At 43.5% G+C, this 71,703-nt stretch overlaps 2 protein-coding genes across 3 annotated transcripts; one reads left to right on the forward strand and one right to left on the reverse strand.

The window, feature by feature from the left end:
* Positions 1–18,472: 18,472 nt before the first annotated feature.
* Pfdn4 (prefoldin subunit 4) lies at positions 18,473–27,563 on the reverse strand. The gene is made up of 4 exons (XM_076849157.1): positions 27,369–27,563; positions 21,918–22,025; positions 21,001–21,141; positions 18,473–18,869 (listed from the first exon to the last, which is right to left on the reverse strand). Exons 1-4 carry the CDS (start codon positions 27,390–27,392, stop codon positions 18,738–18,740), a joined length of 405 nt encoding a protein of 134 aa, XP_076705272.1. The 5' UTR covers positions 27,393–27,563; the 3' UTR covers positions 18,473–18,737.
* Positions 27,564–46,449: 18,886 nt separating this feature from the next.
* On the forward strand, positions 46,450–59,816 carry Cyp24a1 (cytochrome P450 family 24 subfamily A member 1). Of its 2 annotated transcripts, XM_076849158.2 has the most exons (11): positions 46,450–46,707; positions 46,927–47,117; positions 48,299–48,392; positions 50,230–50,326; positions 52,658–52,749; positions 53,424–53,535; positions 54,750–54,895; positions 57,925–58,091; positions 58,845–58,923; positions 59,417–59,614; positions 59,706–59,816. In XM_076849158.2, exons 1-11 carry the CDS (start codon positions 46,450–46,452, stop codon positions 59,814–59,816), a joined length of 1,545 nt encoding a protein of 514 aa, XP_076705273.2. The 2 variants fall into 2 exon arrangements, with proteins under 2 accessions (XP_076705273.2, XP_076705274.2); XM_076849159.2 differs by lacking the exon at positions 59,417–59,614.
* Positions 59,817–71,703: the final 11,887 nt, after the last annotated feature.

Genomic DNA, 71,703 nt, shown 5'->3' on the forward strand with positions numbered 1-71,703 from the left:
GATCTGAGGTGGGGGTGGAGGCAGGAGCAAGGGAAGATGAGGTGGGAGGATCCACTGGAGAGCAAAAGCAGGGAAGCTGGGTCTTTGTATGTTGTGATTTCCCCAGACAGAGCCACAAGTTCTGTTGGAGATCTTCATTGGTGTGGTTAGTAGCACTGGTACTGATGGGCAGGTTACCTGAGTTCCAGTCTTAGGTTAGCTCCAGATCTTATCAACTGTGTGATGTCGATGAATAAGTCCTCTGGAAGTCTCCCTTTCCTTTTCTGCAAACTGAAGTAACACTGTCCCTCCCCATCCGGCCAATGTCAAGTAAGATTATGTGCTAAGTTATTTTAGTGCAAATCCCAGGCCCTTCCACCCCTACACATTACAACCTGTACCTTCTCTAAGCAAAAGGGACCTCTTCACATATAATCATAAAGCTTTTATTACACTAGAAATCATCAATTCTATGATGTCATCTAATATTGAGTCCATATTTAAATTTTTCTCAACCATTTTGAAGCTCTTTTTTTGCAGCTAGCAAATTTATTACTGCAAACATACTATTTGACAAAATAATTGAGTTGGCAGTTTCATGTTGTTCTCTAGAAGTAAAAAGAAAATGGCAAAAAAAAAGTGTCCTATTTTTTGAAATCCAAAAATACAAATGTCATCCTTAGAATCCCTGATCTCGCCTCACAGATGCGCTGGTTCCTGTGGCCTTTGCTAACAGATTCTTTTCAGCTCAACTTTCTTGCTCTCCTCAGTACTGTGTTCAGGTCCCATGTAGGACTTGCAGGACCGTAAGCATGAGTTCACCATTGTACACCTAGTATCTACTATAGCACCTGCCACACATACAAGCTAGTTATTAACATATTCCACAAACACTTTGAGGGCATCTACGATGGTCTAGAGTGCTAGAGTTTCAAGTGAGGACTCAACAATTCAAATCCTTAATTCCGTGGAAGAAGAGAGAGAATACATCAATAATCAACAAGATGCATGACAGTTCTTGGCAAATGCCATAAAGCAGGGTGGGGAGTGAAAAGTGATGAAATCTGGGTGCAGTGGTTGAAGGCAGAACTGTCAAAGAAGACCACGTAGAGGTGCCAGTGAACAGAACTAGAATGAGGTTAGGAAGTGAGCTCTTTCTAGAAAGAGGAACAGTAAGATTGTGTGCTAAAACCCTGCTGCAGAAGCAAGCTCACCTGTGCAAGGAACAACAAGGAAACTCTGGACCAAGATCACATGGTGGGGAGCTGGGAGCTGCAGTCAGAGTGGACAGGGCCAAGCCACCTAGAGTAGGTGGACAGACTCCTTCTGAACAGGGTCAGAGAGTTACTATTTTAGGCTTTGTGGGCCCTTTGGTCTTAGTCACAATTACTCGACTACCATAGAGAGGGGAGTCTGGTCACAGATAATATGTAAATGATTTGATGTGGCTGGGTTCCAATAAAACTGTATCTGTGAAATCTGTGGCAGGTGAGATTTGACCTGTAGCTTTCTTACCTGTGATCTGGGGCTTTCTAAGCCTTGGTAACTAATATGGGTTTTATTGAAAGTGAGGTTGGAAGCCATTGGAGGATCTTGAGCAGAGGGAGAAATATTACTTAATTTACTCCTTAAATATCACGATGGATTTTCTTAATGCACTACGCTGTGGGGTGATCAGGGAGACAAAGGCCAGAAGACAATTAGGAGGCTGTTCTATATCCCAGCCAAGAGACAATGGTGGCTTTAATCTAGTGGCCATGGACACCATAATGAACAGTGGCCACATTCCAGGTGTGTTTTGCTGGTAGAACCGAGCACTTGTTAGTGCACAAATGTGGGGTTTTAGAAAGACTGATTGAATTATTATTAAAGACACGATTATCAGCTTCTGAGATGTCATGGAGGAATTGCTAGTTCTGCAAAAGGACTGAAGAAAATAAAATTTAACTGATATGTTGAAAGATTAGGGGGATCCCAGGGATCTTCTTCATAGTTAAGAATATACTGTATGAGTCTGACCATCAGTTTTTCACTCCTGAAAGTTACCATCACTATGTAACTTTGGGCAGGTCACTTAATCATTCTTAGCCATACTTTCTTCTTTATTATATGGATATAATAAAGGGTTGTTGAGGATTAAATAATTACAAGAGCACTTGGTGCTATATATGAACAAGCACAATTGCACATTGGCATTAAAAAATGTTTGCTATTATAATAAAAGGACAAGAGGCATTCAAGAATGACTGCAGATGACATACTTAACATGACACATATGAGAAAGAACAAGATAGGATAAATGAAATCAGTGCTTCTCAAACTTCTTCCCTGGAGATCTTGTTAAAGTGCAGATTCTAATTCTAATAGGTCTGGATTTGAGCCTGAGAACTTGAGTCTCTGACAAGCTCCCTGGTAAAACCAAAGGCGGTTTACAGACCACAAGACAATGGCTAATTTTGTGCGTTAACTTATCTGGGCCACAGGATATCCAGATAGCTGGCTAAACATGAGTAAACATAAGTAAAGCAACATCCGAATCCCTGAGAGTCTGATTAGAATAAAAAGGTAGAGTTTGCTCCCTGCCTGTTTGCTTAAGCAGGAAGATGATTCTCTCCTGCCCATGGCGTGCCTAGCTCTCAAGTCTGAAGAGACTCACACTGGACTCTACAATATCCGCCCTTCAGCTCTCAGGCCTTCAAACTTCATCGCTGCCACTCCTGGGTCTCCCGATCACAGATGGCAGATTGTTGGACTTCTTGGCCTCCGTAGGAAAGTAACAGTGCTGTAGTCCTATTTCTAAATATCCCAGTTCTGAACACTGGAAAGACTTAGAACATGACCAAAACCACAGACAATGAGCTCTCTCCCCACCCAGATTATGGTCCCTAAACATAACTACCTATTATAAGAACTTAGAATTCCTTTAACAAATGGAAGGATCCAGGACTGAAGCAGAAATGTACAAGAATATCCTGAATAATCTCGTAATGCTTAAACCTCAAAAAAAAAAAAAAAAAAAAAGAAAGAAAGAAAAGAAAAGAAAAGAAAAGAAAAGAAAACCCTCTGTGGCTAAACCAGATCCTGAAGAAACTGAGGGCAGGAAGCTGGAAGCTATCTGCTGACCATGTCCCCAGCAACTCTGCAGCAAGTCCTGCCTGGATGAGATCTGTGTCCGCATCTGCACACAGGTGAAATGCAGAAATGCAGATTATGGGAAATTCTATCACATCAATGACCTGGATCTTCAACCAATAAAAGATGAAAGAAAAAAGACATGATTAAAAGAAACTTAAAAAATGTATCAACCAATTTCAATGTCTGTAACTATTTGAATCCTGATTTTGAAAAAAAAAAAAAAAAACTAATAATTTGGAAGGAAATTGAAATGTGTATGTTTTTGATTATTTAACTTGACTCAAAGGTTATTTTGCAAAAGCTACTTGAAGTCCAAACACTTTTTATAAGGCTTCATTCAACTATGTTCTTAGAAACAAAATATAATTGCCAGCCTCAAAAAAACTCACATTGCTAATTTTCAAAGGCCAACCCAATACTGAAGGAACCTTTGTTTCCAAACCACATATATTGCTTTTCTCTTAAAGAAAACTGGGTTTGGTTTTTTTCTGATTAAATGATGAATATCTTTTCTGAAACATGTCTTCAAATTCCCCTTCACCAAGCATCAGACACAGGCAACTTCTGGCCACCATCAACACCTGCATGCAAAGGGGGATTCATAGAAGCCAAGGGAAGAGGGACTTCCACACTCTAAGCTGGAGCCAGCGCTGGTACTTGTGGGCTCTCCCTCCCCAGCAGGCTCATTTCCAGTCCCATGTGGCTAGTCAAGCGGTGATTAATACAGCAGTGATTACCTCTAGTAAATAGCAGATAATGAAGGCGATAATGAAGGAGGTTTAAAGGAGAGATAAAGATGCATAGGCACAGGAACTGAGCCAGTGAGCTCATCTATTCCAAAAGGAGACAGAAAACCCCATTTATTGTAATCACGAACAATTTCCAGTTTTCTCAGAATTAATTCATTCTTCAAGAAGTCATTGCATTCCTAGAATGTCCAATTAGATAAATGATTCTAAAAGCATCTTAAAACCCTTCCAAGATTTGGGGTGTTTAAGAAGACTCTATCTAAACATCCAGAAAGAGGAAGACAAGGTGCATGTTTATCTCACTCATCTTATTTCTTGATAGTCTGTGTCTCTTGTTTATTTTGCAGACAGGCTCAGCCAAACCACACACAAACGAATTCTCTGTATGTGTTTGTCTGAATCAGAACAGCTCTGTTGAAGATAACTATTTGGGGAACATAAAATATTAAATCTCAGAAATAGGTGTTCATGTGCAAATGTGTTTTATGTGTTTTTCTCCTTTCTCTTCTTTACACTTTATTCTCTTCATTTTATCTTTGACCTCCAAAGACACAATTACTGCTTTTTGTCTTCAGTTACTGCTTTTTGTCTTCAATCAATGTCTCTAAAAAAAAGAAGAAAGAAAGAAAGAAAGAAAGAGAGAGAGAAAGAAAGAAAGAAATTGTGTTTTCTCCTGGACTCTAAATGAATTACATTAAGTTGTATAATGCAAAGTGTTCATGTCCTATTTAAAAGTGTTACTTAAAGGTTGTTATGATTAAATCTTGAGTAACTAGAATATGTGATGATTGCATTTTGTGAGCTTGAACCAATGATTTCTTGACATACAACTAGAAATAGCAGATTTTTAAAAATGTTTTTATTAGTGCATTATAGTTATCCATAGTAGTGGCGTTGTTCATTCTGACTCATTTTTACATGCATATAATATAGCTTGCTCCATTTCAGTCCCCAGTGCTTCTCCTTTACCTCCTCTCCCCTGGAATCCCTTCCCCTACTCTATTTTTTCCTAAACTTTTGAGCATTGTTCCTTCTTGGGGAATATTCTTCCTGACCTCAGAGACATTGATGATAAAGTAGAGGTCGGGCAATTTGCTCTAAGAGCCGTGTGTGGGCTCTCGTCTTCCTGCCCTGCCCATTACCTCCAGGATGACTTTTTTGTGCATCTTGTGAATGGTGGTGATGAGGAAGCCCTGAGAGCCCACCTCGGGCTCTTACTTGCCCCTCTACCTACCTCTCTAGCTGCCTCACCACAATGTCACCATTTCTAAGCATGGTCTGCCTTCAGCTGCTGGGCTTTTTTTTTTTTTTTTTTTTTTTGGATTCACATTTTAGCTGGAAATGACTTTTCATTTCCTAAGCTCTTTTTGGCATTTTAAGCTCTGTTAACGGTTTTCCTTAAACTTTAATGCATTTCATTAGGAGGATAAAATAAAGCAATCTCGCCAGCCTTTATGAATAATTAGTGACTTAGAAATGAGCCTTGAAGTTAGTGAAAAAAATCCATGGTAAGGTGGTGCAAAGATAAAAGACACGGGAGCATATACTTTGATGCACTTTAAAGAAATCATCATAGACTAATAATATGGTATCTCCAAGGAACAGATCAGACTGACAGGAAAATTGCTTTTCATGAAACAAAGTAGTTATGACATTTATAGCAACCTTTATAAAGGTTTGTAGCACAAGAAAAGGAGGAAATTTAATTCCATTATTTCCATGTGCCTAATAAGTAACCTCAGTGGAAAGGGAAGTTTGAAGGCACATACACACACACACACACACACACACACACACACACACTCACACACACATATCTTCAGAAAGAGGTACACATTTTCTTCTACTCCAAAATATAAAAAGGAACGAATAACTTTCTAATCACTATTTCTCTCCTTTTCTAGGAAAGTCAGACTAAATAGAAATGAATCATGGTAGCATGTCAGAGTGACCAATGACAGACCTGCCAAATATCTGTCCATTTTGAAGTAGCTTCAGCTCTACAATTTTCTGTAACAGTAAACACAACAGTCTTTTTGGAAACACACTCCCTTTGTTAATGCTTTTGAGTGTGTCCAAGTTGCTTCCTTTCCATTTGTCTTCTAGATGTTTCCTATGTGCAGAACTGTAAAGCAGACTTCACAAAACTGAAATCATTTCTTCATTTGGTGAATTCATGGCTGTGTGTCTTTTTTTTCTACTCCCAACCATAACCAGGAGTCACCAAATGTTAAAAGGCTTTTTCAATTAAGTCAATAATTAAGCTGGCATTGTTTCCACAGAGTCTAAGATATTAGCTAGGCAGGAATGATACCAATCCAGTTTTGAAAAATAAATGCCTATACTCTCCAATAGTAGAGACCTCTTATAGAGATGTGACTGGGCAGGCTTCTGAGATGGGTCTCCATGTCCTGCTCCTGATTCCCTGGAATTTCTCCCTATGGGTTATCCCATCCCCTGGCTTGAGGGCTGGTCTTATTGGCTTGCTTCTCACAAACAGAACATCTCAAGATGAGATCTAGTGACAGATATTCTGTGGTTTTCACTTTGGTCTCTCTCTGTCTCTAGGGACATGACATCCCTAGAGACAGACCAGTTGAGAACCTAATGCAATTGAGTTTGGATGTGGTTCTTCTGAGATCTGACAGTGACCTCCAAGTGAGCTCTGAATCAGACTGTCCCCCTATTAAGCCTTGTGATGACCTTGGCCTGGCAGACACCTTGGTTACAGCTTCCTGAGAGACTGAGCTACAGGTATCCAGCTGAGCTGTTCCCACATTCTCCACCTAGAGAATCTGTGCGTCAGTAAATCTTAGCTGTTTCCAGCTACTAGATTTCAGGGCGATTTGCTATACAGCCATAGATAACTAATACAAATTGCAACTGAACCCCTCGTGTGACATCCACATTGTCAACCGTGCAAAGCCTTCAACTGTGAATTCGGTTGTGGGAAGCTGAAGTGTGGTGTGGTCATTCATATTCATTCATTGAGTTTCTCGAATGATGTAATTTTTCTAGGTATTCATCTCCACTGGGTGCCAAGAATTGATCTCATTTTCCACTTGTTTCAAATGAGATAAAATATAAATTTAGGAAGAGGGGAAGCTGGAAGTCACTGTAAGAGGTTAAACAAGAAAATTAAAGAGATCATTATTAAGTCCTCATTTTTGAAATAGACACTTTCTCAGAAAACTATCGATTCTTCTCGTGCAGATACGTGAAAAAGGACCTGCTAGAATAAAATTGTAACTGTAGAGTCAGATGAGAAAGCAGAATCCTAAACACACACAGGACGCAAGAAGGGCCAAGATGCTGCAAGACTCGTGAATGTTCTCTCCATCTGAAATGAACTGGTCATTGAATATGTAGACATTTCCAGGCTTTTTCATTCTTGGTGAGGGTTCACTGTTTCCCAGGACCTTGGATAGTGTCCCCATTCCTGGAGTCATCCAGTGTGACTCCACTCACGGCTCCAGGAATAGAGCTCATGACCCAGGCCTGGGAGACCATCCACTGACAGGCAGAGATGGGATCTAAGCTGGCCCAATGGAAAAACCTCTAGTTTTTGTTTTTTGATTTTTTTTTAAGCTCCAGGAGGAAGGTTTTCATTCTTTTCTGTGGCATGCACCTAAAAGGATATGAAGATGGAGCCACTGAGGTCATTTCTCCATGATACAGGATGACAGGAGAGCCAGATAGAGCTGCTGTGGTTTGTGGCCTTGTCCTGTAGACAGCAAGAGGGGTAAAGTCCGATGTCACCTTGTGAGCCCAGAGTCCAGCCTGCTGGACACCAGTCCTGTCTCTGAAGCCTCAGTTATGAGCACCAGTGAATTTCCTCCTGGGCTTCATTCAGTCTGAGGAGACATTTTGGGCTGGTTGGTTTTTTGCCTTAGGTCCCATTCAACAAGGAGTGTCTTAATGCCTTCAGGAGTGATCATTTTTAGAATGCTTGTCTATTCACTTGAACTATCACAAACAGTCTCATTGCTTTGGATCAGCTTTCCTCCAAACCTCATAAAACCTTTTTCAAATGTTGTCAGCCAATGCAAAATGGAAGCATATCTCTTTTAATAATAGCAACCATTGAGCAATTAATAGGTATTGGGTATTGTCTGAAGCATTGTATATGTTATGCCATTAGTCTTCATTTTCTAGAATCAGGAGAGTAAAGCCATTAAAACACAGACTCTGGAACTCAAGTGCCCCAGATTTGGTTCTTCCCTCATCCCTTTCCACCAGTGTCACCTTATTTTAAATCTCTATGACTCAATTTCCCTTCCCATAAAACAGAGGTGATGCTGTCCTCATAAAACTGTGAACTGAATGAGTCAAGATCCATAAAGTGCTTGGCGCACAGGAAGTGCTGCCTGTTGAAGTGTCCCTTTCCCTTTTTGTTCAGCTGAATAATTTTTTATGGGTGCATAATAAATATACAGAAGAGTGGGTTTCATTGTGGCATATTCGGTCTGCACATCAAATAATCTGATCAATTTCTATCCCCAGTACTCATCCTTGCCCTCCCTCTTCCTCCCCGATCCCCTTCTTCTACCTCACTGGTCTCCCTCCTATTTTTTTTTAATTAATTATACACAACTGCAGCACAACTTTACATTTCTATGGTTGTACATGAGGTAGCATCACACTATATGTGCAGTCCTATGTACATAGGGTAATGATGACCATCTCATTCCACCATCCCTTCTATTTTAATGAGATCCCTTTTTCCATGCATCTGGATAATTTGATTAGCAAATCCTGATTTTTAAAAATGTTTTTATTAGTGCCTCATAGCTATACATATTAGTAAGGTTCATTTTGACATATTGACATATTGGTTTTTATTTCTCTCTCTGTATCTATCTATGTATATAGATATATATAGATAGATATAGATATAGATATAGATATATCACTTTCTTTATCCATTCATCTGTTAACAGGTACCTAGCCTAGTTCCATAACTTAGCTATTGTGAATTACACTGCTATAAACATTAATGTGCCTGTATCATTATCATACGCTTATTTTCATTCTTTTAGATAAATGCCAAGGAGTGGGATAGCTGGGTCATGTTGTGGTTCTATTCCTAATCTCTTGAGAAATCCCTATATGCTTTCCAAAGTGGTTGTACTAATTTACAGTCCCATCAAAAATGGATGAAGTATACCTTTTCCCTATATCCCCATCAGCTTTTATTGTTAATTGTATTCTTGAAGTGAAATGAAATTTAAATGTAGTTTTGAGTTGCATCTCCCTGATTGCTAGGGATGTTGGATATTTTTTTTTCCTATGTTTGTTGGCCATTTGTATTTCTTTCTTTGAAAAATTCATTCTTTTGCCCATTTTTGGACTGGGTTATTTGTTTTTGTTTTTTGCTTTGTTTTGTTTTGCTTTGGCGTTAAGTTTTTTGAGTTCTTGAGTTCTTTATATATTCTGTCAGAGGAGTACCTGGCAGAGATCTTCTCCCATTCTGTAGACTCTCTTCATACTCTGAATGGTTTTCTTTGCTTTGTAAAAGCTCTTTAATTTGATGCCATCCCACTTATTGATTTTTGGTTCTATTTCTCTAGCTTTAAGGTCTTTTTAGGGAAGTCAGTGCCTGTGCCTATATGTTGAAGCATTATCTATGTTTTCTTCTAGAATTTGCGGTGGAGTTTCTGGTCTAATTCCTAGATCTTTGATCTACTTTCAGTTGACTTTTGTGCAGGGGGAAAGAATCTAGTTTTATTCTTCTAATAAGAACATGAAGCTCACGGAAGTGTTTCTTATTTATGGTCCAACCCTGTAGACACTCTTCTGCTCATTGTCCCAGAGAGGAATCCAGTCTTATGTGGAAGCCCTTTTACATCCCACCAAGACAGCCACTTTAAAATGTAGTTCTAGTACTGAAGCCAAGGGCTGTGAGACTAAGGACAGCTATCATCTTTGTATCCTGGATGTCACCCAGCACAGCATCCTGCCAGTGGTTATTAATATGATGTGGACAAAGTAATCCAAAAATTGCCTACAAAGACTACAATGACAGACATGTGAATTACCTCACAGATTTGTGTGCTGGGAATCTATGAACCATGTATCTGGACACCTCTGGAGAGGGATATTCCACAAAGATGCACTCCAGATGTCCAGGGCGGCGGGCACATCTGGAGGATCCAAGTGGAAGCTCATTTGTGTGATGATCAGCAGGATTCACTCCATCCAGGGTGATGGGACTGAGGGCCACCATTCCACAATGGCAGCAAGTGGATGGGCTCCTTCAGATCCTTCACACGGGCCTCCCCAGCTGACTTTAGCAAAGCAAGCACACAAGAAGAGAGAGAAAGGCGTGGAATGGGATTTCACTATTTTGCCCTTTGACCCTGATGGAATCAGCCATTCCAGGCCTCCATTCTTCAATCTATGAAAGCTATATTGTAATTTTCCAAGATCCCTGTTGGCTCCAACAGGATTCCAAGAGCCCCTGAGAAGCTCAGGGGTGCACGGCTGCAGAGCTGCCTTTGACACCTATACAAGCTCACCTGCAGCAGCCAGATGGCTGGAGCCTTTCCCCTGTCCCCAGCATCACATCTCACAGCCTCCCCTGACAAGAAAAGCCAGAGTGAGGAAAACACTAGAACATGCCATTGGCTCTGCTTCCTGGGCCAGGGGGAACTTGGAGGGAAAAGGGGGCCACTGTGGTTAAATGCCAGTTTGCAGCATTTGAGAAAGAAAGAGCACAAAATTTAATTGAAATGGAGAATTTTATTAGTTTACCCTGAAGTGTCAATAAAAACTGGTGCCTGGCAGATGGTTTTGCTGTGGTCCCAACAGCAGCTCTGTCTTGAGGTTAATAACCCTTCACTTTATGGACTTATTGGCAAACTCTCTCTGTGGTATTTAAGTTTTTTTAGATGTTTTCTTGACTGTTATTAAAAAAAAAAAAAAAATCTGTCCACTACTGTTTTTTCATCTACTGAAGAAAGTTCACACTCCTTCCCTTTTGAGGAATGTTCTGGAATCTCTTTTAGCCCATTATAGCAATGAAGCAGGACGTCAACTAAAAACCACATTTAACAGTTTATTGATGTTGTAAGAAATAAGTTGTTTGTTTGTTTGTTTTTAATCCCTGACACGGGTGTATTTGCTTTCCTTTCCGTTAAGGAAGGGCATGCTTCCTTAGGTTGAAGAGAGGGAGCACATTGCGGAAGAGCCATATTTGGTTAAAATTCCAAATGAAAGATTTTCTTCTTTACTGTTAATTACAGGCTTTCGTCAGCCCTCATTGATCCTACAGATGTTCCTGCTCCCTTCTGAATTAGCTATGAGTTGGTGGCCTGTGAACTGGAGTTAGCAGATGTTTGTCATTTGTCCCTTCTTGTTCTGTTCTCCTTAATATCTTTTAAATCTTTAAATGATTTGCAACCTTTAAAAACCGGGAGATGTCACACTGAAAGAAATTTAGATTTCCGACTTCCCTGAGCTACAAGAAGGCTTGGTGACTACGGTACACATTCCAACATGGTGACAGCTGGCTAAAGCAAAGACACCATTTCCTTCTTTTGGTGGGGCACATCCTTGTCTGTCACCACCATCTCCCCAACTCCCAAGTGCTCTAACAACTATGCTATTAATAAGCAAAAAATGAAAGTCCATAAAAGCCAGTGACTTCATCGTTGAGAAGATAGTGGGGTGGGTATAAACTGATGCCCTAGAGAGTTCTGTCACTGTGACATTGGGCAGCTGTACTCCTCCAGCCTGCTTCGTTCATTCTTGATGAGTGGGTGAGGCACTGGGTGGGGTACAGCGTTCTGGTCTGAACCCCTTCTGCCATGGGATATTGCAGGGAGATCCTCAAGGGCCAGTTGGCATTTGTGCAGTCTTGTCCATGAGTCCTATTATAGGCGTTGAATTTAAGTGGCCTTCAGTTACCCTGAATGCATCACCTTGTTATGATCTCCAGGGACGCTCAGTGTTTGGGCTTCCACAGCCTCTTCCTCCAAAGGTAAATATTAAAAAGTGCATTTTATGACTGCTGAGCTATAAAGACATGCACAAACCAGGCTGAATTATATTCATTATTCTTTTCTGATTTTAAAGGAATCATCTTGCAAGGGCAGTAGGCATCAGATAATTATGTAGTGGCTTGACCCCTTTTCTTTGCATTGACATTGGCTTTCCTGTTGGTTTCTTATTCGCTGTCCTCATATTACTTAGTCTTCAGAGCAATCACACCCTCATTCTTGACAGAACAGGGAGGTGTGTTATTGTCTGTGTGTTATCTTGGTTTTGTGTTAATAGCAGCTGCGATGCCAAAATTAACCCATATTTTACACTTCCTCATTGTCCTGCCTGGCACACAACTGTCGTTAAGCACACAGAAGGAAGATGTCTAAGCACCCTGGTGTGTCCCATTTAACATCTAGAACTTGCTCGGTGAGCTCCTCTAGTCCCTGGTTCATGCGTGTTTGCCTGCCTTTAAAGACTTCCATAAAAGTTACAAGCACCAGTCAGTAGCTAAGTGCTATTTAAACCCTGTGGCCAAATACCATCTATGTTCTTGGAGGGATATTTTTTTCTTCAGTGCTTTTTCAAAGGGCTTCCAGAATGATTCCAATAGTCGGCAAACAGGTTATTTAACACTTTCAAAGAAACTCAGATTCTCGGCCACAGTGGATGTCACCGTCCCCAGTAGTCAGCTGGCTACCATAGACGACAGTTCACTCCAGAAGCAGAGCTGTGCTTTCTGCTCAAAGCTAGAAAGCAGGACACATAATTTACATCAGGGCCTGTTTAAATGCTAGCATTTTGTAGCATTTCATTGATTCCTCTCCTCAACCCCCCTTCAAAAACAGATAGAAATTACACAAAACATCATTTCAATGAATTACACTCTCTCTCCACCCTGACCACCCCCAGTTGTTTTATAATTTTTCATTAAGTCAAAAACTCTTCACTATCGTTTGAACCCAAATGCCATTTTATGTCAATGGCTGAATCTTTTATCTATGGCTGTTTTTAAAAGGAACAAGAGAAGTAGGATCTCTTCTCATCAAGGAAGAAGGCTGTCCTGAGTTCTATTTTTCAATCACAGAACCCCCCACAACCCATAGACACCCACGGCCTCCTGTCACCTGACATTCCAACTGCATTAACACAAGACCATGGCCAAGTGCTAAGAGCATGGCACCTATGGGCCATGAAAACTTTAATTTCTTTTAAAATCAGGGGGAAACAAAAAAAGAGAGAATGTAATCCAGCCTGGGAAATGTTTGTCATGATAGGTCTGCAGTTATAAAATGTACTTTTTAATATTTGCCTTTGAGGAAGAAGCTCTGGAAGCAAAGACACTGGGCATCCATGGAGACCATAACGTGATGACACATTCAGGGAAACGGAAAGTCACTTGATTCAACTCCCACAACAGGACGCATGGTCCAAACTGCACAAATGCCATCTGGCCCTCGACGGCTTCACTGAGACATCCCATAGCAGAAGGTGGAAGGCCAAGAGCTGGCAAGGGTTAGCTTGAAGAGCTGAATTTATGACAAACAGTTCTCAGAATGAACCCACCTGCAGTCATAACGGCCCACCCCTGAGGACAGAGCCCTCTGACCCAATCCTGCCTCACCTCTCAGCACTGTCACATTGGGGATTAACAGAACAAAGTTCCGTTCCAATGCATGATCTTCCGGGGAGACGCTGAAATCAGGCAGCTGTGAAAACACTCCACCTGCTCCCAGAGTTCCCATGCTGTGTAGTTTTAAAAGACCAGGTCCATCAGCCATCAGCCATCATTTGATGGAGAAGTTTTTCCAAGGTTTAGTCCTGTGAGACTCTCACCCTTCCTAGGATCCCAGGTGCTGCCCATGGTGCTGGCTCTAAGTCCACCTGAGATCCACCAAACTAGACCAGTTGCTTTAATGGATTTCAAGCCTTTGCACTTGACGATAGTCACATCACATGGAAGGCTTTTTCAATATTTCTGGGGTGGGTGAGGTTGAGGTGTGTTGGCAGGGATCAGCAAGTAGAGCATTTTCTCAGCTCTTCTAGGCCACTGGAGCACTGGGCATCGTCCCCACTACCTCCTGCTTCAACCCTCTGGCTTTGGCCCCTAGGACCCTACACTCTTGCATCTCTCTCCTTTGCCAGCTCTTTTTCCTCCCACCAGCACTTTTTCTAAGTTCCAGTCTCTCCTGGGAAAAGCCACCTCAGCTGCTCAGGGCACAGCCCCTGGATCAGCCACCATCATTAGTGAGTTCCTTACAAATGCAGCCTGAGGTCCTGGCCCAACACACTAAACCAGAACGGTCTCCGGGTGATTTTTGTGATTTTTGTGTGCTTTAAATGTTAAGAGAAATTATTCTCAAATATACCTCCCCAGTCCACATACCCTAAATCTCAAGGCACCATCTGAATGGCCAGTTAAGTCTCTACATGGCCGATGCCCTAGCAATTCCAGGCATCCAAGGCCATGCTCCTCCTCCCCTCCCCTTCCCCAGCCCCTCTGTGCCCACTGCAAACCAGCCACCCTGACCTTTGTTTGTTGACAGCACCAGCAGGGTACCAGGGCTCATAAAGCCAAATGAGGACAGTTGTTAGGCAGGCCACAAAAATGAGCGCCATGGGCTCAGTGTGGACCAGGATGACCTGAGACACCTGTTTTGTCTAATGGACAAGCAGCTGAAGACTGCCATTTGGAAATATGGTTTCAATGTTCCAAAAATATGAATTTTTATGTGAGTGCTCTGAATTTTATTGTGGCCAAAAATTCAATTTTAAAAAAATTAAGAAAAAGAAAAGTGTAGGCTATAATTCCACCTATGCTCAAAATCAAGTTCTCTTTGACTTTCTGTTCCTTTCAGCATCTGTCACTATCAATACTTCTATTTAGCCACTTCTGAGTCCCAGCCCTCCCTTTCTTTTTTTTTTTTTTTTTTTTTTTTTTTTGGTTATTCAAAACATTACAAAGATTGCAGAATCACATCAGTTACACATCCACATTTTTACATAATACCATAATAGTAACTGTTGTATTCTGCTACCTTTCCTATCCTCTACTATCCCCCCTCCCCTCCCCTCCCATCTTCTCTCTCTATTCCATCTACTGTAATTCATTTCTCTCCTTATTTTTTTCCCATTCCCCTCACAAACTCTTATATGTAATTTTGTATAACAATGAGGGTCTCCTTCCATTTCCATGCAATTTCCCTTTTCTCTCCCTTTCCCTCCCACTTCATGACTCTGCTTAATGTTAATCTTTTCCTCCTACTCTTCCTCCCTGTTCTGTTCTTGGTTGCTCTCATTATATCAAAGAAAACATTTGGCATTTGTTTTTTAGGGATTGGCTAGCTTCACTTAGCATAATCTGCTCTAATGCCATCCATTTCCCTGCAAATTCCATGATTTTGTCATTTCTTAGTGCTGCGTAGTATTCCATTGTGTATAAATGCCACATTTTTTTTATCCATTCATCTATTGAGGGGCATCGGGGTTGGTTCCACAGTCTAGCTATTGTGAATTGTGCTGCTATGAACATCAATGTGGCAGTATCCCTGTAGTACGCTCTTTTGAGGTCTTCAGGGAATAGTCCGAGAAGGGCAATAGCTGGGTCAAATGGTGGTTCCATTCCCAGCTTTCCCAGGAATCTCCATACTGCTTTCCATATTGGCCTCACCATTTTGCAGTCCCACCAGCAATGTACAAGAGTACCCTTTTCCCCACATCCTCGCCAGCACTTGTTATTGTTCGACTTCATAATGGCTGCCAATCTTACTGGAGTGAGATGGTATCTTAGGGTGGTTTTGATTTGCATTTCTCTGACTGCTAGAGATGGTGAGCATTTTTTCATGTACTTGTTGATTGATTGTATGTCCTCCTCTGAGAAGTGTCTGTTCAGGTCTTTGGCCCATTTGTTGATTGGGTTATTTGTTTTCTTATTGTTTAATTTTTTGAGTTCTTTGTATACTCTGGATATTAGGACTCTATCTGAAGTGTGAGGAGTAAAAATTTGTTCCCATGATGTAGGCTCCCTATTTACCTCTCTTATTGTTTCTCTTGCTGAGAAAAAAACTTTTTAGTTTAAGTAAGTCCCATTTGTTGATTCTAGTTATTAACTCTTGTGCTATGGGTGTCCTATTAAGGAATTTGGAGCCCGACCCCACAATATGTAGATCGGAGCCAACCTTTTCATCTATCAGACGCATAGTCTCTGATTTGATATCAAGGTCCTTGATCCATTTTGAGTTAACTTTTGTCCAGCCCTCCCTTTCTTCTGCCAGCTGACTCAATGCACCAAGGAAGGTGCAGGGACATTAGGTCATCTCCATCTCCACCTCTGTGAGGTGAAATCTACCTAGCAACTGCCAAATTATTTTAAAATACTGTTCCAGTCATGCATATTACCTTCTATTCCAAACCCTGTAGATACTACCCTGATCTCCAGCTGTCAACCCCCCCCCCCCCCCATCTCCTCCCTCCCTTAACTGGTCCTGTTTTTGACTATAGCTTTCAAGCCTTGGAAAAGGTAGCAGCCGTTGTGGAGATGGAAAGAGATGAACAGCTTTGAGCAGTAAAGTCTGCAGCACAGCCTAACAGGAAATTTCAGTACAGAGCTAATTATTTCTCATCTTGTTCCTATCAAAAGCCTGAACTTTACACATCATATTGCACACCTGAGTTTCCAACTGGCAGCCAGGGGGTCAAATCTGTCATACAAATCTTTTGTTTAGCCTGTGCTGCTTTTGAAAAGGTAGTAATTGCACTGTCTAAAAATTGCACATAAAAATCAGAATTCTTGCCTTAAAACAAATACCAATGACAAATCTAGATCAAAACGTCTACATGGTGACTACTGGCTGGAGCCCAATGTTTACAGTCTTCATCTAGTCCAGTGGTATAACTACAAACGTAGGAGAGGGCTATGGGCAACTTTAGAAATGAATTGAACCAGTATTCCTGATGTGATGAAATTCCACAGGTAAATGGAGGAAAACAAATTTAATGGGTAATACTGTAACCTTTCTATTCCCACTGATGTTAGATTTTTTTAGCTTTACTTGGTAACATGCAAGACAAAAAATTTCAGCCAGGTGCATAATTCCAGTTCCAAGCACATAAGTCAGATGAGCTGTCATCAAAATTTATAAATGGGCAAACAGAGTTGCCCTCCTCTGCCAGATCCACCATTGGCACTTCCAGATCCACCCATTCACCACCTGTATCACTAACGACTTTTATGGGCCATCTCTGGATTCTGGTTGGGTTTAGCCAATGGTGGGGCCCAGTTGGACTCCCGTAGGGAGAATGAGGTTAGGGTTCTCATTCCCATCACTGCAGGTCACAGGTGGCTACGTTCCTCCCTAATGAAAATAGCCTTTTCCTGGGTTCCAGAAGGGGAGATGCAGGTGCTCTCTACCCTGGCCTCTGAGGGTCCCCCTCCACCATTGTGATCCTGACTTCAGTTTTCTCAAATTATTCTAACTTGGGCATGTTCTCCACTTCCTGTGGCAATCTGACTACTCCAGCCTCAATCTAACTGAACATTAGCCAAAAGCATTCAAGAAGAAATATCGCCATGAGAATTATTTTCTGAATATCACTGCTGGAGATTTTGCAGCAATTTTAAGTCTGTCTTCATATTAAGAATTTTAGAAATCACATATTCCTCTATCTTTAAGCTTGAATTAATGTTTATAAACATTTAACCAGAAATATATATTTGCAATATGTATAGCTTTGAAGAGGAAAAAATATTTCTTGTAAAATTATGAATCTTAAACCCTAAAAAATTATCATCTTTATATTACAACACTTCCCTTGGTATCTTGGCTTATCAGTGCCATCTGCTGGGAAGGATGGTATACTTAGGTCTTCTAAATTCCCAAATGTGTCCTTTTGGGGAAGAAATGGAAGGCAAATGCTCTCTTTATTTAAAAATCTGCCGTACTTTTAAATATACAGCTGCTCATTTTCTGCATCATTGTCAATATATACCCCTAATTAATTACAAAGCACTGAAATTATAAGCCTAAAATTTATAATTTCAAAAAATCAAACTTTTTCTCCACAGATATACATCTCTTGGTTTCTAAAATATTCTTTGTTCTTCTGTTGTTTGCTCTATATTTATATGAAGATTGACATGGCCAGGTGCAGTGGTGCACACCTGTAATTTCAACAGCTCAGGAGGCTGAGACAAGGGATCCCAAATTCAAGGCCAGCCTCAGCAACGTAGCAAGACCCTGTCTCAAAATAAAAAAATAAAAAGGCTGGGGGGTATGGCTCAGGGGTTGATTGCACCTGAGTTCAATCACCAAGACCAAAACAAGTTTGACATGCCTCACATGTCTGGACATTACCCCTTTATTTAGCAACATCTATGAGAGTGATATATGTAAAAAGTATGTTTGATATATGTTTAACAATGTCTATTACATATATTTATGTACACTTCTTTTGCAGCAAATGACAAAGTTTTCATTGTGAACTGAGCAAGCAAGTGCAAGACTGCCCATCTTTTTGTGGTTTCCACCTTCCTTGGAGAGCAACTGATGTCAGATACATAAAGGGGACACAACTTAAATTTTATCAATGAAAATTACAACAAGTATTCTAAATAATATAGAAACATAGACGGTTGCTTAACTGATTTTAATAACATGACATAAAGCCCCTAAACTTGATATAACAGTTATGCAAAATACATAGATGAATACTGTCTTTTTCAAAAATATAAAATAAATAAGCACGACATGTGAAAATAGGCAAGTTTCCATTAAATAAATGAAAAGTTTAAAAAGAGAAAATTTTCCTTTCCATATCATTTGAAGAAGGGAAATTATCATTTTAAACAATATTCAAGTTTATTAAACAAATAAAAAAAGTATTATAAAATGTTTAACTTTCATCAGCTTCAAGATTTATGTTGCTGCCAAATTTTGCATATAACTGAACTTTCAAATCTGCTAACACCCGCTGAATTGATTCCACTCTGGATTCTAAGGCGTCAATTTCTTCTTGCAAATTTTTCTGGAAAAAAAAAAATAGTTTAAATTAATTCTATTCAGTTGGCTGGTTTCAGAGCATCTGTGTCTGAAATAATATTTGGAAAGAATTTCAGGTCAAGAACTTTCTAAACTTGGACATGCAGCTAAATGACACTGATAATTAGATCTGAGACAAAAGTCTAATTCAGGTCCATACTTATTTAATCACAGAATAAGTCATGATTGTTTCTCAGCTTTGCTAGTCTAAAAATTGAAGCAGCTAAAAGAAAATTAATTCTTAAATTACCATAGCCTAATAAAGAAAGAAGTACATACAAAGACTTCTGTAAACATGTACCATGAGCTTGCCTGCCTTCTAACACAACCTGTCCCATCAAAACACACAAAATCACCAATAGTTAAGAATAACAGCCTATAGTCAAAATCTGGCAGTTTTCACTATGAAACCTCTAGGGCTAAACTTTGGAAGAGAAGAGCAAGACACACCCATTTTGCTCACAGATGGCATACCCATTAACATGTTAACCTCAGGAGCAAAGACAAACACTTAGTTTTAGCAATGTTATTCTTTTAGAAGTCTAGCCAATGGTTCTCAAAGTGTGGCCCTCTGCCCAGTATTGGGACAAACATCACCTGGAATTATTAAAAATACAAATTCTAAGGTCTTACCCCAGGTCTCATGAGTTAGAATTTCTTTATGTTGGGCTCAACAACATCAATTTTTAACAAATCCATGGGAGATTCTAATTTTAAAGCCTGCTAAAAGTTTGAAAGCAACTATTACAAGACAAAAACTAGAAATAGCCAGATGCAGTGGCCATGTCCCTAATTTCAGCAACCTGGGAGGCTGCAGCAGGCGGATCAAGAGTTTGAGACCAGCCTAGGCAACTTAGGGAGACCCTCTCAAAATAAAAAAGCCTGGGTTGTAGCTTAGTGGTACAACATCCCTGGATTTGATTCCCAGTAACACACACACAGAGAAATAGAAACAAGACATGTACCTATTAAAAAAGAGAAAATTTCCATATCAACCAAATAAGACTAGAAGATTATTTTTAGATTACAAGTAAATCATATCCCTCTTTCCTCAAAACCCTCTGCTCTAAGATGGGGTGGACAAATGACAGCCCACAGGCCAATCCAGCCTGAAGCTCGTTTCTATAAAGTTTCACTGCAGCACAGTCGTGCAAATTCATTTACCCATCTTATTTTCACAGGTTTATTGGATGTGGGTTTAATGCTTGTTTAGGCATATAAAGAAGGAAGATTATCAATTTAAGTAATATTCAAGTTAATAAAGCTAAAGCTGAGGAAATGTTTGAATGCCCTTGGCTTCTCACACGCTAGCTCTGTGGCTGTTTCTCATCGACAGCCGAGGGCATGCAAGTTAGTGAGCAACTGCACATAATGTACCCTTGTCTCAAGCAGTGCTTAAGAGCCCACACTCTGGCCCAGTCAGTACAGGTCTCTGATCATTTCCTCAAAATAATTTTCTAAATGTAAACAAAGATTTATGTGTAAGAATGCTCACTATGACATTACTATGACAAAATATCAGGGACAAGTTGATATTAACAAGAGCAGTAAGCTAAATTAATGTCCAACTATACGGTATTAAAGATGGTAGTAAATAAGACACAGAAAATGAAATAAGTCTGCCTGAGTCCAAGAAGGTTCCCAATGAACATGTGCTAGGTGAGTAACCTTAACCAAAGTGTGGAGCAAAACTACACATAGAATGAGGAAAAGAACAAGATACATGAGCATGTTCCCTATGGATGGTCACCTCTGGACAGTGGGATTACAGGAAGTTTCTCTTTTGTGCTTTATAATGTGCTGTACTTTCTAAATACTTTCAGTTAGGAGGAGATTCCAGTGTCAGAAGACCACTGTTTACATGTCACTATGAATAAATACTGTAACCTCTCCAAGCCTCTATTTCTCTTCCAAATTGGGATAAAAACGGATCATCATTAAGATTAAGTAAAATTACGCTGGCAAAGCATTGAGAGCCTGCCTAGGACGGTATAACAACCCTTAATGTTACTTAACATCCATTATTTTCCTCCACCCAAAATTACATGTTCTTTAAAGTGATGTAAGTCCCAATTTAAGAAATAGACCTTGTCACCCAGGGAAAGACTCCCACATACCTTTGCTTCCTCTAACATTTCCTGTGTTTCCTCTTGAGAATGGCTAATGAAAACATCCCCAATTTGATAAGGTATCATTAAGCAGTCATCATCTGCAAGCATGATGTCATCACAGGCATCTTCTAAATTTTGGAGTTGTTTCTATTAAGTGCAAAAGTGAACAGCAATGAAAATGTCTGAAGATTCCCCAATAGAACTAAAAGCCAGGTTCAATATGGGGACACCAACTTTCTGAGGGGCTCTTTCACAAAGGGTATCACCACACTAAAAATAAGACTAAACTCTTACCCTTAGATGACACCTCACCTGGAATCACTGAGGAGCCAACACATCGTCCTCTGGATGTTTCCAGACTGCTATGAGCACCCTACCCTACGTGGACTGCCAGTATCTGAGATCACTCAACATTCCCACTTTAAACAACTCCCCGATGGTGAAGCCTGCCTTCCCACAAGAACCAAACAAAAAAACAGGAAACAATCTTTCTCAGCCTTGCTTGCTGAGATGGGGGCTGGGGGGAATCATAGCTTAATTTCCACCAATGGAATGCACATGAACTGGACATTTTGAGAAAGCTGCAGGAGAAGCTGGGCACAGGCCTCAGGGACATGGGGTTGCTGTAGCAGCAGCTTGGTGCTCCTCCTCACCAAGGAGGCTGCTGGCTCTGGGGTCAGTGGAGAAAAAGCAGTTTCGTCCCTGGTCAAGTTCTCTCAGACACAGTTCTAGAACTTGCTCCTGAACCCTCAGTCTAGACCCAAGGCCCTCACCAATTCTGTCCTCTCACATCACTTAAAAAAAATGACTTTCTACTTAGGGTAGACTGTGTTGCCGACAACAAAAGCCCACAGAGATATACTTAACTGTGCTCAACTTTTAAAAATAAACAACTTTTTATTTTTCCGAAAAAAGACAAATACCTTTTTTACTTCTATTTCTTCCTTTAGTTCTGTGATTCTACTTGTATTCCGGGCAAATTTGTTTATCTTTTGCTGATCTTCAAAAGTAACATTGACATCTTCTGCAGCCTGAAAAAAAGTTTTCAATTTTTTGTAGAATTTTAATGAAGAAGTTATAGATTAGCTTATTTTACTAAAATATCAATAAACTATCCTAATGTAGTCCAGAATCATAAAACATATAGAATATCACAAATGCCTTAATCTTTGCTCCATGAGCTTACAATTTGTTCACAAATCTATAAACTTTTTAACATTATAGAAAATGTGCCTAACTTGTATACATTCCAAATATAAACAACATTTAGTAAGTCAGAAAAAAGAATCAGCTCATCTTTGGCCAATAGTAGACTTTCCCAAGGCAGAATACTCTTTCATCAATATAACCCAGGGAGCAAAAAATATCTGGTCAAATAATGTTAATGCCTCATATTAGATTTTTCCCCCATAGAGTTAAAACGTGTATAAGCATATTGTTAAGATCATAAATATGAGAGTATCTCTAGTTTTTAACCAAACTGATATTCAATGGTTATACCCTGTACATAGTAAAAATTATATTATAATGTGAAGCTTGTTTATATGTCTTCATAAGGCACAATTCACTATAAAATGATAAAGATTAAATGTTTATAAAATGATAAAAATCCAAAAGCTTAATATTTAAAAACTTAGCATATAATGTGATTAAATCTGCAAATAAAGAGTGCTTGGATTTCATAAAGCATAAAGTACTAAAGCTAACAGCTGACACTGATTGAGCCCTTACTATACACCAAGAACTTTCTAGGCATTTGATCATCTCTACTAATTCTCCAACCAGTCTTAATAAGGGGGATTGTAACTGCTATTTCACAGGTGGAAAAACTGGCACAGAATTTAAATAACTGGCCCAAAGTCACACAGCCAGAAAATAAAGGAGTCTGATTTTTACCAAGGCAGCCTGGTCCCAAAAGTCCAAGACACGCCTGTGGGCTCTAAGAATTGGAATGCAAAAGTATATGCGTACACTTGTGTGCATGTGCGTACATGAGTTTCCGCATACTTAGAAGAGGCAGCAGGAAGTTCCTGGATTTCGTCAGGTTCTCAAATGGGCTCTATATATTAAGAAATAAAATTAAATACCAGACTCTCCTTAGAGATTCCTTTATAAACAGGTGCTCTTATTATAAAGGACTAACAATGTATGGTATAAAAATAGTTGTTACTGAAGCTACATTATTATATCTATTAACACATATAGTTTATCATAACTATATAATAAATGTAGCTTCATGAGGATTACAAGCTTTATTGCCAATGAAAGATGAAAGAAATGAGTTCACGATATCCACACTCCATCCTTTGTCTCTTGTGACCCATGACATAAAACATAAAACTTTTATTTCTCCAGTACTTGAAAGTCAACCTGTAGTCTCAAGCGAGACGGCTCAGTGGCCAGAATATAAAGGCAGAAACCAGAATTGAGCCCTGCCTTTTGTTAGGCTCTCTTCCCAATAAGCCATTTCACATGCATTAGGCCAACCACCAGATCCCAAGCACATCCTAAGAAATCCCTTACATCATGATTGTGTAGCTTTCTGAGTGTTCAACCCCACACAGTTTTTATAAAGTGGGAAACATGAAGCTATACTAAAGAAACCACAGGATCACCTATGGTGTCTTGGCATTTAAGTAATTCTCCCTATATTAGAACTACTAATTTCCTACGCAGAGAATAGAGAATCCTAGAGCTCCTGCTTGCCTAAAAAGTTTATGCCATTTTAGTTAAATATTGAGCTCCAGAACACTTCATATGTATTTATAGCTGTGTTTGCTATCATGAGGATTTTAAAGGGTAATTCATGTAAAAGTACGTAGGAGAGCTGCCTGACACAAGTAAAGCTAATGGTTTCTGAATTTGAATCTAAATCATGATGAATCAGACTCAAATATACATGTGCACATGGGCTTCTGAACACTTAAAAAAGTGAAAGTGCTGCAGAGAACTTGGTTACTGCTCTTTTCAAAACAGACATTTCCTGCTGTAGACCCACCAAAAGGCAACCACCAGCAGGCACTTAGACCCTGGTGCACAACTCCTAACAGGGGCTCTCCCACCAGGGTTCAGGGCTGCAACTGGTGTGTCAAAAGGATATGTACCAATGTTACTGTCCACTGCCCTGTGGGGTGGTTCACAGCAGGGGTAAGTCACACCTTCAATGGCCAGGGGCAGTGGCTTCTGGTTGTACAATGCTATTCTAGAACACTTCTATGTTTCCTGAACCTGCATTTTGGCAGAAAGGGTAATGCTTTTTTTTGGTTCCAGGGACTGAACCCATGGTGCTCAACCACTGAGCCACACCTCCAGTCCATTTTTATTTTTTATTTTGAGAGGGTTTCACTAACTTGCTGAGGCTGGCTTTGAATTCCTGATCCTCCTGCCTCAGCCTCCCAAGCTGCTGGGATTACAGAAGTGTGCCACTGTGCCTGGCTGAGAGAGAATAATTCTTAATTTGGGTCCAAAACATTGAGAAGTAAATTTACTCCTGAAACTGTATGCAAAGTGCCAGGCATATTAATGTGCACCCTTCTTGCAAGCAGTCTTGGTAGCTTTCACAGATTTTCAAAGGGATCCACAATCCCAAAAGGTTAGGAACACTTCCGTAAGAGAAACCAAATGTAGTTACTGCCAGTGTTGCGATTTTCTAGTACTCAAAGCAGACAGAGTGGGGGAAAGTCACAGTGGATGCCAATACACCCAAGCAGAAATTTTAAGTAAATTACTCAATTCTCTTGACACCACCTCAGATTTGTCATCTCTAAAATGAGAAGCTAGTTCTACTTTACAGGGGTGATGAAATGAGTACTGAGCACAGGGACTGGGGATGTAGTCACTGTTCAATGATAGCTAAGCACTTTACCTCCTGAACACTCTTTAGCCAAACTCACTACAAAGAACAGATGCAGGTATAGAAGGAAATCCTGCTAGGCCTAAGAGAAATATGATCGCTCAGGGTTTAAGGGAAAATTAAAATTCCCCAACCTCTGATTATACTCTTATCTTTAAGAGTTACTTCTTATGGGATTCTAGGAGGAAGTGAACCATGCTCAATCATGCTCTGCACTGAGTTTGAGTAGTGACAGCTGAGTCCCCAGAAAGAAAATGGCCAGTTTCAGTCGGTTTTTACTTTTTACAGGTATCTACCAAGACTCTGTATGTGATTTTTGCTTTGTACTTTCATGCACCTTTCAAGCACACAGTCATGAATTTAACAATTATTTAGTAGTATTTCCTATGTGCCAGCCACTGTGACAAGAGAGCCTCAATCCTGCCCTCATTAATACCTGCCAGCTTTCATTCGGTGGGGGGAGGTGGCAAAGACAAGATGAACAAGATGATGCTCAATGGCAATAACCATGATGGTGACAATAAATAGTGTAGGGGTGGAAATCTTCACTGTTGGCACTATTTAACCACGTGCTCTGATCTCCCTGATTCTCCTCTCATCTCGCAAGCCCCTTCCCTCCACAGCTCTCATCAGAGATGGAAAGTTCAGCTTCCTGTGTGACTACTGGCTGCCTCTCCCCAAGAGTTCACCCCATTGGGAGGACACAGGGATAAGAACTTCTTAATACCCACACTGTTATCTATATCATTTAAAATTGAGACTGTGTCATATCACATGCTCAAAAAAAATTATTCAATGAATGAAAGAGGAAAAAGGTTGGTAATCTGTCCAAGGTTCAAATCATTCTTCTACCATTTTCTCAATGTTCTCATAGTCTCTGTACTACTTTCCGTATCTGTACAACAGGAATGAACCACAACCAGTGTCTTCCAAGGAATTAAAGGCCATGTGACCAGGGAGGATGCAACTTAACAAAACAAAGGGGAAGAGAAACTCAGTTTCATACCTGCCTGAAATCTCCACAGTCCCAGACCTTACTCTGTTCCTAAATAAGAATTTATAAGGGACGGACCACTTATAAATGAGCAATGCATCCTGACTCCCAGGTTTAGCTGTCCCTTGATCTTGGGCAAGGTAGGATGGCTGGTCACCCAACAGCATGCATAGAAGCTATAGACTATGTGATACTAAACAGCAGGAGAGTAAAGAAGTATATTTTAAAAGTAGTTTTAAAAGTGGAGTGAAAACAAATCCCATCAGCTAGAGGATTCTCATCAAGAATCACCTTTCACAGTTAAAAAGATTCTGGAGTAAGAATGTCTTTAAATCCTAGCTTTTGCCTCCGTTTCCTCTTCTGCCAAATAAGGATAAAAACAGTTATCTCCCAACAAGAGTAGTGAACCAAGATAAATAATAAATGAGATGGGCTAAGAACTGTCCTAGCACACAATAAAACATCAATATTTATTAGCTGTTATTACTTCCCCTCTCCCCCACCCTGATTTCCTTTTTCTTCTATCTAGATATCTGGGAAGACTTGCTGGCTATAAATCCCAAATGGAAGTTTACCTTGCTTTTGAGTAAAACAGTGTGATGAAATATCACGCTATGCCCTATAAATATATATAATTACCATATACCTTTTTAAGATAAATATTTGGAAAGTGGGCTGTGGGGAAAATAAAATGACCAAATCTGACATCCAGCTCTGCTTTGGAGCAGCAGGGTCACTGCGGGACTACAACCTGCTCTTAGTCCAGATGTCCCCATCCCCTGATTCGCGAGAGGACCGCAGATGACAGATGCGCGGCCGCTGGGCCATGATACCCCATCGTCAACAGATCCTTGGCTTCACCCTGCAGGGCGAAGGGCACCACTCAGGCTGCCTACAGTGAAGGATCGGCTCTGCTCCCCAGCTCCCCGGGCTGGGGTTGTCCACCGTGCATCCGCCTGCTTTCCCGCTCTTGGGGCTTAGGCAGTCCACAGTGCACGGGCCAGCTCTGCTCTCCCACTCCCGGGGCTCGGGCTGTGCACCGTGCACCTCCCGCTCTGCTCTCCCGCGTCCCGGGGCTCGGGCCTTGCACCGGACACCGCCCGTTCTGCTCTCCCGCTCACGCGGCTCGGACTGTGCACGTGCACCACCTACTCCGCTCTCCCGGACCCCGGGGCTCGGACTGTGCACTAGACACCGCTGCCTCTGCTCTCCCGCTCCCGGGCCCCGAGACCTTCCTCCCCGGCCTCTGCTTCCTCGCGGTGAACCTGGCCCCGGGCACCCACCCGCGGCCTGCGGAGGGCCAACGCGAGCACGCGCACACCCCGCCGCAGCCAACGGGCCTCGGGCTTCCGGCACCCAGCGCAAGGCCGGGCCGCGGTCCCCGGGCGGAGGCAGCCCAGGACCCCGAAGGTCCTGGCTTATGGCCCAGGTGCCCAGGGGCGCCCCCAGGACCGAGCCCGAGCTGCGACCCTCGCCCTAGCCCGCCCAGGCCGTGCCGGCCGCCCGCCGCCCGAGCGCTGCACTCACCGCCTTCTTCATGGTGGCCGCCATCTTGGGGCCGCACCACCCGGCGCAGCGGGGAGGGCGGCTGTGGTGCGCGTCTCCCCGTGCCCGCGCTCACTCTCTCGCTGCGAGCCCGGAGCGCTGCTTGGAATACAACGCAGCCTCCACATTCCTTCCTATAGGATCCCTTACCCACAATTCCCCATAGCTGGGACTCAAGGCGCAGATGAACCCTGGAAGGACTTGGTACATGCCAATTAAAGGGACAGGCAATGCCCTGTGAACCGACAGGAACGGGGGCGTGGCGCTCGGCTGCCGACGCCCGCCGTGGGCAGCAGGGGGCGCGCCGGGCGGGGCTGCCAGGGCCGGGCAGGTTCCTGTTCATCACCTAAAAAGGAGCTTGGCTAGAGGGAAATCCAGAGGGCGCAGAGGAGGCGGCGCTCCTGTAATTTATTCAGCAACACCGGTGAAAAATTCCGGCACACTCACACTAGTGCCTCTGATTCGTAATGGTGTTCTTAGCTCAGCCTAGATGCTTCTGAAGTTCCTCTGCCCAAAATTCGAGCTTTCAAGACGAGGAACTGCCGCGGGCTCAGGGTTACTACCACCTCCCTCTATGACACTATTGGTGCTGTCATTTTAGACGTCGGCATCCATTTCGGATGTGTAGACACTGGAAAGTGCCCTGGAGAGAAGGGTGACCGTGGTCAGAAGCCACCCTAGCCCGGATCTCCGAGAGCAGAGCCGAGGCAAAGGCTTAGATGCGTCTGCTTCGCTGTGGAGTGTAGTCGCCGGCAGCTGAAGGAGGGGCAGGCGCACGGCGCACAGGGAAGGCAGCACAGCCAACAGCACCGAGCTGACCTTGGCTTGGGCTCACGCACAGCCAGAGGCTTTGTCTTTGGGGACTCTCCTCTAAGAGACTCTAAGAGAACGTTTTACACATGACTCAGGAAGGTCTAGTCAGGGAAAATGGGGAAGACTCTCAGTTCCCTCCTCCGGTTCAAAGACTAGCCCTTTCCGTCTGAGCAGGTTGCTCACCCACAGCTGATCCCATAGCCTCCCTGACCTAAGCAGCCTACAGGGACACCCTGGGTGGAAGTGGAAAGTGTGAAGATCTAAGCACAAGGCACTGAAATAAGGAACCCTCCCGAGGAAGAGGTGTCTCTGGAGAAGGGTCAGAGAAGTTTCCGGAGAGAAGGGGGAGCTCTAACAGAAAAGAATCAGCTTTGGGGGTAAAGCAAGTACGCATATTGAAGAGTGAGAGATGCCTTCTGGAGTTCCGGGCTCTTCTCTTAAAGACTTGTTGGTGAGGGGTGGGTGTGGGGAGGTATGTGGGATTGCTATCTGCTGGTGATCTCAAGACAGTTTCTGGTGGTCTGGTCAATCTCCTTAGACTGATGTGGGCTTCATTATCTGATGGGTAGATACTGCTGTTTCCCTAAATTATAGGATTCTCAAAATAAAAATAAATTTTACACAATTTATGGGGGATGGTTAATTCACAGTACTCAGGTAGATTTACACATTTTCCAGGAATTTGGGATAAAGGACCTGGGAAAGATACTGGTGACAGAGGCTTGGAAAAGTTTACAGAATTTCTAAATTAAAATCTTTCTTTATCCTTCCTTTATTTCTTTATCCTTCCTTTATTTCTCCTTTCTACCTATTTCTTATTTCTTCCATCCTACCTCAGAGCAGCTGTTAGTCCAGGTGTCCCCATCCTGAGTTGGGAGAGGACCGCAACTGCACACCTGAAGTTGGCCATGGCCCATTTGCACCTATCCACTGCAGGAGCCACTGGAGTGTAGCAGGTGGCCAGAGACGGGAGGACAAAGGCAGGTGAAACTGAAAGCGACACAACATAAGAATTGACTGATACAGAGGCCCATAAAGCAAACTCAGAAATTCAGCTTACGATGTACCGAAGAGAGATCCACAGATTCCTTTAGGCATTTAAAATTACACTGGGCCAGAGGCTAACTTGCTGTGCTACTGAGGAGTACTAAGAAGCCTTTCCATCCCGGGGCTGCTTATCACAATAAGTCCTCAACACCCTTGTCCCTCCTTAACTGTTTCTCCAGCTGAAAAAACGGCACCAGAAAGTGCCTGGGTCCAAGGACAGAAGGGCTGAGGGTGGCTTATGTAACAGGGATCACTTCTCATGGAACAAATGAAATGGGGTAAGGGACGGCTGGGCTGGATCAGCAGCTCAAAAAGTCATGGCTTTCATCAGAAGCTCAGGTTTTGGACTTCCTCATCATCACAAGATGGCTGGTGCTTCTCCAAGGATGGGTCCTTAGGGCATGTGAGCGTGGAGAGAGAAGGTAGAAGTTGCCTTTCTGCTGTGCCCACTTTCAGTCTCCATTTCCTCCCACTCCCACCATCCCCAGTAGATGGCATTTCCCAGAATGCTCCAATCCCCTCCGTACTGTATCTATCTCATCTTCTCAATTACTGGTCACAGCGATGAGATCCAGTGATAACTTAAACAACTGTGATTAATTCCCACAGTAGGAAATATGGCTGCTGAAACACAGCTGGGCTTCTGAAAGCAGGGTGAGGCAGAGAGAGACACCAGTTGCTGGGTCGCCCACCAAGGTTGACTTGCACATGCAGGTCTGGCCATCAGGCAGCAGCTATTCACTGGAGTGCATCTGACAGGAGCTGGGCAGAGTCTGGGCATAGGGTGGTACCATTCCATCCAGACAGAAGATGAGGGCTGACCCCAGAAGCTGCAGTGCTGACTTGGCTCCCTCTGAAGACCGGGCTCCCTGTGCTTCAGAATATCTCCTCTGCTTCCCACCATCCCTGTTCCCCCACCTGCAGCCCTTTGTATGTTTTCAGCTAATCTGTTTCCCAGCAGGGAACCTAGCTCTGCAAGCCCATGGCCAGGGGACTTCAAGTCTCCTGCTTAAAATTCTTTTATTTTTTCTGTGTCTTCTATTCTGTACCATTGGTCTACCAGTCTATTTTAGCGCCAATACCATGCTGTTTTTGTTACTATTGCTCTGTAGTATAGTTTAAGGTCTGGTATAGTGATACCACCTGCTTCACTCTTCTTGCTAAGGATTGCTTTAGCTATTCTGGGTCTCTTATTTTTCCAGATGAATTTCATGAGTGCTTTTTCTGTTTCTATGAAGAATATCATTGGGATTTTTATTGAAATTGCATTCAATCTGTATAATTCTTTTGGTAGTATGGTCATTTTGATAATATTAATTCTGCCTATCCAAGAACAAGGTAGGTCTTTCCATATTTCCATCTTCTAAGGTGTTCTTTAATTTTTTTCTTTAGCATTCTGTAGTTTCAGTTGTGAGGTATTTCACCTCTTTTGTTAGGTTGATTCCCAGTTTTATTTTATTTTTTTAGGCTATTGTTAAATAGGTAGTTTTCCTTATTTCCCTTTCAGAGGATTTGTCACTGATATACAGAAATGCCTTTGATTTATGGGTGTTGATTTCCTGTTACTTTGCTGAATTCATCTACTAGATCTACAAATTTTCTGGTGGCATTTTTTGGGGTCTTCTAGATATAGAATCATATTGTTGGCAAATTATTGTTATCTTATATTAGACAAAGGCACCAAAAATACATTGGAGAAAAGATAGCCTCTTCAACAAATGGTGCCGGGAAAACTGGAAATCCATATGCAACAAAATGAAATTAAACCCCTATCTCTTACCATGCACAAAACTAAACTCAAAGTGGATCAAGGACCTAGGAATTAAATAAGAGACCCTGCATCTAATAGAAGAAAAAGTAGGCCCAAATTTCCATCATATCAGATTAGGCCCCTACTGCCTAATAAGACTCCTATAGCACAAGAATTAAAATCAAGAAATAATCCTTTCATTTTCTGATATTGAGCATTTCCAACTTTTGCTCTGGTTCTTTCTCCAGCTGGAAGCTGACCCTAGCTGTTGGGGCCAGCCTGAGGGAGAAGGGAGAAGCAGAGCATGGAGATCTGCAGGTGAGGGAGTAGAATCACTAGTGACCACTTGTAAACACTGTCCCCCTGAGAGTGACTGAAGATGTTCCCTTCTGTCTGGCCACCCACTGACTGGATCCAAGATATGCCTTATGTTACCTTCTTGGTATTTTTCTTTAATTTTACCAATCATTGAAAGTTGGTCAAATTTGCTCAACAATATCAGGTTTTTAGTTTTGCTTGAGCTTGTAAAAATCAGAGGTCTGGTGACACTGCCTGCATGCCTGCATGGTGGCAGCTACTGGTGTGCCCTTGCATGGCCAATTTAGCTAGTGTTCCCTCCCTGGGACCCCGTGGAGCCCCACTCACAGCATAGGTGTATGAACTTGTAACCCCAAGGCTTCTGTTCTAACACACCTACCTCGGGGGTGGGGGGCGGGTGTGGGTGAATTTATTTATTTATTTATTTATGCTGAATACAACTGCAAATAAATCAGTCACGGCTCTTGGCGTCATGGAGCGTAGGATTGACACATTAAACCACCACAGATCACAGCCCTTGAAGCTGCACCCCTGGGACCAAAATTGGGAGGAAGAGCTCATATCTGGCTGCAGAGGTCAACAAAGACTCTGGATTTGGTGGCTGTTGACTGGGCCAAGAAGGACAGGTGCCAGGCACTGAGATTGCTGCAGCGAAAACAATAGACAGAATTCCCTGTGCTCACACAGCTTGCATTCCAGTGCTAGGGACAGACTATAACCCAAATAGGCAAGAGAATTATACAGTATTCAGAAAGTGTTCTTAGTACAAATGTGACTCAGCACTCCAACAAGGGCACATAAGATGATAATGAATGCCTGGGTGACTAACAGCATGAGAACTGTAGGAGGAAGACAGAAGGACAGAAGCGGTCAATACACTGACTGGAAAGTCGAGAAGAAATACCAAAACCTGCTGGAATTGATGAGTGAGCTACAAAATTGTGCAGATACATCCTAGCATAATTCATATTCCATCACAAAGTGACGATGAAACATCATGTCAATCCATATCCGTGTGTGGGCAGCGAGCGCCTCCAATCTGCAGTCTCTACTTGGGCTCCTGGTTCTAAGACTTGCAGGGGAAATGTTGAGATGATGCTTCATGCCCCTTGAGGGGCAGGGAGGGGCCAACCCCCACTGTCAGAAAGTAATTCTGTTCAGTGCCTGAAGGGGGCGCCCAAGGTTCATGGCAATGATGAATTCCTCTTTTGTACTTCTCTTGAATCTTCTTGTTATGCTAGCACATGACAAGTTGCATCCACAATTTTGTAAATGATTTTGCCACGACTGTGTCTGAAAGGCTTTGCATCTTCTCACGGCACTTAGGATATTTCTCACAAGGCCCCTCCTTCCTCTCCCACCTTGTTCTATGCCATCTGTCCCCGCCTCCCTCCTTGTGTTCCTTCTCCCCAGATCTCCACTCCATGAATGCTATAAGGTTTCTCCTACCGTGGGGCCTTTGCACTTGCTTTTCTTGTGGCTCATGGTGTCTTTTCTGCTGTTACTCATCCATCTAAATTCTACTTATCCTAAGACTCAGCCTCTATGTCAATCTGTCATGTCAGAAGCTGCTGTGATCTGAATGTGTCCCCAAAACCCAAATGTTAAAACTAAGTCCCCAGCATGGTGGTATTAAGAGGCAAGGCCTTCGATAACAGATTGTGTCTGAAGGTGACAGCCTCATGGATGGAACAAGGCCCTTATGAAAGTGCTTGAGGAGTGGGTTCCTTCTCTTCCACCTGCTGCCACATGAGGACACTGTTCCTCCCTTGGGGAGAGGCAGAAGCAAGGCAGCATTTTGAAAAGAGAGGCCAGATTCCTCTCCAGACCCAGGGCCTGCTGACTCTTTACCTTGGATTTCCCAGCCTCCAGAGCTGTGAGATAAATTTCTACTTGTATAAATTTCCTCGTCTCAGGTATCTTTGTTATAGTAGCACAAGGAGTAAGGCAGGGGTTTTCCTTAAACACCCCCACTCCCTTAAACAAGTTTATAGCCTTCCCTGGCACATTTCTTTTGGGGGTGGGGAGGCAGTAACTGGGAATGCAACCCAGGGGCACTCAAGTACTTAACCACATTCTCAGCCCTTTTTATTTTTTTTATTTTGAGACAGGCTCTTGCTACATTGCTTAGAGCCTCCCTAAGTTGCTGAGGGTGGCTTTGAAATTGCGATCCTCCTGCCTCAGCCACCCAAGCCACTGGGATTACAGGCATGAGCCACCATGTCCAGCCTGCATTTCCTTTTGAACTCTTTCTCCCCCATAGAACTCAGAACACCAAGGAATGCAGACTGTGGACATTCTCACGGTGGCACCAACAGAGAAGCAGGTGCTTGATAAATATTAAATAAACAAATATTTATTAATGAATCAATAAATGCATGAATAAATGAATCACTGTGTATTTAGGATTTAATAGCAATATATAACACAAGAGAGCTGCTGGTGAATTCATTCAGTTCTTACAATGTGTAAGAGTCCATAAATGTTTACATTCACTGTTTATGTCATGTGGTGGCCCATTGCCTCGGCAACCTTTCATTTATCCACCAGGTGACGCTATGACTCCAGAACTTGGCTTTTTATTCTCTGCAACACCTTAGAAACTGTACATTCTGCAAAGCAAGATGACACAAAATCAAGAAAAACACTCTGACTTTGGTCCATAATATAATCATTTTAATTTAGTTTTGCCTGTCAAAAAGTACATTTTTCAAAACCTTCCCACCTACGCAGTATTTTCAGACCTTTATAAAATAGGCCATTCTGTAACCTGTTTATTCCAATAGTATATGCTTATAGCAATTTTGATAGTGAGAAAGGAGTTACAGCTTATTTATTATAAATAGATGTTACAGAATATCTTTGAGAGGAAATCCAAATTCCCTAGTGTGATGCACTCAACAAGAATTTATTCAGAACCTAGAACGTATTTAGCTGTAAGCCAGGTAGCCACTTCAAAGGGAAGTTGCTGATAGCAGGATCTGATTTGCAGGGAGGTGGGCATCTTACCTGTCTGTGAAACACCCAATGTCTTTTGAATATTTTTCTGTCTTCAAGGAAATCTCGAGGCCACAATCTTACCTCTCCATTGAGAAGTCAGAACTCAACTACCTCAACCCCCTTTAAGGTAGGACGCAAGCCTGGATCCAGCCAATCAGAGTCACTAGGCTGAGAGTTTCTCAAAGAACAATAAAGGAAGGTGCAGGTGTCTTGGAGAATGGTTCTTGGAGGCGAGGACTGGGGGGCAGAGCAGCAGCAACAGAGGTGCCAGTGAAATCGCCCTGGCCTCAGGCACTCTGGCTAGGAGTGCTAGGGTCTTAGCCATCAGCTGTGCAGAAGGTGATTTCACTGCCATCCCTAGACACTGGCCTTCACTCTGGGTCCCTCCTCCCCTGCCCTCAGGAGAAGTCTGTCCATTTTTTCCTAGTTTTCCACATTCTTATGCTGAATCTAACTAAAGGCTATATTGTGTTGTTTGCCACAGAGAACCCTGAAGAGACTCATGATTGATTTCAGGGAGCCCCTCGTCCTTCAGCATTATAAATTTGGCCAAGACAATCAGGAAGGGAAAATGTGACAATATTCTTTAGGTTTTTGTGAGATGAACACAGTCCGGAGGCAAAATTCTAACTTAAGAAAAATCACCTTTCCCACCTTGTTGCGGCACACAGATCACAAGTGCATGGCTTTTTATGTTATAAATCCCATATTCATGTAACTTGTAGGATGTGTTTGTGTAAAACTGACCTAGACCTTGATGAGGAGCCACAGGCTGAGGGGGCATCCAAATCAACAACAACCTCCAAAACCAATACAGTGCCACCACGGCGAAATAATAACCAGCCAGCGGTGGGACACTTATCAGAGGAAAAACAAAGCAAGAGAAAGAGAGAGCACAGGTTTCACCAGCCCTCAGGACTCAGCTCTTTGGAAACTGATTAACTTGGTGATCAAGAGGGGAGGTGATGGAAGGCAGCATGGGAGCCATTGTCCCATAAGGAATGTGTCTCTAATCCTCGTGGGACCTCCGCACCAGTCACCATGGCAACACTGCTTACACTATAGGAGACTGTCTCCACCGCCTTGGTTATGTGAATTACTCATATATTCTTATCTATAAGCACTTTTACTTTCACTTATATTGTGGTAGTTCAGTAGGCTAATGATTGAAATCTTTCTCTGAAGATAACTAATTCTAAAAAGGAGTGTGATCGAAATGCTATGAAGCAATCCTATTTAAAGTAGAAAAAAATTTTAAAATTATGTCTGAAGGCACATTATAATTTAAAAATCTCTAATTCATACCCCAACATATAATCTTTATGTTCAATTTTATGATGTGGAGGACAGTCCATGATTAAGTAATAGATAGAATATATATATATATATATATATATATATATTTTTTTTTTTTTTTTTTTTTTAATTTCAAAAGTGATCCCATTTTATACTTACAAAAAGCTTTCTTTCCAAAGCAGTTCCACCAGGTCATCTCACAGTGGTCTGACTCAGGACTGAAGGGAATTTCTGTTGGATTATTTTAAGCTTTGCTGTTTCCTAACTGCCAGGCCTCCATTCAGTCTCTGAACCCCAGTTCGTAAACCTGTCCCTGAGATCATATCATGAGCATCTGATTATTCAAATGCCATCCCCCTGGGGCTCTGGGAAGGGGAAGCCCCGCCTCCATCCACAAACTGAGTTAACACTGTCCTTAGAAAATGAAGCACATTTTCAATAGATTCCAAGTTACCTAGAACAAAATAATGGAAATGTACTGAGATCATCTTTAAAAAAATCCTTATATATTACAAATCCACCTCCATTTATTTCCGGGGTCTTGGCTCCCTAAGAAGTTTAGAGCAGACTCCTGGGAGGACAAACCTGAGGGGCCATGTGTATCCTTCAGCAGAACCTGTATTTGACACCAGATGCTTCGACTATGAACCAGGGAAGGTGAACTTTGTAAGCCATGTTGGGTTGCAAGCAAAGATGTCCATAAGATGTATCAGAACATTAATTCATCTGCTAATTTGAGAAAGAAAAATGCTTATGTAATCTGATTCTTAAGACTTTGAAAACAAGAAAGTTATTAAATTATCCCACGGTATTCATATGGTACTAGCTGAATATCATTCTGCTTGGGTCTATTGCATATAAACCAAACTGTTGTTTGGTGTTAATCCCTCTCTCACCAAATTTTTACCTGTTACTTCTGGAGTTTCTCAGCATGCCATATGGTGCATTCTGGGATAGGTCTTAGCCTTTGGTTGACTCCTGCCTGTGCTGTGACATGATCTACCTGCCCTCACCGCTGCCGGTGTTTGTCTCTGATGCCGCCACTCTGCTGTCAGAAGGTACACTGCGCTCCCTTGAACATCTTAGCCCATGACTCCCAAGGATGCCCCATAATATATCACAGACAGGTTTTACTGCTGGGAGAGTTCAAGGAAAAACTCGAGCAGAAACTAACGTCCAGATGCTGAACAGGCTCCAACCAGACCTCAAGCCCTAGAAGAGACCTGTGTCCTGACTGTCTGTCCCATGGCAGAAGATGACCCAGTGTCTCAAAGTCCCCCTGGAGATTTTGCTTAGCTGAAGACTGGCCTGTGCCTGAAACAATTAACAGTGGAACTGTCTGCTCCCTCAGGGAAGATCCCATCTCCACCAACGAGATATGATTCGGCTCTGAGACCCCAAGCCAGTCACAGTGTAGCCCATATCAGCCATTTCCCAAAGGATGGGTGTCCAGTTTTGATAACTCTCACGTGGAAGCTTGTACTCTAGGTTCTTTCAAGTCTCTCCTTTCAAGGATTCAAACATCTTGGAGTCCCATGTTCCTGTTGACTGCCTGCCAAGAAATTGAAACAGAATTGAACTACCTTATGCCATTAACAGACTTCTGAGACCCCAGCTCCAGCCAGTTCCACCTCCAGGATGAGGGTGAGGAGCCTCTGGAGAACTCTTGAGTCACCAGGGGCTCTGCGGCTACATGGGAACCCACCTGAGGACCACCTGGCTGAGCCCAGTCGCTTCCCAGGGTGAGATGTAGAGTAATGAAAGATTTCTGTTTCCCACCACAAAGCTGGGTAGGTGACAGATAAGGAGAACCCCCAGGGGGTGTCAGAGCCCCACTTTCCACCCCAGAAGTGCGGCACCCAGGAGGAGGGTGAGCACGTGGCTCAGCGCATCTGTGGCTCTGAATTCCTCACCCACTTGGGGCACCCTCCAGCCACCACACCACCCAAGGGGTCTCAAATTAACCAGGGCTGGCTGCCAGTGTCTGCACCCAGGGCTTCACCTCAGAGACAGTGTCCAGCTCAGCCACGCCCCTCAGCGGTGGAGCCCCTGTCCAGTGTTCCCCCCCACTGGGCAAAAAAAGGTAAAGGCTGCAGTGAGAACTGTGGGCTTCTCTGCCCTCAGGCCCTTCTGCCCTCTCTCTATACCTTGACCTTAGAAATCTCCACACACCTACCACCGGGTAGATGTTCTCTTTCTTCACATCCGAATCAAGCCATGTGATTGGAACCCCTACAAGTTATTCGCCTTCTTTGTGGGAAGGCAGGGCAAGGGCAGTCTCAGAACAGGCAGGCGGCCCTGGGAATTCACACCGCGCTGCCCTGCTGCGTGGCTTGGCGTCTTCCTAAACTCAGCTGCGTCTTTCATCTTTCTTAAGCTTGGTGGGAGAGTGGGAGGCGGGAACCAGTCCTTTCCTGTCTCAGGTGCATCCGAGCAGCCAGGCGATTCATAATCACCCAAACCGGCTGCGGCTGCTGAACTGACACTCATCTCCAGCAGAGGTGAGAAAAGGAAAAACTGAGCGACAGATGGGAAAGACCGTGGCCTGTGGGCGATTTGGAAAGGAGCGAATGGAGTGAACACAAATTATTCTATATTGGAGCATGTGACATCAGACATGTCATGTTGTCAATCGAATAATAATAACCAATCCAGTGCCTACCTCTGCCCAGTTCTGTGCTCAGTAATTGACTTTTCTTAATTCTTATAATAATGCAACGGATAAATATTATTTTCCCCAATTTTAAAGAGAATGTCCAAGAACCAGGCTAGATGGATGGTCTCAAATGCTGCCATTAGAATTTGACCTTCTGCTTCCTTCCCTGCCTTCACCTCATCTCTTAGCTGTGTTTCTGCCCGTGCCGGCTTTGCAATTAAGACAGCCTTCCCTGTTTGGTGGCCGACAGCAAACCTGGACTCTCCAGGAAGCTTCCTAATGGAAAGATCTTCCCTTTCTCAGTTGCTCCAGAAAAGTCCCCAGAGGCACTCTGGTGTGACTGGCCTGGAACTGAACGCACTCTGGATAGACACAATTGACCTCAGCTCAGAGGATGGGACACACAGATTGGCCCTAAATCCCGGGCTCTCCCTTGGAGTGTGAGAGATTGGCCCTAAACTCTGGGCTCTCCCTTGGAGTGTGTGATCAGGTACACAAGATCCGCACAGAAACCCCCGGGGGAGAAGTGACTCCTTGAACAGAAAGGAGAAAGAGAACTAGATCCCTGGGCCAGTGAAACCCAAGAAAGGTCATCAGGTTCCAGCTGGATTTTGTATTATTTGAGCACATACTGAAGCCCAGTAGATTTCTCAGGGCCTAGAAGGCAGCCAAACCTATGGGTGCTCAGGGTACTTGTGCAGTGGTTAGTTGATTAAATATCCCAAGTTTCTAAGGGCAACACTGGGGCGACTGAGAATTCGACCAAGGTTCTTTCAACACACACACACCAGAGAAGCTTGTGGCACCTGGGAACTGGCAAAAGTAAAAGAGGCCACTAATGACACTGGTCAGTTTTATTCTTATTTAATAAAGCATGAATATTAAAGAGCCCTACATTCCCCACCTGCACCACTGAACTAAATTACCTTGAAATAGCAACACACCTCTATCATATATGAACATGGCAGCCAGCCAGGAGCCACCAGGTGGTTAGATTTGGAGATGACAGTAGAAAATACTGTGCCTTTGTCTATAGGATGAATAACATACATTTTTGCTTCTGATCAGGACCCTCTGTGTGATTGTGTGGGGGTCTCCTTAAGCCTTAAGCTGCCAAGTGAAGGGGCCCCTTCCTCTCTCCTCCAGGGCTTGGTGAGGCTGTCCGTTCAGAACTTCAGTCTGGGCTCAGTGTCAGTTGTATGCCTAACTGGAATTACACTATTTCTTTGTTTACACATGTGCTATCTGTCTCCTCCAATAGGATATGAGCTCCAAAAGGCCAGGGGCCATGCCTGTCTTGTTCATCACTGCCCCAAGTGCTGGGAATGGTGCCTGGCACATAGTAGGTGTTCAATAACTACCTATTGAATAACTCCACTTCCAAAGAATAGCACTCTAACTGAATGGAGTTAAAATAAGATACCGTCGATTCAATGTGCATTACCACCTCTCAATGGAAAGTCCCATTAATCTAGAGGGATCTTTGAGAGTAAACACACAAGATCCCGCGTTATTCTGTTCAAGCTGCAGTAGTGAGTGCTGCACCCTGAGAACTTCCTCACCATTTGCTGTTGCCTCTAGGAGGTTGCTTGGTTGATTTCTGTGAATAATCAAGTAATAAAATTCAGGCTATAAGGACATCTTAGCAACTGCTACCATACAAAGGCTGCAGAAGTACTCTGCCATCTGAACTCTTCTTTTCCAAAGACAAAAGGGCTCTTCTAGACTTTTCTTCTTTCAGAATTATTCATTTGGCCTATTTTATGATCACTAACAAAAAAACCCATCATCTGTCTGCATATTCTCCTGGAGTTACTCATCCTACCCATGGAGGTGCTTTCTACCAGTTCCTTCAGATGCCACTCACCTGACCAGGTGTGTGCTTGCTGGTTCACATTAAGCTCCAACAAAACAGTCAGTGCTCAAGGGTGCTCCACCCAAGTCAGCAGCCACATAAGATGTGTCAAGGAAGTCCCTCCCCACACAGGAGGGACACCACTTGGGTTCAGCAAAATTGGTGATAATAATTCTGTCCTGGAATTTCCCTGAATTTCACACTGATGGAATTAGCCAAGTTCTATCATGTGAGGAAGCACAGCACAGATACCTATGTGATGATGTAATCTTTAAGCTCATTACAAAACACATATGGTACCAATGGAATGTGTAAAATTCCATAGACTTTTTTTAATTAGTTGGTTTAACTTAACTCTGGATCAGATAGCTACATCTACAACTTCCAGACTTTTTATTAATAACAACGGCTAACACTAACACCACTCAAAATATTTCACACATATTAATTCATTTAATCATGTCTCATTTTCTTGAGGAGATAGTCTGTTATTTAAAGAGTGCACATCTTCATCATATAGAACCCTATTTTCCTAGATATTTTGAAAAAGAAAAGGAAAAAAGTACAATATTTCTTTATAATCAGGTTTTTCATAGACACTTTTTAACAAGGGCTGTGTTTCACTTGAACTATAGTGTCAGTTAAAAAAGAATAGCTATAATAAGCAAGGCACTTACTCCCTGTTATTTTTGTAATGTATTATTTGACAAATATTTATTGAGCACCTAAGGAGATTCAGAACTACTTATAGGTAACAGGATTAGAACAGAGAACGAGACAAATAGCTATTTTGTGACAGGGAGCTGGCATCCTGCACACAGCTGGAATTTAAGTCACATCATTGTAACCTTCATCTGATAATATTGCAATGATAATATGATAGTGATATATAACAGCCACTGCGTCATTCTCATTGTATAGGTGAGGATGAGGTAAAGTGGTGTGCTCACACGGTCATGTGTAGCAAGGTGGATTCAAACCCAGGTCTGCTTAACATCTTCAGGAAAGTGAGGTTTCCTCACTGCAAAATGGGAACTAGCACCGTACAGCACTGTTGTATGGGCAAAGATAGTCTGACACACACAGAAGCTCCTTCGTAAACTGTGATTTACAGCAGTTACGACAGGATCCATTAACTGGGCTCACACTTTATTGTTCTTCTCCTTAGAAATGAAGCTGTTCTTTTAATGATGAATCTGTTCCAAAGTTCTTCCCATGTTGATACATGTTGGGAGATGTCAGATACTTTTTTCCATTATATGTGTAATACAAATTTAATTCACCAATACAACTGAAGGCTGCTCAGAAATAAACCAAGCAAGAACTTGGTGTTTCAGTTTGATATTTTAAACATTCGTCTTTGCCTTCCAGAGACATGAGTATAATAACCTTCAATTTGCCAACGAGGGAAACTGGGTTCAGAGAAGCTGCTTCATTTGCCCAAGGACTGCAGATTGGTGCAACCACTCTGGAAAGCCGTAGAAGATTCCTCAGAAAAACTTACAATGCAACCACCACTGACCCAGTTATCCCCCTCCTTGATATATATATATTCAAAAGACTTAAAATCAGTATACTACAGTGACTCAGTCACATCAATGTTCAGAGCAGCTTAATTCACAATAGCTAAGCTATGGAACCAACCGAGGTGCCCTTCAACAGATGAATGAATAAAAAAAATGTGATATAAATATATATAATGAAATATTATTCAGCCATAAAGAAGAAAGTATGGCATTTTCTGGTAATTGGATGAAATGAGACTATCATGCTAAATGAAATAAGCCAACCTAAAAAACAACAAAGACCAAATTTTCTCTATGGAATGTGGATGCTGACTCACAATAAGTGTGTGGGGGAATAGAAGTTTATTGAATTAGACAAAAGAGAATGAAGGAAAGGGAGGGGGATGGAGATAGGGAAGATAGCAGAATGAATTGGACATGACTTTCTTATGTTCACATATGAATACATGACCAGTGTAACTCCACATCACATACTGCAAGGATGGGAAGTTATACTCTATGCACATATCATATGTCAAAATACACTCTACTGTCATGTATAGCTAAAAAGAACAAGTAAACTTTTTTAAAAAACAATTAATCAAAAAATGTAAATGCTTTGAACCATCATTCTCAGAATATTCTAGAATTTTTTAAATCTTTGAACACAAAGTATATAACTTGTCCTTTAACTATTTAGATGTAACCAAGTCTTGCTGCATTTATCATGGCAACTTACTAATAGAATTTTTCTTTAGTCCAAGGTTTTCCATTCATTCGTTACCACAGAATTTTTAAATAAAGCTATACTTAGAGCTAAAAACTAGAAATAAAATAACTTTCCCAAGGCCACCTGGCTAGTGAGCAATGGAGTACGGCTTCCACCCAAGTTGTTGGGACCCAAACTATTATTTTGGTCTTATAGGACTGCTTTCTATACAACACACAAACAAGTCCTCCAGGGTTTACCAATAGCTTCCTCAGAGAACAAAGGACACATTCACACTGATCTTTCTCCTTCCCACTTGGGTATGAGGAAATAATCAATAATCAATTGCCTATTATTTGCTTATTGGGTGCTGGCCAACATAAGCAGCCCTGTGTCATATGCTCTAGGAGAGACTAACACAAGGAGACAATGTTTATAATTTCGAGGTTTGTCTAATTGGGCAGAGAACCCTGGAGACATGCTGTGGAGATTAAGGCCCTAGTGATGTGAGAGGCCAGGCCCTGTAGTTCACAGTAACGTTGACATTTGCACCAAGGTCTCTCAGCACTTTGTCGTCCTCAGAAAAGGCCTGGGAACTGGGTGCTCCCCTTAGCACCACTTCTGGAAGGAGGTCACAGGGACAGTAGACTCCCTGGCTCATCTGGCTGCTAAGTAGCCAAGGTGGGATTTGAACTCACCAGCAGGTGTTTGCCCTAGGATCAGTTTCCCCAGTCAAACAACTCTTCAGCTGAACCCAAGTGTAGTAACTGAGGCATCTAAGTTGCCTGCCTTCTATGTAGTTTGGAAAAACTGAGGCCTGCAAACCAGAACACTAGAAGGTAGCAGTCTCTAGGCACTTTGTTATGCCAAGAATTCTGTGTGCATTGTCCCTCCCCCCGCAGGACCCTTGTGAGACTGGCTCTTGTTGCTATTGAGATTCCCAGGATGTTTGAGCTTCACTGTGAGGTCGGTTCTGACACTGTCCATTCAGCTGATACATAGGCAGTCCTTCGAGTTTCCACAAAGGGAAGATCTCCAACTCACACCTCAGTTTAGCCAAGTCCAAAGCACAAAACTATATTTCCCTTTCACACATGGTACTTCTCAGCACAGGGAAATCAGCCTTTCCCTCTAACACACTCCTCCACCCAGCCCTCACCACACATGTGTGCACACGTGTGCACATTGCACACATGCTGCCATCTATGGTTCTTGCAATGAGGGTTGGAGTGTAATTATCCATCCAGGACTTGGTGAGAGTTCCCAGAACCAGACAGAGGGCCTGGGCCTGTCCCAGCATTTATGAGACTCTCTGAGATCTCTCATTAGGGATTCCCGACAGCATCCCTGCCCAGGGAATCACAGAGACTCCACATGTAGTGACTGAGGGATGGGCCAAGGGAGGAGCGGTGAATTCCTGGGACAGGGCTCAAAACAGTCATTTCTTTTTTAATGGTACCTGGTCAAGAATGGGTAAGTATTGTCCTCAATGAACTTTCAAAGAGCTAGTTGTACTTCCCTCTGCAAGTCAGTGTTAAAATTAATAGAGACTGTCTCCCTCCAACAAGAGAAACCAGTTCCCCAGAAACAGGACTTTTCCAATTGGCTGTTATGTTAGAAATGATCACCTGCACTTCTAAGCATCTGTTTGGAATACAGGAAACCATATAGCACTAAACTCCCAGGAGACCCTGGCAAATTTCAAATGCTTCCCCTTCTTCTTGAGCACACCTGCTGAGAGCAAGAGAGGAAAGAACACTCCCCAGTTAAAGTCACCATTCGCTGAGCATCCACTATGTGCAGTCACAAGTAGGACACACAGCGGAGACCTAAATGGACCTTCTCTGGGGTGCATTTTTTTTTTTGCCACCCTCAACACATAAGATATTCGTGTCACATGTCACACTGCCCCCTGACACTGCCATAGTAGTCATTCTGATCCCATGCCTGCTTGGAAATATTCTCATTTAAGGATTATTTTCAATATCCTGAGATATATGTTTGTGAAAAGATGATACAACATGACAAAATGTATATGCTGTTTATATTACCGGCTTAGTCTGGAACAAGAAAATGTTGGGTGTGAACCCCACCTAGGCCACTACTGAGGTCTATGACATTGAGCAAATTATTTAACTCTCTAAGCATCATGGGGTTGTGTTTCTGCTTTTGTTCTTTGTTGACATCAGAATGAAGTAAAAAATGCAAAAATGCATGTAAAAATGTCCAGCTGTGTGCCTAGGTTTATCACTAATTCCAGAAAGCTTTGTGTGTGTGTGTGTGTGTGTGTACTATATAACAAAGCTTTCTTTTGTAAAATATATAACATGTGACATACATATATAATGTTGTCTATATCATAATCATATTCCATATAGTATATATTACATAAGTTATATAAATCTCTAGTATGTGCTATGTAATATCTAGTCTATCATGCCTAAATAGATATAATGATTATACATAAACTCTATATTCAATGGCTTTTATTTTAATTAACATAAGGTCATTGACTTCTGAGGACAAATCTAAAATGATTGTTTTCCAACTCAAGTTGGAACAAAGGGTTTTCAAGAAACAAACTAAATGTTTACAAGAGACTTATCAAGGAAGGATTTGTTAATCCAAGGTCAAAACAACCACTCAGGTGACTGGAAACTGGAAGAGGAAACAGTTTCACCTCCTCCCTGGGAGCTTGGAACTTTATGTTGGATCAGCAACACGACAATATGAGTCACAATCAACAAAAATTTCTAACTTCCCTTTCTGAATTATGAAGGTGAGTTGTACTCTGGGCTAGTGCAGGTGTGTTTGGGAGCATGTGTATGGCTGGGCTTAGGATGGACCTTGTAGAGGTGGTGGGAATGGTTGAGGGGCCTGGTTTGACCTGTGAGTGTCTCTGCTTTGTACCCAATGGTCAATGCACATGAGGGAGGGGGCCGAGGGGAGTGGGGGAGGTGGCAGCCATCGCAAACTATGCCCTCACAGCGCATTCCATAACCACCTGAGGAGGTAATGACCACAGCATTTTTTGGGTGGTGACCATGGACAAGACTAGGTTGTAGGCACTTTACGTTGCAAGAATTCCTTTAATCCTTATAACAACCAAAAATGAAGCAGCCAGGAAGGAAATTCTACAAACTCAATTGGTCCTCTTGCCCAAGAATAGAAGGTGAAATCCATTCTTTCCATGCATTTTAGTGAATTTCGAATCCTCTCCACCTGCAAAGACTCAGAAAGTCATTTTTTTCCTTTGAAGGGAGTCAGTCCGGGCTGGGGAAGCCTGTCTCTCCAGAAGGTGAGCCGGCAGCCAGCGCTCTTGGCAGGAGCCCTCACCCTTCCCGGACGGCACTCAGAGACCTCGCCACCCAGGATGGCTATTGTGCAAGCGCCAGGCTGCAGCCACTGCAGGCTGCTGCCCGCAAAGGGAGGGCGGGGAGGCTCATCAGCGCGCACCCGGTGAACTTGGCTCGCGTGCCTGCCTCAGGATTATCTCCGGGGTGGAGTCCACGGTTCTCCCGCCCCAGAAGCAGCGCATGGGTCACCCGACCCTGGCGCACTCGCTCACCTCGCTGACTCCATCCTCTTTCCATCACCCCCCGCGTCCCGCGTCCCACTTCCCTTGGGGCCTGGCCAGCCCGGGCCCACTCCGCCCTAGTCAGAGTGCTCATTGGCCACTCAGGGCCTGCCTGTCTCCATAAATACATGGTCCCGGGACTGGAGCATGGAGAGGCACAGCAGGAAACGACAGAGCCAACAGCATCCTTTTCACCCTTCTGGGCATACCCTTCTGTGGCTCCAGACCCTAGAAGTCAGACTTGCAGACCAAACCGCGGACCCACGAGGCTCCTTTCCTCTTCCAAGAGCCACCAAACCCCGGCAGCGCTCCTCCAGCCCCTGCCGCCAGCGCTACCCTGGCAGCTGCAACCGGAGGCTGCTGCATTTGCATTCTCTCCAAGGTCCCTTCTGCTCCCTGATCCTCCTCTACCCTCCTCTGTCAATCGGCTGGCCCTGAATTTCCCAGAATCGTCAAGCCCCCAGATCCCGCTAACAACTCTTAGCCTTGCGCTCCCCAGTGCTGGGTCCTCCCTTGCCCCACGTCTCCGCTACTGCCATGAGCTCCCTCATTGGAATGAGCCGCTCCCTTGTCGCCTTCGAGCAGGGGCTGCGCAACCTGGGGCAGCCCCCCAGACGCATGACATCTAGGGCGTGTGCGCCCGGTCCACCTCGAGAGGTGCCCCTCTGTCCGCTGATGCCACGTGGTGAGACGCAGAACGCGGACACCCTGCCGGGTCCCACCAACTGGCCACTGCTGGGCAGTCTGCTGGAGATTCTTTGGAAAGGGGGCCTGAAGAAACAGCATGACACTCTGGTAAATATTTTGTCATGCCCCAAATCCCTTTTGCTCCCTGCCCTGCCCTGTTCTCCCAGTATCGCTTCAACCCTTCTGTAAGGCGCAAGGCCAGGAGCGCACGGTGCGCTCGGTGCGCTCAGGTGCATTGGTGCACTGGTTTAGCTGCAGGAGTCATCAGCGTTCCTGGGATTGCGGAGGATGCGCGCTTACTCCAAAGTTTCGCTCTGCCCGCTGCAGGTAGAGTACCACAAGAAGTATGGCAAAATTTTTCGGATGAAGCTGGGTTCCTTCGATTCAGTGCACCTGGGCTCCCCGTGCCTCTTGGAAGCGCTGTACCGCACCGAGAGCGCGTATCCCCAGCGGCTGGAGATCAAGCCATGGAAGGCCTATCGCGACTACCGCAAGGAGGGCTACGGACTGCTGATCTTGTAAGTCCAGTGCGCAGAACGCAGACAGGTGGTTTGGTCTGAAGTGCCTGGAAGTTGGGAAGGGGCGGGAGTTGAAGAGTTCCCTGGAGTGATGTATTTCTCATGCCGGACAAAACCAAAGCCCCTACAGGAAGTGCAATCCTGCGCCGGTAAATAGAATGGGTCCAGGGAAGAGGCAGCAGAGAGTACTTGCTCTCCTGCAGGTCAGCCTTCCCTCAAAAGCAATGTCACACGAATTCTGGTGTTCAGACTGTTCCAGAAAATAAGGCTCTGAAGTCAGTGTGCCAGACAAATAATTTACAAACAAAAGAACCCCTTAAAATTCCCTGATGTCCTCCTCCACCACCACCACCACCACCCCCCCACCCCATAAACTCAAAAGCTGGAAATCATCCTCTTTTTTTCCCACAGTGTTCTTTTCTGGAAAGGATCTGGGGTTAAGAGCTATGTCTCTGCAAGGGTGGATAAGGACAGGTGCCAAGGTCACATTCTAAAGAAATAAAAGCCACAGTATGATGTGGTTCCTCTGGTTTTTTAACTGTGGACATTTAACAAGTAGCACTTTTCTTTAACCCCATATGTAATACCTAGAAGCTGTGTTTTTCAAGATACAACTGGCATTGGAAACCTTGTTAAGACATGGGGCTTCACAGGCTATGTGGTCCGCCTTGGGGCAAGTTTATAAGGTGTATGGACTTTTCACAACTCCAGTGTCTCTCTGACTAGAAGCTATCATTTGGAGGCAATGGCAAAATTCTAAATTTGAGGGGGGTTTTCTCTGGTTATTATGTACAAGCTGATGAGTTGAAAACAGATTTTTTTTTTTTTTCCAAACAAACCCAAGTTGCTGGCTAAGGTACATCCATGGAGTTGGCTCTTATTGGTGAAAATCGAGGCCCTCAGCCTCCCAGCCCTAGGTCCAGAAGGGCATACCCAAAGCCCTGAGCCCAACTCATCTGGCCTTCACCTTCCTGATACAGTCTTGGGCTGGGAGGAAAGGTTTCTGTTTTATCCTATAGTCAAACCAGCGCCGAATATTCTAATGCTAACATGTGGTACATATTTCTTGGCATAATTCTCAAGGTTCATTTGCTTTCATGGTTCATGAAGTTGTACCTGGAGTTATTTCTACAATTCCCTTCTTTTTATTGGCTCTAAATATAATCCTGCTCCTCTCCCAGGGAAGGAGAAGACTGGCAGAGGGTGCGGAGTGCCTTTCAAAAGAAACTAATGAAACCAGTGGAAATTATGAAGCTGGACAACAAAATCAATGAGGTTTGAAGCCTGGGGCCGGCTTTCTGGGTCTCTTGGGGACAGAGGGATGTAAATGGAGCTTCAGTTCATACCTTTAAAGTGTAGAGGGAAAAGCATGCAATCTGGACAATTCCAGAGCCTTCTCTTTTTTTCGACCTCACTCTCCGTCCTTCTTTTCCCCAATCCTCGTTCCTTTCTCCCCCAAACCCTTTAAAAATAATACTGTAATGGAGAACCATTAGGAACACAGACTTTGGTACTCACCAGGCTTGGATCTAAGCTCCAGACTTTCCCTCTCTGGCTATAGAATGTGGCTATGTCACTTTTCCTAAGACTCAGTTTCCCAGTCTATATAATGGATGTAACAGTTCCTACCCTACATGTTCGCTGGAAGAATTAAATGAGATAGTGCTTGTAAAGGTCTTAGGTAGTGACATTGAGCTGGGTTTTGCAGGATAAGTAGGAGTTTACAAGAAAAAGAAGTTGGAGAAAAGCATTCAAGCAGAGAGAACAATCTGAAAATGCAGAGATGGGAAGACACACCCTATGTTTAGAGAACAGCATTCAATGCACCTGGACCGAGGCTTTCCCTGGAGTGACTAGATAGGCAGGAGGCTTTAACAATGGTTTTATGCCCTGCTAAAGTATTTGGACAATATCCTTTAGCCAACAGGAGGCCAAAGGGGATTTTAAGTAATCTCTTGTTACTACTGTTACCTTTGTATGTTTGTTTTAAACTGGACTTGGACCCAGACAGAATCATATAGATGAGAGATTACAAACTTAGAAGTTTCCAGGAGCTGGGTAATTAATACAGAATAGTAAGGCAGGTCCCGTAAAGAATTCAGCAAACAGAAGAATGCATGCCCACATGCATGGACGACTGCCACAGATCTAGCAAATTACTGCCACGTGGGAACACACAGCCAGTGTCACCTTGTAATAAAATCCTCATCATTACTATTTTGACAAGTAGTAGAAAATCCATACATTTATGTGAAATTTCTTGATTCTTTAGTGGTAAAAAAAAATTTCAAAATGCTTTCTAACACACTATGTGAGAACATTAGACATGTCCATTGATTACATTTGCAGGCTTTAGAGTCACATGTACCTTCTGCCACGGTCAAGCATGGCAAGTAATCAGCTAAGTGTCCGTGGGCGAGTGACTTACCTTCCCTAAAGAGCCTCGGTAGCTGCAGTGCCTCCCGCCTCCCAGGCTTGCTCTGTGGGTCAGCTGAGAGCACGCTCCGGGCAGTGGTTGGTTCTTTACAGCCCTCATCAACTATAAGGCATTTGTCACCAAAAATGTTGGTGTTTGAAACTGTCATGCAGAGAGCTTATGTGACTGTCCAAGGACACTGGCCTATTTGGAGAGCACTGCATCCAGAATTTGCAGATTTGGTTCCAAGTTCAACATACTCAACAAAAACAACCAACCAAAAAAAGGGACAATTTCTTGCCCAGATATGGAAGGGTGGAGTGCAGACCTCAGCACAGTCACAGCCTCACCGTCCTCAAGGTGATGTCCCTGCCAGGGACATGAGGCCGATTCCCTGCCTCATTCTGATGAGGAGAAATGCTTTTTTTTTTTTTCTTTTTTCTTAAATTGTCAGAATTACTTTTAGATCAAAAGTGGAATCTGAAGCTTTGGGGTGGCTTCAGGAAGGGCTCAGGAGATAACCATGGACAAGGTGGTGTGGCATGGCAGCTTCCCAAGGCCATCCTGTAATTGGTGCTGCTTTGCAGAGACACCTGGGGCAGAGAACACAGATAGAGCAAACCCTTCAGCACCCTCAGCTTGAACCCTGTTTCCTTCCATGACTTTCACTGCGAGTCTCTCCTGGTTGCTCTCCAGGTGCTGGCTGATTTTATGGGAAGGATTGATGAGCTCTGTGATGAAAGAGGCTGCATGGAAGACCTGTACCGCGAGCTCAACAAATGGTCCTTTGAAAGTGAGTAGTGTCTGCAGTCTCCCTCGCTTAGTGTTGTAGGTGGTTTGGGGGATAAAATCTCACTCCGGTGACAATCAGAGGTGGGAGGGGTCCTCTCCGGTAAGGAGACAGCCCCATCCTGAAGGAAGGGAACGTCAAGTCCCTGGGGTATCTGCATGTGAGTGTTCCCACAATGGAGCCAGGAGGTGCAAATGCCCTGAGGCAGAAGCATGCACACTCACAGGGTGTCTGAGAAACTTCCAGAATGCTGGTGCGAATGAGTTGTGCTGAGCAGGGTGGGGAGGCTGTGGAAACCAAAAAGACAGGAAGAAGAGGAGGCTCCGGATCACCAGAGCCAGTAGGTCCTGGGGAGAATCTGCTCCTCTAGTCAGGTTCAGAGGGAGAGACTTGGAAGGTTTCCCCAAAGAGGGGGACATGCACTCTCTCCTTAAGTTTCAGCCTGGGAATTCAAGGGGGAGCCCTGCCTTGATGAGCTCGCTGCCCACGGGGATGCAGCAGGGGGGCTGAGGAAGGTCAGGGCTGTGGGAGAGCCATGAGGGCTCCCTAGGCCAGCCTCGGTCAGATGACACTCCAGGAGGTGACACTCCAGCTGAGACCTGATGGAGAGCTGGGATTTACCAGGTGGAAAGTGAGGAAAGGAGGCATGTTCCAGCCTAAGGAGTGCTGCGTGGAAGGGACAGAAAGGCGTCCTGGAAGCTGTAGTGTGTTCTGTGGAGAGGAATGCGGGAGGACAGGGGAGGACAGGGGAGGACAGTGGCCGCCCTGGAGGTCTTATAGACAGGGATGGGACTGGGACGGGAGGTTGGAGCTGAGCCTAGGGCAGCCGGGAGCCACAGGAGAGTGGCTTTCCCAGGGGGTGGCGTTGTCGGTCCCTTCAGTCCCTTCTGGCCACTGAAGGGAGGGCTCGGCAGGGATCCCCCAGGTAGAGGCTTTTGTAGACCTGTCTCCCCCTTCAGATCAACCGCCTTTCAAGTTCCAGACCTGTGGTCTCAGCACCCTAGAAAGCTTGATGCAAGAAAGATGTCCACAGCGTAAGGGAAAGAGGAGTAAAAGCAAAGACTGTCAGAGAGACATGACGTGAATGTTTGGCAAATTGACCCCTAGAAGTACCCAGATTGAGGACTTTCCAAGGCATTTAGTTGCCCGCTAAAGAAAAGTGGGCGGAGGTGGATTAAAATTCACACCTGGATCCCGAGAAGCCTGGAGGAAGGAGGCCCTCAGCTTCGAGGTGCAGCCCTGTGCTGAAGGCCCAGCTCCCCCTCCCCCTCCCCTTCCCCTCCCCTCCCCCTTCCCCTCCCCCCTCCTTCTCCTCCAAAATGAAAGGCTGTCCTTTCATTTGGAAAGTAAGATGTGGTTGGAAACCTGGCTCTGCACTGACCCTGCTTCTCAGCTGGAGGACTTGAGGCCAGTCGTTCACCTTCTTGACCCAGGTTGTAAATCAAGAGCTGATTACCCACCTATCAGGCAGCAACAGTAGTGATCCTGGATCATAAAAGAAAACAGTTAAGAAGACAATATTTAGGACAATGAGGGAAATTTTAAAATGGGCACATGGTATATTATGGAATGGGTAATGTTCTCAGGGTATTAGTGACATTGTGGGAGAATGTATTTATTCTTAGGAGATATCTGCTAAATTATTTAATTTTGAAGTACCTAAAAGGTCAAAAATTACTTTCAGCACATGGAGACACACTGAGACTTAATGTATACATTGGCCCCAGGAGAAAGTCACTGTAGCAAAATGTTAACAGTAACTACTTCTGAGCTCAGAGGACATAGGTATCGATTATACTAATCTTACAAATTTTCTGTATCTAAAATTTTTGAAATGGAGTTGGAAATTTTATTTTTAAAAAGACTGTGCCTAAATAAAATAATTAAATGGGGAAAAGTCAACAAAGCACAGGCTCAGGACTAGCAGGTACTGGCTGCTCAGCTGGTCCATGGCCTCCCCTTGGCCATGCGGGGCAGCAGAATCCAATAAACAGCTCAGCAACGCAGCTGAGCTGGAGGCAGAGCAGAGCTGGCACCTGACACCCACCACCTTTGCCTTGCATCTTCAGGTGACCTTCGTGACCCAGACTAAGGGGGTGGCCCATTGTGCTGGAAACGATTTCTAGAAAGGGATGAGAGTGCTTACGCCCTTTCTCTCAGACCATTTGCTTTCCCTTACTGTTCTTGGACTTCTGAGTCATTGGATTTTTTTCTTTTTCTTCTTAGTAAAGACATAATTTTATGAGACACAGAGTCAAGTCTTTAAGAGCCAGCTAATCATAAACGCCAGTGTGGCTGAGCTTGTGTAACAGTCACGATTATTTTAAATAATAGGTATCTGCCTCGTGTTATATGAGAAGAGATTTGGGCTCCTTCAGAAGAACTCCAGGGAAGACGCTCTGAACTTCATTGCGGCCATCAAAACAGTAAGCAGCCCTTGCATGAGTTCAGCTCACAGGACAGAGTGGCCTTAAGGTTCATGTGCATGGCACTGTCTCCCAACAGTGGCATATGCCAAGGCTTTATTTCAAGTTAGCTTATTTACCTTGATGTGGATAATGTATTTTAATATAGTATGTCATAGGTGCCCATGTCATTCAGAAGCATGTTAAACCCATTATTGCTTTGTTTACGCAAGGTCATTTTAGCAAAATAAAAATTGACCTTATACCTATTTTTGGTATTCCCATTAATGTTCAATTAAGGAAAAAAAATTTTTAAAGTGCCTGAAATTTTTCAGATTTTAAATTTTTTAATGGTTTAGATATGTGTGGATGCGGTAGAATTTGATCTGGAATGAATAGCCGAGCTTAGGAAATTATTTGAAATTGAAGTGAATATGAAAGTTACGGTTTTATATGTTTTTTTTTAATTGGGTTATAGGACCTAGCACCTTTTATTAAAAACACAGTGGAAAGTCACCCCAAGATTGCTTTTGATGTTCCACGGGAGGTGGGGCGTAGGCACTATGCCTGGGATGGGTGTGAGAGAGCGGGGCACCTTTGAATTCCGGCTTTCGGAGTGGCACAGGGTGCGTGGCTTGGAGCAACCTCCAGGAGGAGGAGAATTTGGAATGAAGAGGTGCTCCTGTTTCTCACAGATGATGAGCACGTTTGGGAGGATGATGGTCACGCCGGTCGAGCTGCACAGGAGCCTCAACACCAAGGTCTGGCAGGCCCACACGCTGGCCTGGGACACCATCTTCAAATCAGGTACGAGGGCTGCCCTTCACTTTGGGCCCACAAGGCCCCAGCTGCGGAAGGGCTGGAATGGTCTTCCTGGGTCAACCACCTTGACCTCTCTGTGGAGTCTCCCCTCCTGATTCCTTTAAGCTTTGCAAACATACGAGTTTAGATGAATCTCAGGGAAAGGCAAGAGGTGGCTTTCTACAGTCTTCTTCGGGAACTGAAAGCGGCTAAAAGCAAGAGCTTTGGAGTCAGAGGCCCCTGGGTTCCCTGTGCATGGCAGCTTGGCCAAAGTGCTGTCTCCGCATCATCCTGTGTTGCCTGGTCTCTTAAATGAGGCAACATTGGTAAAACCTACCTGCACGCAGCCATTCTGAGCCTGACACTGAGGTCACGAAGACCTAGCATGTCACAGTATCTCACTGGGTAGGGTTTGCCATTTCCTCTACATGATGGAGGGAATATTTGATGCTAGGTTCACGCACACACATTTCATCCTTATAACTAACCTCCATGGTAGGTCCTTTATGAGCTCCAACTGATGTGCCTGAGACACTTCCCAAGATTACGTGTGAGGTGCTGGCAAAACCAGGGTTTGGAGCTGGGCAGAAGGGCTTCAGGATTCCAGCTCTCTGCTCATTTGTGACCCCTGTCACTGTGCTCATTGTCACTGTCAGTCTGGGGCTGCTTGCACACTGGATCAAAGGCAGGGAGGCCGGTACCTAAGATGTATTTTATGTTTTTCAGTGTTACCAGCAGGCACAGGCACTGTATTTTCATGTATGGGGTTTGTATGCCCGTGCGTGTGTGTGTGTGTGTGTGTGTGTGTATGTGTTTAGTAATATTGGGTCCAAAATTCTGATTCTGAATAGGAGCCCGATTCCCACTTCCTCATCTGCTGATCCCTCCTGGGTTCTGAGCTCTTGCTATTCAAAATGTGGCCACAGAACAGCGGCATCTGCATCACAGCCACCTGTGAGAAATGCAGACTTCCAGGCCCCCACCCCTGATTTGGGTCTGAGTTTGAAGAAGGTTCCCGAGGCATCTTGAGCCACCTTGCTTGTGTGGGCATTGAGATATTCTCACCAGCCTAACAGGAAGGCAGTTCGAGCTTATTTAGCAAATTTTCAACGTGAAAAGACTCTCCAGATTTTGCAAGGATTTGTTCTGAGATTCCCTGGGGTTCTTTCCTCATCCTAATATTAAACTGTCTTTTTTTTCCCCTCTCTCTTCTCTAATAGTCAAGTCCTGTGTCAACAGCCGGTTGGAGAAATACTCTCAGCAGCCTGGTGCTGATTTCCTCTGTGACATTTACCAGCACAGTCAGCTTTCTAGGAAGGAACTCTACGCGGCCGTCACAGAGCTCCAGCTGGCTGCTGTAGAAACAGTAAGGCGGGCTGGGGTCTGATCTGCCAAACGCACAGTCTGTGCGGGTGTTTTCCTCAAGAATTTGAGGTAGTCTTTCAACTCACTCCTTCCACCAAGATTAACTGAGCGTCAGCTTAGCGAAGCTCCAAAGTCTTGCACTTGCTGGTGCAGGGAGACGAAAGGTATAGCTGCAAGCATGTGGCGGAGACGTCATTGCTCCAGTGACAGAAATCAGAATAGGATCTGGTCACGACCATGACAAACACGCAAACTACTACAGGGATTTAGAAGCAGTAAAGTTTCATGTACTGGCAAGAAACGTTAGATTTTTAAAGTGGGATTATTTTAGGTCATTGCATAGGTTACTCCAAAGTGTTGCCTATGGCAGGTGATGTGTATTGCGAAAATATTGAAATACCATGCTCTAGGCCAATGATGCTTTTCCTACTTGGAAGTTTGGACATAGTTAGTTTGAGACAGCATGATTCTAATTGAAATAAGCATGTTTATTTCAATCCAGCACAGTTTATACTCATAGTAGATACTCCATATAGTCTAGTTCCAAATGCAAATACTGGCAAATGCACGTAGGTGTGTTTAGTTGTCTTTGAGTCAATATCCGAGCCATCATGAGATGATGCATATTGATATTCCTCATAAATCCAACAGTGCACACACCTTAAAGTGTCTTAGAAGGCAAGCCAGCTTGCTGATTTTCCATTTTTCTTTATTCCTAGTGTTTCTTGTGCACAGAAAGAGGAGGGTTTTCTCCATCCAGAGGTCACATCCTTCTCATTTCTCCTCTGCCCAAGTGGCTGATAAAGGCAAAAATTCATTGTATCTCATTTTCCTATTGAATCGCAAACCTTAAAAGGTTTCTTAGAGTGATAGAACTAAATTCCCACTCCTTTTTATTTGTTTCAACTGTTAAGCTCTATAAGGGCAGTGACTGAGTGCACTCCTGTACAGAACAGAGCCTGGCGTGTGCTAGGTGGCCAGTAAATACTTAAGGAATCAAAGAAAGAAACCAGGTATTATAGAGGGTCTTCTGTGTGCCAGGGACCATTGCAGGTCCTTGAGAGACCATCATGAACCAGAGGCGAAGTCCTATGCCTCAGGGAACTCATATGCTGGTGGGAAGACAGACAGCAGACATGCAATCAAACAGATACGATCATTTCAATTAGTGTCATGTGCCACAGAGGAAGTCATCAGAAGGATATTGAGAGATGGAAGTGGGGCTAGGGGTCCCTCTCTGAGGAAATAATACCAGAGTTGATTCTGGAATGAAGGGAAGGATCCAGCTGTGTGAAAACCTGGTGAAAGAGGACTTCAGGGAGGGAAGGATAGCACATGCAAAGGCCCTGTGGAGGAAAGAGGGTTGAAGCTAGAGAATGAGCAAATGTGATAGGAGTTGAAACTGGAGGTTGCAAGGCCTTGTGAGCCTTGGTAAGGCCTTTGTGTTTTATTACGCCCATGAGGAGAAGCTCTTGGAACATTTTAGGCAAAGGAGTCACCTATCCAATTTCTGTTTTGACAAGCGGACTCTGGCTGGTGGGTGGAGAAGGAACTTAGTGCAGGGAGAGTAGAAGCAGTCCAGTTAAGGAGATGGGTCTCCTCCTGAGGTCAAGCCGGGATAGCCTGTGCCCTTGAGGTTTACCAGCCCACTTCCCCTCCAACCGGCCCCTGCGTCTTTCTTAACAAGCTCAGTTGGTCTCACACGGCTCAGGGAGCTCCACTTGGCACTTGTGGTGAAGAGCTGACTGATATGGTTATACACGATCTCCATTTCTTTTTTAGTCTCAGCTGTTCTGAAAGTCGCATTTGGAGAATCAGAAAACTTTGAGTGCCTCTAATTTGGTGGCTACACCCTCTTCCTGTTTTGTAAATTGGACTCTTATAATAATGCCACCACCACGGGTTTATTTGCAGCTGAGGCCACCGGTCCTTTGACATGCAGAAGCCTACTTTGGAGGCATCTTCTTCCAAAAATAATAAATAGCCACGGGCTCTGAGTTGCCTTGCACTTTGCTCATCTAAGTGAGTGGCAGATGGCACTTGGCGACAGCGTCTTCGAGTCTGCGGAGGGAAGGACACTGTGACCATTTTTAGGGGACTATTTAGCTTAAATTAGCTAAGGCCTAAAAAACAAACATGTGTGCCCACTGGTGGTGGCTATTATGTAGCTAAAAGCTGTAATGGCTGGTTGCACCAATGTGCCCAAGGAGGTCCTAGCATGGGCCAAGGGGACCAGGTCCTCCTGTACCCTCAGCTCAGCGCTAGCATTTCCTCTTTGCTGTTGGCATCCCCCTATGAGGGCTCTTTGCATGTGGCTGAAACTTTGAGAATGTCTTTTCATTTCCATGGTAATTTCTCAGGGTGTGGCCCAAAGAATTTTAAAGTTTCAGAAATACTCACTTCTTATGAATTTGCACTGAAAAAAAAAAAATAGAAATTTAAGCCTCTTAGGAGCAGCACTTCAAGGATCTCTGACCTGCTCTCTTTACTCAATTTTTACATCAATTTATTTTTTACCTTAAGCAATTTTAGTTAAACTTTTTTTATTTTAAGATCATCATAGATTCACATTTGGTTCTAAGAAAAAGAATAGAGATCATTCCTTGTATCCTTCATCCAGTGTCCCCCAGGGGTAACATCCTGCCTAACAATAAAACATCATTACAACCTACACGTTGGCACTGATATAATCTACCAACTGATTCTCATTCCACCAGTTTGATATACATTTATCTGTGTTTAAGCAATTATTGGATCCAACTATATTCTAAATGTCCTGATGCAGCTGGTTATTTAAAGGATTCTATTTGATTCCCTCAGCAAATAAGCTATCCTGAATTGATACGTTTCACAAAATAAATCTGACTTTCCAAATATTGGGTTTGTTTAAGGCACAGCAAATAAGAACATGTGAAAAAAATCACCAACATATTTGCAGAGCAAGGCAGTAGGCATCACCTTTGTTTAGCTCGTAGAAGTTTAAGGCAGTTTATTTACAGAAATTCAGGTTTGTGTCTGTTTGGGTTTCAGACAGCAAACAGCTTGATGTGGATTCTCTACAATTTATCCCGTAATCCCCAAGTGCAACAAAAACTTCTTAAGGAAATTCAAAGTGTGTTGCCTGAGAATCAAACGCCACGGGCCGGAGATCTGCAGAATATGCCATATTTAAAGGCCTGTCTGAAAGAATCTATGAGGTATGAATAAGCCAATATAAATATGTTGGAATACTGTTCTCTTAACTACTTAACAAAGGTAGCCCTCTCATAGGTAGCTACCCTTGATGATTATGAACAGTTCTCAAACTTGGAAGAAGAGTCTTGGGACCACATTTCTTTTCTGTTACATATTCCCTAAGTCATTAGGGCAAATGCCATTAGAATCTGAATGTCAGTCCTCCCTTTAAAGGAATGACCACACCAATCGATGCTCTGAACACTGAAGAAGACCAGGGCATGACTGCAGATCCTGAGGCGACTCCTTGGCAAGAGACCACGTTATTACTAACAAGACCCAGTCACCTTCATTTCTGAGCTCCTCATGTAAAATGTTCTCTGAAAATTCTTTTTACCTACTTTTTACCTACTTTCTGGAAGACAAAACTCACAACATCTTCAAAGTAGCAGGAAATATTATGAAAAGAATGGTAGATGGGAGAAATTTAGAACAAACATCAGACTTCAGGGTGAAACACAAAAAAACCTACACAGTGGAGTATGGGATGAGACAGGAAAACCACTGTTAGCAGTTACTGGTTAGCCTGGCACTAGGGATTGTGCCAACACAATATGACAAGAAAAAGCAACAGGGGAGATGAATATGGGGAAAACAGGACTTTATGAAGGGCTACCCCAGTTTTGAGCATGTACTTAATCTGATCTCCATTCCCACTGACATTTTGAACAGAATTTGGTCAGTGGCCACCTTTACAATTGATTTTCTGTTTTCAGGCTTACCCCAAGTGTGCCATTTACAACTCGGACTCTTGACAAGGCAACAGTCCTGGGTGAATATGTTTTACCCAAAGGAGTAAGTAGAACTTGTGTATTCTGTACCTTACAAAACATTGAAAGATATGCTTTCCAAACATTCAACAGATCTCTCTGAAACTTTTTGCCAAGACAGCATTTGTTGGGGAAATCCATAGCAGGAAGCATTATAATTTGCATTTATGTAGCACAGAATTAGGGAGCATGCCTATGGAAATAGAGACCTGAATCTAATTCCACTTTTATCTGTGTGTTCTTGAGTGAGTCATATAACATCTGTGACCCTCAACTTCCTCATCTGTAAAATGGGGAGAAAATAGAATCTGCCATATGGGGTTGTTCCAAGAATAGGAAAAATGCTGAATTTCTGTGCCTATTTATTACTTGGCACATTTTAAGCATGAATTGTTCTTTGGCAATCCTTTTTCTTATGGGCTATTTTACATGTGTAAAGATGATCACTTTTCTAAGTTTTGCCATTAAAACATTCTTTTCTGGTTATTTAAAATGCTGCCCCCCCCCCATGTTTTTAGACAGTGCTGATGCTGAATACCCAGGTGCTGGGGTCCAATGAAGACAATTTTGAGGATTCAAGTCAGTTTAGACCTGAACGTTGGCTTCAGGAGAAGAAAAAGATTAATCCTTTTGCGCATCTTCCATTTGGCCTTGGGAAAAGGATGTGCATTGGCCGCCGGTTGGCTGAGCTCCAGCTCCACTTAGCTCTCTGCTGGGTAAGTTCCTTGCTGGATCTCTGCAGCCATGTGACTCCACAGGCAGGAGAAGGGAAGGGTAATTCTGCTTTTTTGTACACGTGTGTTCTAGATCGTCCGCAAATATGACATCGTGGCCACAGACAAGGAGCCTGTTGAGATGCTGCACCTGGGTATCCTGGTGCCCAGCCGGCAGCTCCCCATTGCATTCCGCCAGCGGTAAGAACTCAGGTGAGCATCTGGGCATCCATGCTCTCTGCAAGGTGCTGCAAATGACCAAGCTGAGCCCTGAAGTCAGTCTGGCTTGGGTTTGAGTTCTGCCCACCACTGACTCACAGGGCAATTTGGAGCAGTTACTTAAGCCCTAGCCCTCTCCCTCTGTTTCCTTCCCCACCCCACCCCCCTTTTTTTAAATTTGAGTGTGGGGACCAGAATAGTATCTGTGGCAGAAAATTGATATGAATACAAAAATCTTAGCCCAGACAGACCTGGGTGTCAAATAAGTGCTCAGCGAACGCTAGCTGCTCTTAACAGTTTCTATGTATGAATAGCAGAGGTTGACCAGCTGTTTCTCTAACAAAGGCCAATTGGCAAATATTTTAGGATCTGTGGGCTATGGAATCTCTGCCACATCTACTTAAGGCTGTCTTGAAAAATGCAGGCAGCCACAGAGGACCGTAATGAATGGCTATTGTATTCCCTTCCTATTGCTGCCCTAACAAATTACTAAAATTTAGTGGGTTAAAGAACACAAATTTATCATGTTACAGTTCTGTGGGTCAGAAGTCCAATGCGGCTCTGACTAGGCTAAAATCAAAGTGCCCACAAGGCCCTATTCCTTTCTGGCAGTTCCAGGGGAGAATTCATTCCCTGCTTACGTGGGTTGTTGGTAGAATTTGGTTCCTTATGGCTACAGGACTGAGGTCCCCACTTGATTGCTACTTTGGCTGAAGGCTGTGCCCAACTTTTAGAGCCTGGTTGTGTTCCTCTGGCCATCTCAAAGCCAGCAGCTGAGTCCCTCTCATGTTCCTATGACCCAGCTCTCAGACAAGCTATTAACCAAGATGGTCTCCCCATCTTAGGATCCTTAATCACCTCTGCAAAGTCCCTTTTGCCATGTAAGGTAACAGTCACCCATCTAGAGATGGGAGTTCTGATGCATTTAGACGGCCATTATTCTGCCTACAAAGGCAGTGTCCAATAAAACTTTATGAAAACAGGAAAGCTGCCTTTGGCCCTCAGGTCTTAGCTTATGGTGTGCAGAGGCATGTAGTGTCAACGTAGGTACTTCTAGCCTGTGTTAAGTGCAGTGCAACACTTTTACCCGGCCACGTGCCATTCGGTACCACTTCTGTCAGTGGAGGGGTTCTCTCCTGTCCTCTTTACAACTTTTGCCAGGTCTGTTTATCCCCTCTTGACTGACTGACTACTGGATTATCTTCTTTCAGTTAACTTGGACTTTGTATGTCACTTTAGCCTTGTCCCGAGAGCAGTCACTTCCTTAATGAAATGATGAGTTTGTCAGCCTCAAACTCAAGTTAGGAGCTTTCTCTTAATACAGTAAAATGAATTCAGAACTCTCGTAGTGACCACAAGTCAGCCTGGAGACCTCAGCATCGTCTGATGTGGAATCACGGCTCCTGCAGCAGGCAGCCTTATGGAATCACCCACCAGCACCCAAACCCCACTCCATCACCTGCCTTTTCAGCAGCATCCTTGGCCTTTGCCTAGAACCAGTGGTCATTTCCAGCTGCAAAAGTGAAGGGCATCTGCTGGTGGGGAGATCACTTAGAGAGACGTGTAATTACAAACAAAGTTTCTGAATAAGGTCCAATGAATATTTTATTATTCCTCCCCAAGTTCTGGTACCACTAGGCAATTCATCAAACTCTGAGCACCCAAACCAACAGAATTAAATAAAGTAGGGCATCGTAGAAATTCCAGCTTGATCACAAGACCCCCAATCTACAGCAAGGACAGCACATTCATGGTGGCAAGCCATACCTTGGGCCAGAGTCCTTGACAGTTTGAGTTCTATTATTTATTTTTGCTAGTAACTTATCTCTTTGCAATTCACTCTTTATATTTGGGGTATCATTTATTTTGCATGTTTCTTGTTCCTACCAGGATCAAGAAGATCAATTTTTACCTTCCTGCAAGAATGGTGCTTGGGCTTCTGCACCCTGGAAAGCCAACAGCAGAGCAGCAGCAGCTCATGAAGAATGTTTAGGCCCTGGCGTCTCTCCTCTCCCTCTGCCAGTTGTTCTAGAAGCTGTACTGTCTGTTTAGATGAAGCCACTTACCAAGACTAAGTCCAACCCAGGGAAGTGAGTTGAGTGCTGGGACACCAGGCTCTCCAGGGTTCACCCCTGCTTACTTTTCCAAGGTTCCCCACAAGCCTGTTTTCTCTTGTATCCTCCATGGCATGAAGGGTGCTGAGCACTTGCCAGTTAGTCAGGTGAGGTTACCAGGTGTTTCTGCACCTGCCCTGCCAGACCCACTGCCAATTCTCCAGAGTAAGCTCATGGTTCTCAGTGAAAGGTGTAAGGTGTCTGGGGCTCGGGGTGATACTGATAATCCACTTGCTGTCTTTCTGTTTCATGAATACCTGCTTAATAATGTTAGCAAAGCTGAATGTTGGTTAAAGCAACCAGGTCCTCACAAAACTGTGCTTTCCGGCATTCAATGGAAATATTGGAAAATTAGAGAATATTTCTGTTTTAAGAGGAAGTTTAAGTCAGAACTTCTTATACAAGAATATCTTAATGATTTAATATGTCATCATTTACTCAGAGAACCCTGAAATGTTTTACTTCATTAATGTATTTACTCTATGGCAGTGGACCATAGAATGGATGGGTCAAGAGTTTGTAGTGTGACCACAGAGGTACATCCTGGTGTGTGTGTGTGTGTGTGTGTGTGTGTGTGTGTGTGTGATTCTTTCTAGTGGTAATATGTGGTGTGGTGCGGGGTGATGTTCTGAAGTTCAGTTACAGATTCAAAATACTCATTGTGACTTTAATAAAATGATTTCTCTGCCTTGATCTTCCCACCTACCTAATGGGGCAATAGGAAGGTATGCATTCCTTAAAGATTATGGAGCATCTGTTATGTAAACTGAACTTCTTTGGAAAATACTATTTCATAAATGCAAAGTGCATAGAGGTTCATGCCTTACATATAAGACTTTTAAAGCTGTTTACATATGGTTTATTTGAGCATGTTTTTACTTCTGCTTTTCCTAAAAGCATACTGTATTTTCGTGTATATTTGGTAGATATTTCCTTTTCGAGGTTATATTTTTAGAACATTTTGGAAGTGTTATGTCTTTTTATTTGAATGGATATGTCCATATTGCTAAAATGGGTCTATGCTTTCTTGGTACTATGAAATTATTTTTGGAACTATAAATCCACATGTGTTATCAAATTTCATCTGCATATCTTTGAATACTTTGAAAGCAAAAATAAAAGTTTTTAAATACTCAAGACATTTTTCCTCTTCATTGCATTTATAATCTCAAAATTTTAAAAATTAAATCTTTGTTTTACTGGTATGAAATTTTCTTATGTGGCCATTTTACAAGCCCTATATCACAAATCTACCCTCACCAAAATCTAGACTTTGATAGCAGTTTTACAGAAAGATGGTTCTTTGAATCTCAAAGAAATTTTCCAATTTTTACTGCTCACAGATTTTTTGAGGTCATTTACTTCTGTCCTCAGCACCATCCCCACCAATTGGCTGCACCACTAGGATCTCTCATCTGGGCCACTCATGCAACACCAGATCCCCACCCACCCTTCTCCCCTCCCTCCATCCCTTTCACACTTGCCTCACTGCTTCTCCAAACCCAGATCTGTCCCCATCTGGGGCTGCTTTATGGCTTCCTGCTGCTCTAACATCAAGATCCAATTCTGCAAGCCTCAATTCCATGCCCTGTGAAACATGCCCCGCACCACCGCGGCCTCAGCCCACATCATCCACCAGCCATGCCTCTGGACTCCAGCCTCACGAGCTTTAGTGAGTTTCTTCTGTTCCTCCAAAGCTTTCCTCCCATGAGTGCTCTCACTGCTGTCTTCCTCCTGGCACACTCTCCCTTCCTGCCCCATTCCCATGCACCTTGTGGAGCCGGGCTTCCCCCAGGAAGTTTTCCTCAATGACCTGCATCCCACAGGAGCTGACCGTAGAGCAGCATTCACTGGGCAGTGATTCCTGGGCACACCTTGAGGCAGCGGGGCCAACAGGGAGGGGAAGGGAGGGAGCCAACAAGGGTGGGACTTCAGGTGTTCCAGCCTTGGCTGGAGCTGCAGGGAGCTCTGGAGTGTACCTAGCAGCATGATCTGCTCTCATGACCAGGGAGTGGGCCTTTCACAATTCTGCAATGGTGGAGCTTTAACTCCAGGTATGTCTGGCTCTTTGTGCATCCAGAAAGAAAGCACTAAAGCCAAAGTAGTCTTTGAAGAGCAGCACCAAGAACAGAGTTTGCAGAAGCCAGGGAAGGGCACACAGTGGGCAAAAGGGTGGAAAGGGTCCGGGTGCCGCAGAGAAGGTGCCTGCTGCCCCCAGTTCCCTGTGCAGCTCTCCAAGAGTAGACCCTGATATCAACAGGGTTGTGATCATGTTAATAATATCATCAGCTCTGCCTGCCCCAGCACTGCTGAGCACCTACTGCTTAAGACTACATCACTCTGCACAGTGTTTAGGACAATGCTTCTCATGTCGCAACCAGGAAACAGGCTCAGAGAAGGTTAGTAACCTGTTGAGGATCATCAGAGAGTGCATAGAGGAGCCAGAATCCCAGCAAAGGTGGAGAGGATCTGGGCCCTATCAAAGACACACCATGAACTTGTCCTTCACAACGTGCCACACGACAAGCTTATGTGCATTTGTGTGATTATTTGATTGACACTTGCCATCCCCACTCCCCCCCCCCATACACACACTATAATATAAAGTGCAGTGAAAGAAGGCACAGGCTTATTTTGGTTTGCCATTGTATCTGTGATGCGTGGTGTTTGGCCCATGATAGATATTTACTGTCAACCTTGTCCCCCCAGCAATGTCTATAACAGCCCTTTCTGATGACAGAGCTGTACGAATTTCCAAAGGTCATCCACCTGTTGCTATGTGGCTGACCAAGGACTCGTGCCAGAGGTAAATGTCCTCCGAGGTCTGACAGATCAGTGTACAACTTAATGCTTGTCGCAGGGTAATTCAGAGCTACTACCATTGACGCCTGCACACGGCTGCTTGTCACATCTTCCCCAACCTCATTCCGCTACCAGGAAGCCTCAACTAGCTTGAACCCAAGTCCCTGGGTGTTTAGAGGAAGCCGTTTACAGTGACATGTTGAGATCACAGTCCACTCAGCTTTGTGATGTCCAAATGATTTTTTGAGAGACTAGGAAAAAAATATAGAAGAAAAAGAAGGGAGGAGGGAAGGAGAAACCTGAGAGCTCCAGGGACTCCCTAGATGTTTGTGACCGGACTCTACAGACTGTCACTGCTCCCCTGGGTGCAGAGAACTCTTTGTGGGGAAGCTACACCTAAGCAGGTGACGGAGGGCAATGAGCTCTCTGCACAGTTGACCCACGCACATCCCACCACTTGCCCTTGGAGTGGAGGACCCAGCATGGGGTGACCTGTACAGGTGATTCCCACAGCCACAGCCCAGTGAGAGCAGACAGACAGGAGGTGTGGCCTGTCCTGCCTCATTTCTCATGCATGTCCCTAAGCATGAGCATCTTGCTGCCCTGTGTGCGGTTCCAGGATTTAAGAATGAGCATTTTTCTGCAACATAGCCCGAGACCTAAACCAGCTACTCCACCCCGTTGTCCAGTAAAGGAGCAGAACCTTCCTCCTGCTGCTGGGACAATGCCCTGTCCAGGTAATGTCAGGCTGTGAAGGCTATCCTAAGTCTAAGGAAGTTTTCCACTGCTTGGTCAACTTTCAAACCTAAATCCCCAATGTTCCTTTGCTCAAATGAAACTCACCAGAGTTCCATTCTCTGTTACCTGCATGCTGGCACAGCAGGGAGAACATGGATTTAAAGTCCACCTACCTGGGTTTCCATCCTAGAAGACTCTTTTCCTAGCTGTGTGACATGAGGACGTCACTTAACCTCTCTGAGCCTCAGCTACTAAAGGGAGGCTAACATATCTCATGAAGAAGTATTCTCATGAGGTTTAGAACTTTTGAACTGTACCTTTCTCAGTGCTTGACACAGAGCAGGGAGAGCAGCAAAGGCACAAAAGTGAACAGACCCCTTTGTGGGACAGAGCACATATCAGGGCTGGTGTTCTGGGCCCACAAAGGGAAAACAGAGATCAACATCTGGACATGATCCACCCTCAGGGACCAACCAGAGGGGCATTGAAGCTTTGCTTTCTATTTAGAGTTTTTATGGGAAGAATCGAGAATCAGTGGAGAAGTTAAAAGAACCTTTCCCCACCAACTCCATAGCCTCCCACTTTAGCCTGTGTGCTAAACACTGGAAACCACAAACCCGCAGGGGATCTGGGGACATGCTCTATGTCTCAAACATGGCTGCCAAATAGGGAATTTCTCTGAATTCCATGAAACCCTTCCACTTCCAGCTGTTGACATTCTGTCAAGAAAAATCTCTTCTTCTCCTTAATTTATCTGCTGGGCAGTGGTGTGTGTGTGTATATATATGTGTGTGTGTGTGTGCGTGTGTGTGTGTGTGCATGTGTGTGTGTGTGTGTAGAGAGAGAGAGAGAGAGAGAGAGGAACAAAGCAAATATAGTCAAAATGTGAACACTTGGGGAATCGGGGTGAATGGATTATGAAGATTCTTTGTATTGTTCTTGCAATCTTTCTGAGAAAATGTCAAAATAAGTCATAAAAAAAAATCGAGTGGTGGTTTAATGAGGTGGTTGAGAATTGCTGGAAGCAGATGGATTTATTTAAATCCCAGTTCCTCTGCTGTGTAGCACTGGGCAAATGACGGTGACCTCTCTGTGTTGTATTTATAAAGCAGGGATAATGATCACAGTGCACTTTATGGCATGGCTGAGAGAATAAATCGAAACAATTTGATAAACTCTTAGAAACTGCCAGGCCCATTCTGAGTCCACAAGAAGTACCAGCTTATTTGTTTATTTTATCATGCGCCAAGATTGGACAGTCGTGAGAGGAGATGCACCTTTTCAGATTTCTGGTTCCCAACGAAAATCAGGTCTGGTTTGTGTGGCTCACGAGCCCACAGGCCATCTGCTGGAGCATGCTGAGCAGGTGTTGCTAGGACAGGGCGGGGCACGTGCTTCCTGTCCCAGCACTCTGTGCATCCTGACTCCGCGTCACCTGCCTGCCTCATTTCCAACCTTTATTTTGCACAGCTCAGAAGTCTACTAGATTTTTCCTTTAGTCTTTAGAGGCTCTGAGTCACACTGGAAAACCTTCATGCACAAATACCTGGGCAGGACGACCACCTTCTATTGAGCCAGTTCTGTATTCTTTTCCTGTCCCTCATCTCAACCTCTCCTCACACAGAAGCTGGGAATCTTATTTTGTATCAAACTTAGAGAAGTTAAATATCCTGATCAGAGAAACCCATAAGCAGAAAACTTCTGGAACCCGGGTCTGTCTGCATCCTTTACTCACTTCCCTTCTTGGAGGCCAAGAAGCAATATGGGTCTGCCAGTCAGGCTCTCACAAGTGTTTGGGGTGAGGCTGAAGAACTGCTCTGGCTGCATTATGATTCAGCCTGATTTGCTGAGTGTTTTCTTATCTCCTAGGCTGGACCTTGACCCCAATGGTGAAAGCACTTATTGTGCTCTGCGATTGTTCTGTCCTGCTGCACCCCCTTTATCATCCGTGGCGTATCTGAGAACCTTAATCGTCAGGATGACGTGCCCTGGGGTCTCTCAAGGGGCATCCACTCCCAGTACCCGGCTTTTGATTTAATCAGAAGATTTGCCCAGCTGAAACTTTTTCCTTCCAAATTTGTTCTGTGGGTGATATTTTTTGTACGTGTGGAACAAGAAGTTGAGGAGGAGGGGATGGTGGGGGGAGGTGGGGGGTGTCCCAGACAGTGGGAGAAAAGAGGCCAGGAAGCCAGAATTAGCATGAAGGCCAGAGCCCACCACACAGACTTGAAAAATAAAGGCTTTGCTTTTTCATTTGCATTTATTTTCCTTTTAACACATCAATGTCCCTTTTCAGTTCATTTTTTGTTGATGCTTCTTCAGTTATGTGGCTGGAACTCTCCACGCTGGGTCAGAGATAGGGGAGGCTGCAGCTGACCTCTGGTTTGTGCGGACACCAGTTGTTGGTGACAGCTGCCTGAGACCACCCAGAAGCATTCGAGGTGGGTCCAGAGATATCAGGATAGAGGATCATGATTAACTCTCAGCATCTGCCACGAGTTCTAGAAGACTCTTCCATTTGTTCACCCTATCCATAATGTATTCTCGATATCAAACTTACAGATATGTCATAAGAATCACATTTATCAAGAGTTATCTGTGTGCTTGGCATCATAGTAAATGTATTACATTGATTTTTGATTTTTGATTTCTTTTTTTAAGCTTTTAGTTAAGAGTGAATAAGTGTCATGCACAATATGTGTGCACACCAGTCTTGAAGGCTCACAAACAAATTGTCCCTTTGTAACATCCCTCTGCCTGGATGAAGCCAGGGGTCCCGTTAGGGAGGCCCAGACAGCAAAGAACAGAGCAGACCCTCTTATTCTAAAGGAAAATCCAAATGTAAGAAAACCATGGGTCCTGAATCAGAATCAGTAATGTGCATTAATTTATCCAACAAGTATCTACCAAATACTTAATTTTTGACAGAATTCATGTGCTGGTTAAATACTACAGGAATTTTGTTCTCAGATTAGGAGAGTTGTCTCTTGTTCCCTTGTAGAAATTCTGTTTTCTATAATGCCATTCACTACAGGCACAAGCTCACCCCAGCTCTCATGCTGGGATTTATGTATTATTTTTAGTACCAACTTGGAGCAAATTGTCTAAGATCATTGTTCTTGAATGCCTTTTGTTGGGTCAGGGGTGGGCAGTACTAGGGATGGAACTCAGGGCCTCCAACATGCTAGGCAAGTGCCTTATCTCTGAGCCACGTCCTCAGCCCAATTTAATTTAATTTAATTTTGAGACAGGGTCTCACTAGTTCCCCCAAGGTGACCTCTAACTTGTGATCCTCCAGCCTTAGCCTCCCAAGTGAACAGCTGGGATTACAGATGTGCATGCCTGCCTGGCTCAAATACTTTTAATATATTTTTTTTTAATTCTAGTGATAGTTTGACTCTAAGAAAACCCCAGGTATGTGACATCTCACTTCTCATTGAAAATGGAAAAATGAGAGTGAGGAGGAAAACTTCAAAGTGAATAAAAAGAGAGGCATTGATGTTTTCTGCAACATCAATGAAGTTTTCATTAAATAACAGAAGCAGATTACTAATTCCAATCAATGATTAAAACCACAAACATGAAGGCCACAGATCAGCCCATGGCTGCCTTCTAAAGGATCAGTGGTGGCTAGATCAGAATTCCAGAAATGGCAGAATGAAATGGTGCTCTTAATGAGATTCCCGACACTAATTACATCCCCCCCCCCCACAGAGCTTCCGGAAAATCATGCTGAGTTCTACTTTGGACAAGCATAAAGTCAATTTGCCAAATCCTTCCAAGGTTCACTAGTCAGTGAACTGGAAAAAAAAAAAAATTCATATTAAGACTTTAAAAGTCTAAAAGTGCCGGAAGAGCTTAAAATAGTTAACTCATCAACTAACCCAGAATGAACTTGGGAAAAGCTTGTCTAGCATGTTCCTTGTTGGGGGAAGCAGAAAAAAGAACTAGAAAACAACCTCATTTGCAGAGAGGACAATTCCGTGGCATGGTCAATATACAACTCCTTAGGTAATGAATGACTCTGGTTGTTATTCCCAGTCTGGCAGATCTGATGAAATTACATTTCACCTGCAAATTTCCAGGTGATTTCGATTAAGAAAACTTGGAAGTTGGCAACGTTATGCTGATCTTCTGAAGTGAACTTGCCTTTCTTGCCCTGTTTTTGTAAAAGTTTTGTATTATCTGTCTTTTAAAAGTTAGTTGTAAAATTCACCTGTAAAACTGTACAGGCATGGACAAGAATGAGCTATAATTTCCAGGGCCCAGTGCAAAATAAAAATGAGGGGCTCCTTATTTAAAAAAAAAAAAAGAAGAAGGAGAAGAAGAAGAAGAAGAAGAAGAAGAAGAAGAAGAAGAAGAAGAAGAAGAAGAAGAAGAAGAAGAAGAAGAAGAAGAATTATTTCAATACTGTGGCAGCAAAGTATGAAACCAGTAGAGGACCTTCCTAAGCATGAGATCAGGTGACTGCCGAGGTGAGGCCCCACACACCTGAAGCCAGCCCCGGCTCAGGATGCAAGTATTTGATCTTTATGGTTACTACTTTATTCAGATTTTCTTTTTCTCCTTGGGTCAGTTTAAGTTGCTTTTTTTCCTTAGAAAATAGTCAATTTCATATTGATAGATTTTTGTTGTTACATGGTTGTTCAGTGCATTCTCTTATGACTGTTAAAACATTTACTGTAATTGTAAGGTTTTTTTATTTCTAGTGTTATTTTTGTGCTCTGTGTATCTCAGCAAAAACCCATGTTTTTAGCTTTATCAAAGAACAAATCTTTGATTTTCAATTTTCATTTCATTCATTGATGCTTTCATGTCTATTATTTCTTTTCTCCTTTCCTTTTGCTTATTCCTTTTCCCCTGACATTCATAGCCTTGAGCTTGAAAATAGGAGTTGAGGACTGGGGTTGTGGCTCAGTGGTAGAGCACTCACCTAGTATATACTCGCCTGGGGCCCTGGGTTCGATCCTCAGCACCACATAAAAGTAAATAAATAAAATAAAGATATTGAGCCCAACTAGAGTGTAAAAAAAAAAAAAGAAAAGAAAAGAAAATAGGGGTTGAAATCTTGCATTCCAAAGATCATTAATATCAAGGACATATTTTTAGTTCCAAAACTTGGGGTGCAAATTGGACCAGTGAGGAAGAAGCCTTGGGATGAGAAGAGGTGTGTGAGCCACCCTCCTGCACGCTCAGCCACAGCTGTTCACACCAAACTGTCCCTAGCAAGCTGCCACAGCTTCCAGATTCATGCCAGCCCTTCTTGAGGCACCAATGCCACTAACCTCACAGTGGCTCACACTTGTGAATGTCACTGCTGTGCACTAATTTCCCCTGTGAATAATCACAATATAAAACTTTTAAAACAATCCTTTTAAAATGTTTGATGAGTTACTGAATTTACTTCCATGAGTATCGAGCTTCCAACGAAATTTAACTAAAAACAAGTGCCCTGTCTGTGGGCTGCAATTTGCCGATTTAGATTTCTTACATATTGCATACTCATCTTGATTTTGCGTGGTCGGGCACCCCTTCAATTTTGCACCCAGAATGAGTGCCTCACTCACCTTCCCACGCCCCAGCGCTGGGAAGCCACAAAAGCTGCAGAAGAGCCCTGGAGAAGGAAGCTGGGAGCTCAGTGACTTTTACCCAGCCCGACCTGGTAACTTACCCGATTCCAATTCCAACCTCAGCAAAATGTGTGAAGATCATCAGTCACAGGTTTTGAGGTTCATTTCCAAACTTTTGAATGGCAAAGATGTAGATTGGAAAAATAGAATGATTTGATGAGTGGATAAAGGAGATTTTTATAAATACATATATGGATATACATATGCATAGACGTACATGTACATAAATTGGAGTATTATTCATTCATAAAGAAGATGGAAATCTTGTCATTTTCAGAAAAATAGATGGACCAGGAAGACATCTTGTTAAGAAGTGTAATAAGCCAGACACACAAAGGAAGAGGAGGAGGGATCGGGGAAGGAGGAGAAGAAGACCTGAAATAGAAGAGGGACTATTAGGAACAAGGAGAAAAGGGGTGCGGGAAGTGGGGGAGACAGGAAGACTGAGGAGGGTGGTGGGCCTGACAAGGCATGATCTATGCATGTGTGGAAATACCACCGTCAAATTAACCTTGTTGCACAATTAATAATAAGTATTAACAACAACAGTGAATTATTTGATTTGAAGAAAACCTCACTCATATAACAA

Source organism: Callospermophilus lateralis, chromosome 3, assembly GCF_048772815.1.
Source record: "Callospermophilus lateralis isolate mCalLat2 chromosome 3, mCalLat2.hap1, whole genome shotgun sequence".
Taxonomy (NCBI): domain Eukaryota; kingdom Metazoa; phylum Chordata; class Mammalia; order Rodentia; family Sciuridae; genus Callospermophilus; species Callospermophilus lateralis.

What these genes read in the sequence shown, in the direction of transcription:
- Pfdn4 (XM_076849157.1), bottom strand. Translation starts at nt 27,392, where the DNA reads ATGGCGGCCACCATGAAGAAGGCG. An exon ending in AAGAAATAGAAGTAAAAAAG is followed by an intron (nt 21,142 to 21,917) that starts GTATTTGTCTTT and finishes TGCACTTAATAG; the next exon opens with AAACAACTCCAAAATTTAGA. An exon ending in AAATGTTAGAGGAAGCAAAG is followed by an intron (nt 18,870 to 21,000) that starts GTATGTGGGAGT and finishes TTTTTTTTCCAG; the next exon opens with AAAAATTTGCAAGAAGAAAT.
- Cyp24a1 (XM_076849158.2), top strand. Translation starts at nt 46,450, where the DNA reads ATGAGCTCCCTCATTGGAATGAGCCGCTCCCTTGTCGCCTTCGAGCAG. An exon ending in CAACAAATGGTCCTTTGAAA is followed by an intron (nt 50,327 to 52,657) that starts GTGAGTAGTGTC and finishes TTTAAATAATAG; the next exon opens with GTATCTGCCTCGTGTTATAT. An exon ending in TGTCTGAAAGAATCTATGAG is followed by an intron (nt 58,092 to 58,844) that starts GTATGAATAAGC and finishes TTCTGTTTTCAG; the next exon opens with GCTTACCCCAAGTGTGCCAT.